The sequence below is a fragment of the Dreissena polymorpha genome, chromosome 7, assembly GCF_020536995.1.
Source record: "Dreissena polymorpha isolate Duluth1 chromosome 7, UMN_Dpol_1.0, whole genome shotgun sequence".
NCBI classification, from domain to species: Eukaryota; Metazoa; Mollusca; class Bivalvia; order Myida; family Dreissenidae; genus Dreissena; species Dreissena polymorpha.
This window is the reverse complement of record NC_068361.1, coordinates 27,095,588-27,156,535: the sequence shown is the minus strand read 5'-3', so window position 1 is coordinate 27,156,535 and position 60,948 is coordinate 27,095,588. Positions and strand designations below refer to the sequence as shown.

Below are 60,948 nucleotides of genomic sequence, written 5' to 3'. Positions count from 1 at the left end.
TAACAAATAATATTTCTAGATTAAACGCGCCATGTAATATGTAAGTTATCTGTGGAAATAGAAAAATACCCCTCAATATTCCTAAGTACCCTTTATGGCTGAAACAAAGGATTAAAATACGCTTTAAAAATAATATCAGGGGGTAACATACCCTTTCAACTAAATCCTTATCTGGAGCTCTGATTGCAAGCAATAGAAAGAGCGCAGGTTGAATGATAACAATGGCAATTTTCTATAAAAGCTTTGCTCGGCCAGTTTTAGCCTTGGTCTAACTTTGAGTTAAATCTGACACTGACCTTTATGCATACACAAAATAAAGTACGGATGATGAATGTAACTTGAATCAGGTTAAATAGATAAACAAAGAGACTATTCATGAGTGTTATTTACACTAGAGTTCTGATTAATATTGCGAGCTATAAAAGATCTTCCAGCGTTATCTTTGGAAAAAACACTAAAATTTTAAACTCTACACATACATTAATGATTCACATTAAATTGTGCACAAAAATCCATCACAAATCGTATTTTTCATGGATAGCAGTTGCAACATCTCTCATGGATCTACTGGCAAATATTCCTGTATCACAGCATTATACTTAATACAGTATACTTAACTGTATACTGTGCATAATATATTATGTTAGCTTTTTGTTGTACACAATTTACTGTACCTTTGAACCTCAATCGTTTTTCACTTTACATGAATTAATATTGCACAATATAGCCCCCAAACATTCTTGAATAACATTTAACATGTACAATTTCAACTAAGGACTTTAAAGACGTAAATAACAAGAAGAGAAGTGATATAAAAACCCTTTTAAATATTTTACAAAATAAAGATGTGTAATTTTTAATTTACAGCCGTCCATATGAATGTATGAAAACTGTTTAAAACAGAACAGCTTTTCAACAGAGATACTTTTACACTGGGTTTTAATTGCCAGTAAATAAAAAAGTTTATGTTAATCACAGATAACCATATTTTGGTTATAATACACAAACTAATCTGTACAATCTTATAAACAGCAAATAAACTTAACAAAATACTGCTTACTTTTCAATTAATGATGTATTAAGATAATGCAACTTATTGTTCAAGGAATTACATAAAATGAACATATTGTAAGCAAACATAATACTAAGAAAACTGGCACACTCATTATAACTACAATCGTTGGCTAGCAATTCAATTTGAGAATTGTCAGTCTCACCATGATAAGCAGTAACAGAGCACAAGAAGTATGGCTATGCCTGATAATTATTGCAAATCTTACAATTAATATCAACGAATGAAAAAAATAACTATTCAAATCTGATATGATCATTTGCAACAAAAAAGACATGATATATATTGTTTAAAGTTTCGATTGTGTTTCACATGAGTCTAATGGCCCGTAATGAGCAATCTTTCTGATAACTTGCTTCAACAACATGACGATGAGCCACACACATCCTTACACACACAGACTGCAAGAGCAATCATCTGAAAAACGATGTAATGCAAATGAACTCTAAACTACATACACTTCAACACCGTTATTTTGAAGTCGTCGGGAGCGTTAAAAACTTCAGATTAACGATAATTCGAAATAAACATTTGACAGAAGACTTCTTTGATTCTGTAAAAATAAAACATTCTGGAATTCGCATGGTTCGGTTACACGCTACTATTAATAACTGTTTTACTTAAAAACGTAAACTAGTCAGATAGCAATAGATTTCTACTTGTAACAAACGGAGGAATAAAACGATTCTATTTCTTCTTTTTATTTTTCTCTAATTACAGAACATTAGTTCAAACTTAGTTTATCCTTTTATTAATCCACATATAGACAAAAGATAAAATATAAAAAGATAATAATATCTTAATTCCAGTTGCATAGTAGCTTTAGAAGCCATATTTAAAAAATTATTTTCTGGGAATGCAATACTTATTGCATATTTAGCCTGTCTTATCTGATATTGTACAAAAACTTTAAGTAGCCATGCAATTTTTGTAGTAATAAGATCACAAATGCGTTTATGATAAGAGCTTAAAAGTCAGCGGTAAGTTTAATTTGTTGTAAGATCTTTAATATGACAGGGCTAAAGACCACAGATGCTCAATTTTGTGCTCAGAGATTTTTTTCTGAGTTTTGAGTCTGACTCAAATCTGAGTTTTAGGCTGAATATGCGCATATTCTAATAGCTGAGATTTTTAGTGCACTCATCAACATTTTCAATACTTAGCTCAGTGAAAACTCAAAACTCATCTTTAGAGTTGAGCTAAACAATTGAGAATGTCCATGATACTGGGCTTATGACACACAATGATTCCCTAATCACCTTGAAATCTCCACGGCCTTCTTGAGCACTTTTTGCACATCAAAGGTTGAATAGGGGAAGTTCTGAAAATCAACATTCACACCAACTTCAGATTCACAAAGATGGGACTATGTAGAATTTGCCAATATAATATTTATATTTAATTATCTTAATTAACAATTTAGATATTATCCATGCCTTTTAATTATCAAATACCACCTGTCAGGTATTACTTAAGAATAAGCATTTGCTAATCATACACATATCCCTATGGAACCCTGAGGAGATGTACATAGCATAATGGTACAAACAACATTAATTTACTTACATTTTACAACAACCATCACCAAAAGTCATTTTGATTTTTACATAACCAGGCATGATTTATTTTAAATAACAATAGTAATTTTTTTCTAATGTTTGACCAACTGTTTTAGCTACTAATTGACATTTTAACAACCTAACATGCTGTTGGTGTCATATTTAACAACTGAAAAGTCAAAATTGTTTGCATATTCATACCTGTACAAGTTTCATATTGCTTGGAAAATCTCCACGTAATAAATCATCTTTCAATAATCTGAAACATAATTCAACACATTTACTTTAACATGATAGTTTTATGATAAACAAAGTTATTTATATTGGTGGAATGCTATACAAGAACATAGAAATACCAAACAGGGCCATGATAGCCCTTAAGTGCCAACCTGTGTTAACAGTACACTCATTGTTGAACATTGACCTGGTGATCTAGTTATTTACCCCATTTGTACCAGATTAAACATGGCATAAATAATGCCAAATAATCATTTTGACCAGAGTGCCATAAAGATTGAGAATTTCATCAAGATTGAAAGATTGAGTCATAAATGTGGCCTCTCGAGTGGCAAAAAGGTCTCTACTTTTGGTCCTTGTGACCTAATATTTGGATGCCTATAACCAATAATTGAAGATATGTTCAGATATAATTAAGATTCTGACAGAGTTTCATAAAAATTGAGTCATAAATGTTGCCTCTAGAAAGGTAATAAGGTTTTCCAAATATTTGATCTAATGACCTAGTTTTTGGATGAACATGAACCAGATTCAAACTTGGCAAAGATATCGCCAGAAAAACATTCTGACTAAGTTTCATCAAGATTTAGTACACAAATCTGGCTTTAAGAGTGATAACAAGTTTTTCTAAGATTTGACTTGGTGACCTAGTTTTGTGGATGCCTGTGGATCCCAACCTAGATATTGTGAAGATAAATATTCTGACCAGGTTATACAGATTGTATGAAAAATATGGCTTCTAGAGAGGTAACAAGCTAGAGGTAACAAGCTTAAGTTGATAATGCACCATACATGACATGACAACAGAAAAGGTTGACAAAATAGCTTCGTGCTCGGTGAGCTTAAAATTAAGTCTCCTTCTTTCCTATAGTGTCATCCATTACTATAGATTTAACAAACTCCGTAATTTGGAAATAGGACATATTATTAGTTTTATATTATTGATAAAACTTATATATTAATGTTTGTTTTCAAAATTATATAACACATACATAGGTTGTTAGTTAAAAATGCTTGATTGTAAGATTGGGTTTCAAAAATAATAAATTTGAACAAAGTAACCCAAATTTGCTAATTATGCTGTGTAAATGCATACAATTTTGTTTATGTTTATTAGTCTTAAATATTTTTTTAAGGATTTATATATAAATTATTTCACAAGTTTAAAGTTTTGTTGTCAAAATGATAACTGAACAGATCAATAGTAAAGATATGAACACATCAGGGTTGCTAGGGTCCCTTTTTCGAATTGGCCTGTTTATAAGAAAATATCAAATATGTTAATTATTATGCCTTTTTTAAACATTTAAGTTTAGTAAAGAGCTTCACTTGTGTTGAAATTGTTTTCATTCAGTATATAGAGTCATGTAAACTCATAGGTAGGCAAGAAAAGATTACATAATGACTAACATATATATAGAATCCACAAGTAATAAAATAGAACTACCTGGTAATGTACTATTAATGATTACAAAAAGTATTTTCTTGTTAATACCACAGGGCTTTTTTCTTGATTTGGGAAAAAGCCTAGCCTTCCATTTCGGGAAATAAAAAAAGTGAGAGTGGTGAATATATTGTTTAGGCTTATAATAACATTTGGGGACAATTTTATTATTTTAAAACTTTTTCTTGGAGAAAAGAGCCTATATTAGGCTCCTACTAAAAGAGAAAACAATATGCAGCATTCTCTAAATGCTGATGCACCTAGTTGCAGCCTAATCAATATTAATATTGATTGGTTGATTGGAATAAGACTATGAACAAAACAAGCAAATTCATTGAATTGATATCCCCCGCCAATATATTTTTGGACACAAATATTTCTGGACGGATGGACAACACCAACGTGCATCATCCTCTTATCCATTTATATACTCATACCAAGTTTCAATGAAATCCATCAAAGCACTTCCAAGACATGGCTCCGGACACACAAAAAAGCATTTTTTCAAGATACAAAGGGCCATAACTCCGTTATTATCCAATGGTGTACAATGCCATTTGGCGTGCATCATCCTCTTATCCATATATATACTCATACCAAGTTTCAATGAAATCCGCCAAAGCACTTCCAAGATATGGCTCCGGACACAAAAAAGCATTTTTTCAAGATACAAAGGGCCATAACTCCGTTATTAACAGATGGTGTACAATGCCATTTGGCGTTCATCATCCTCTCATCCATATTTATACTCATACCAAGTTTCCATGAAATCCGCCAAAGCACTTTCAAGATATGGCTCCGGACACAAAAGTGCCGGACAGATGGACGGACGGAAGGATGCAAAGACGGATGGACAGAAGGACGGACGGACAGACGGATGGACGGACAACGCCAAAATAATATCCCTCGGCTTATGGCGGGGGATAATAAGGTCCATGTTAAGAAGAAAATAAGAGTAGGTGTTGTGAGTTTGCTGAGTATCAAAACATTTAAGTACGCAGTACTGATATTATGCAAATGGTCAAGTCTTTGAGATATAAGCCTTTGGTCCTAAAGCAGGTCTTGAATAGTTGAAAATGAGGTAAGGATGATAAGAGTGTGTTCATAGTGTGCAAATACAACATCCATGCAATAATCAAATCTATGTAGGAAGAATTATTTATCTTTGAAAAAGACTGCCATTTGGGGTAAACCTAGCGGGGATTGATGGACACGATGGAAAAATGAATGGGCAGACTCAACTTATGTATATGTAATCTGCATCACTAGACGCCCAGGCATCAAAACACCCAGTACCATAACAGTAAGTACAAATTGTATCAAACAGGAGCCATATACTTACAACAACATTGCACACGCCACTTTAATAAGGAATGTACTGCATTTTTCTTGGGAGAACAGTGAGTCCCATATTCGTATCACATCTGGAAAGCATGTTTGTATTAATACTCAAAGCAAAATTTAACATGCATCAAAAACTAAAACTTGCTATCTTTTTAAAAAACGAATACCTGGGTAGTGTAAAATATCCAACTATTTATAATTAAAATAAGTACCATCACATCATTTAACACCAAAAAACAAGGGACCAAGGGTCCTATGTCGCTCACCCGACAATGGAAGAAACTGAACTGTTATGTTCAGTTTTGGCTATGCTTTAAAACCTATTTTAAAACACTTCCAAGATATCATTATACACTTCCAAGATATCATTATAACAAATTTGTACCAATGAATTTTGATATTTTTTAGTTTTTTGATATCAAGTGACCCAGTTTCGAACTTGACCCATATATCATTGATTTTTATGATTTTAGGACAAAAATGTGGCCTCTAGAGTATTCAAACCTAGTTTATGATCTAACATGACCCGGCCTTAAACTTGGCAAATATTACATTTGGGAATATGTTCTCAAAAGGTTTCACGACGATTGGTCAATAAATGTGGTTGCATAAGTGTTCACAAGCTTTTTCTTTTATTTTACCTTGTGAGATTCTTTTCCCCTTACAAGACCAAGTTTCAAACTCAGCTCAGATAGTGTTGGGTCAATTTTTTGGAGTAAATTCCTTAATGATTGGTCCAGAAATGTGGCCTCTATAGTTCACAATTGTTTACTTTAATTGACAAAGTGACCTAGTTTTTTATCTAACCAGACCCACCTTTACATTTTGGGAAAATGTTCTTAACAGGTTTCATGAATATTGGCCACTAAATGTGGCCCCTAGAGTGTTCACATGCTTTTTCTTTAATTTTACCAGTTTTTAACCCTTCATCACCCAGTTTTGAGCTCAGTCGAGATATCATTAGCACAATTCTTCTGACCAGGTTTCATGAAGATTGGACAAAAAATGTGGCTTCTAAAAGGTCCCCCAGGTTTTTCTTAATTTGACCGAGTGACCTAGCTTTTGACCCAGTTTTAAATTGGATCGATATATCATTAGGACAAATGCTCTCACGAAGATCTTAAGCACACCAATTTACCTGGAAGGGGAAATTCCTGAGACAACATAAGTGTGAGCCATCTGAAGGCATAGAACTGTGGTTTAAGGTCCTGCTCTTGAAGCTTGTGCCACAGCGTGGGGTCCTGCTCCTTTAGTTGCGACATCAGCTGGTCCATCAGGCCTCCTACAAAAGCATTGGGGTCTCATATCTGTGGAAACCGGGCTCAACGCATGTGCGTAAATTATTATCCTGTGCAGTTTGCGCAGGCTAATCAGGGACAACATTTACCGCCTTAACTGGATTTTAGTAGAGAAGAGACTTCTATTAAACGAAAACAAACATAAAAGTGTAAAGAACTGTTCCTGATTAGTCTGTGCTGACTGCACTGGCTAATCTATACGCACATGAATTAATTTTTTTTTTCCAGAGAGAGGCTCATTTCTTTTGTTTTATGGATTTTTTCACTGTATTCAATGATGTTTTAGTCATATCATGATAGTCAGTGAATCACATATTTTTCATGGATATACTAGTTTTGTATGTACTAATAGCAAACACTCATGCTAGTTGCTGATAAGTGCCTTACCAGAAACAGGGAGAACATGACGATAACCTGTAACAAGTTATGTGGCAGAGCCAGGAAACAAATCTCTATTGTATGGTTTGTATGAGGTTCCTAAGTTGCATCAAATTATTTTGTTCACAAATACCATTAACACACACACACTGCTTGCAAAGATCAGCATGCACTAATACGTCAACAACCAATAAATAACAAGAAATGTGTTTGTCAAAAACACTATGTGCCCTACTGCGCCGCTTTGATTTTATTAATTTTTTATCATTAAGCAGGTTCAGATAATTATCTCCCTTAAAAGCATATTACTTCCCTTGTATTTGTTTTTTTGACCTTTGACCTTGAAGGATGACCTTGACCTTTCACCATTCAAAATGTGCAGCTCCATGAGATACACATGCATGCCAAATATGAAGTTGCTATCTTCAATATTGCAAAAGTTATGGCAAAATGTTAAAGTTGGAGCAAACAAACACACAAACCAACAGACAGGGCAATAACAATATGTCCCCCACTATAGAGGTGGGGACATAAAAATTAAGTTACCAATGCCACACTGGGAATCGTCAAGGGTTTTAATGAAGTTATCACGAATCTCTGACATCAGTGTTGTGAAACAAAAGAAACTATCTGCCTCTGCAAACTCTGAAAGATTTAAAGGAATCATGAACAAGAGCTTTCTAAAGAACATATGCAGAACAATGTATGATGGCTGATCCATTGAAAAAATTTACATGCATGAAAACATAAACTTTAATTTTCTATCAATTTTAATACGGGGCATAATTTTGCTAAAGCGTTTACAAGTCAGAGTACCTTGTAACGGGTCTTGATCAGTGATCTTACACAATGACCCAGGTATTGGTGACTGACCTTTAATAAGGACCCAGGTCTTTGTAAGTGACCTTGCACAATGACCAAGGTCTTGGTCTCTGACCAGGTTTTTGAAGGTGACCTTGTATAATGACCTATGTTTTGGTCATTGACCTTACTTAAGGACCCGGCTCTTGGCCAGTGACCTTGTATAATGACCTAGTACTTGATAAGTGACCTTACATAATGACCCAGGATTTGGCCAGTGACCTTGTATAATGAGTCGTTATTGGTCAGTGACTTTACCTAATGACCTGGGTCTGGGTAGGTGACTCTAGATAATTACCCAAGTCTTGGTCAGTGACCTTGTATAATGACCTAGTTCTTGGTTATTGATCTTACTTAATGACCCAGGTCTTAGTCAGTGACCTTATATAATGACCAAAGGTTTGGTCAGTGAAATTTAAATTGTAAAATAAATTTTCTTCAATATACATGACCAAATAGACTTGTGGTAACAATTAAGCATATACTATTGTACATGTTAATTTAAAGTATTTGGCTTAAGCAATAACAGTGTTTTACTTTCTTAGACAACCCTAAGTACCTTCACACTCAGTATCTGGATCTGTAGCAAATGTGTAGTATATTGGACCAAGAATTTCGTTCATCCCCTGAAATAAGATTGTTATGTACAAGAAATCTTGAAAAAAGTTGAACCATACAACTGAATTACTCAAGAAATACTGATAGTACTGACTACAAAGGCCTATTGCATTATAGTTACTGACCAGTGCCAACTTGACTCAAGGTCAATCTTTGGACAAAAAAATGTGACTTCTTTCACAAGATTTTGCAACAGCCAAAAAAGAAAACTCCCCCACCTCCATGCTGAAAAGAACAAATGTTCTGAAGAAGTTTCTATAAGATTAGGCCAAACATCTCAATTCTTGAATGTTCACAATTCTTCTGAGCAAGTTTCATGATGTTTTGGCAAAAATGTGACTTAAATTAGAGTGTTCACAAGGATTCACTACAGCCATACATGGAAAACTGCCTTATCCCTCCCCACTTTCCCCTACTCGCAACAGAATGGAAACATTTGCTCTAAGCATGTTTCATGACGATTTCAACAAAATGTGCCTTCAATAGTGTTCAAAAGCTCTTTCTTTAATCTTACTTAGTGACCTCAACTTGATCCATTATCAAACTCGGCTGAAATACAATTGGGATAAATATTAAGACCAAGATTCATGAAGATTGGCCATAAATGTTGCCTCTAGAGTGTTAACAATGTAAAATGTTGATACATGCAATAAACAAGGGACGATGAACAACACACAAAAGACGACCACACTATCGCACCATCAGCATGTTCTGGTGAACAAAAAACGCAAATTACAGGTTCACCAACAGTAATAACACATTCAATCTGTCAGATGATCAAGCTTGTCTGAGATGTGCGGCTTACATACCTTTCTAATATGGAAGGCTTAGTGACGTAAGGAGGAAAATAATGGATAAGTGGGACAAGAATAACAGTCAAGGCTTAAAAAACTTATGAAACTGGTCTGAACCAAAGCCATAACATGTTTCGGAAGTTTTGATAAGCATATTTGCAAATATTTAGTTTTTATAAGAGACATGAACATGTTCAAAAGACAGATTTTCTAAAATTGCATTTTGTTATATGTGTTTGAGAGAATCAAATGTAAATATCAACTTCAAATAATTTGACAATAATTAAATACAATTATAAATAAATACACACAACGTAATTTTTTATTCGCTTATATATATATGTATATTGCAACAATCCTAAGCCAACATGCGAGGAATATTTAAAAAAAAAAACCAATTGGGGTAGTAAGTTTATCGAATGTAACAGCACATTTAAATCATGAGGATTGGATATATGGGATTTTACAATGTGAAAAAGAATTACAGTAAATTCACCTGTATATATCCGAGGCCTGTGTTGAGCTTGGCAAACACGAACAGTATGCGCTCACACACCTCCCAATGGGCCTCCTGACCGTCAGGCAGGGGAACAAACTCACTGCTGCTCTTACGTTTAACGGCCGACATCTGTAGTTGCAATAATTAAACTCTCAGCTTTATAACCCAGAGCCGCCATAGCAAAAATTATCAAAGGTTCTAGGAGTCTGTTTTCATAGTCTACCGACATATGTGGATAAAGTAGTATGTGCTTTTAGTTCATTTTTAATATTATATGAGAATATGTATTTAAATTGAAAACATGCTGATGATATAACTATATGTGCATTATCAAATTGTCATTGTTTTTATGCTACACTTGTATATTGGTAGCAAAGCGATAATAATTTGAGTCATTATTTCTGTAAACAACAACAAGTGTGACTTGAGTTAAAAGTTGTCATGCTATACTTAACATACGTTTGTTATGCCTAATCTGTTTCTAGAGACGGACTCGGACTGTAACACAGTCTGTTCCACCCGTTTCCGCAGAGTCTCAAAACTATTCTTGCCACACAGTCGACTGCACGGATGTTTAGAAGCACACTGGAAAAAGTTAAAGTCTGGGCACAGACGTCTGAAAGAACAACAAAATCTTGCTTTTGATCAGTAATTTTACACAATAAGCAAAACAACATACAATACAAATAAGTTTATTCAGAGCTGACACCAAATAAATCCTTCACAAACTGCAAGTATCACTTTAAAATAACGTATCAGTCAATATTCTATAATTTATTTGTTTACCTTATATTCCCTAATAAACACCACATGGGGCATTAGATTTAACCAAGGAGATGTTTAATAGAAGGCCAATTATTTCGTGTTCTTTCATATATATCAGTACATAAAAAACCCATTTTAATTGGACTTAAATAAAGCACCAAATAATGCTTGAACATTAATTTTCAAGGGAAAAAAGCCATGATTGGTGTGTGAACATGTTCTCAGTTACATTAAAAATGTGATGGGGTGGGGTGCGTGATGTCAACTAGGATGCGGAAGCTTCTTGGGGAAAACAGAATTTAAATTGTGCTGACCATATTAACAATTACTATAATGATTATGAAACCACTCAAGTACGAAATAATGCCATAAGGACATCCCGGTATATCACACTAACTGTGGTTGTATTATTTGTTTAGGTAGTAAATGCCAACTGCTGTAATGTCTCTATTAATTGTTTGAGAACCAAATATATGTATAAATTCAAGACAGAAGAGAAGTTAATGTTTACCAGGGTGCAGCTAGATTGTGTGTTAATCATTTAAAGGGCTGTTTAGACTGTGATTATTATAACTTTTAGACAGATTGCTGCATCGTTTCAATTTAAAATATGGAGCTATGACAATCGACCTGAATCCGTGAACCTGGCTTGCTTAGAAATTTTAATTTTACAGGCAGACTTAATTAATTTTGTTATGCCCCAGGATCAAATGATTGGGGGGTATATTGTTTTTGGCCTGTCTGTCATTGTATGTGTCTGTGTGTGTGTGTGTCCCAAAACTTTAACCAAAACTTTAACCTTGGTATAACTTTTGCAATATTGATGATAGCAACTTCAATTGATTTTTGGCATGCATGTGTATCTCATGGACCTGCACACTTTGAGTGGTGAAAGGTCAAGGTCATCCTTCAAGGTCAAAAGTAAAAAAATAATTCAAAGCGGCGCATTAGGGGGCATTGTGTTTCTGACAAACACATCTCTTGTTTGCTCTAAAGTAAGAATTTAAAGACATTTAAAGGGATGGACAACCAGATTGCTATATATCCCGAAAAAAGAAAAGTTCTAAAATACCGTATTTTTTTTACAATTATTAGTTTATATTGATTATAATATCACCACTGGTGTATTACAGTACTTGAAAAATGTTGTTAAGTTTTCATATTTTCAGTATATAATCGGTAATAAAATTTTACTGAGTATGTCTACCAGGTAATTTTGAGAGTTCTGACGTTGTCGTTATATTTTGTGAAACTACGAGGTTTGCTTATATAAAGTATAAAATACATCATTCAATGTGTGAAGAAGGATCGCAGAGTGGTCTAAATGGGTGACTTTTTAATACAGGACTCAAGGGGTCAGTGGTTCAAGCACTGTTGCGGGTTATATTTTTTAACTTTTATTCTTTATTTTTTACTGGAGATTTTTAGATCCAATGTTAAAATGTATCAATATAAAGCATTTAATGACGGTATTTTAGAACTTTTTTTTCCCTCAATCTGGTTGACTGTCCCTTTAAGGGCTGAATTGGGTTGGCAAAATGCCTTATTTTGTTGACTGTTACGATCAACTGAAATTTGCTATTACATTTAACAAGTTGTGATTGCCTTTATGATTTTTTTAAATGTTTGCCCCAGGCCCTCTCACCTGCAGTCCTTGTCAATCTGCAGCAACATCTCGTTGTCCTTGAAGTAGGCTCTCCATTCGCTGTCCGGGTTGGGGTTCAGTGGCTGACGAGAGACAAAGGGAGGTAATGTCAATTCATAAAACAAAGGGAGCAAACTGTAATTCAGAAAACAAAGTGAGGGTTGAGGTTCAGTGGCCGATGAGACATAAAAGACATTTGTTCAATGTTTTCAAACAATAAAGAATGCAATCATTCATTCGCACTATTTGTAGCGAATGACTGTCAAAATAGTCAATATGTTATGAGCTCCCTTATTTTCAAACAAAATTTAGCCATCAAATGTATTGCAATGAGAGCAAATATATTTCAAAAAAGATATTATACTTTCACATCTTGTCATTTGACATCTTGTCATTTGTACTAGGTTTAAAGGTGTATCAACATGTTATCAAGAGTGACTGAGGATCCCAACAAATGCTTTCATTTTAACAGCCTACAAACAGTTTTCCCTTCAAAGCAAAATCTGTAAGAACAAAGTATGAACTTTTTTTTTCACTCCAGCATTCACACAAAGCCATTTACACTCTGTTTTAACGCTAACTCTCATAGTAGCACAAGTGCAGTAACTGGTGTGATTCTACCACTCATAGTAGCACAAGTGCAGTAACTGGTGTGATTCCACCACTCATAGTAGCACAAGTGCAGTAACTGGTGTGATTCTACCACTCATAGTAGCACAAGTGCAGTAACTGGTGTGATTCTACCACTCATAGTAGCACAAGTGCAGTAACTGGTGTGATTCTACCACTCATAGTAGCACAAGTGCAGTAACTGGTGTGATTCTACCACTCATAGTAGCACAAGTGCAGTAACTGGTGTGATTCTACCACTCATAGTAGCACAAGTGCAGTAACTGGTGTGATTCTACCACTCATAGTAGCACAAGTGCAGTAACTGGTGTGATTCTACCACTCATAGTAGCACAAGTGCAGTAACTGGTGTGATTCTACCAAAGTGGTACTACTGGCACCTAAGTAATTACTCATTGGAGTGTGCAACAACAAACATTAAGTATGCAATGGGTTTGCTTTCTTATAATATAATTATGATAATTCAGAATTTTAATATGCAAACCCATAAAATAAGGAATGACACAAACATACTTTTACAAACCCCATGAAATATTCTTGGTTGCAAAAAGGTCATTGTACGGTTGCCAAATATAAAAGTTACTCAAGGGACTGTGACCTACATAGCACTACAGTTTGAAAAACAAAACAATTAAAAAAAAACATGGACAATGCAGAGCTTTTGAAGCTTGCTTTAGTTTCAAACTTATTTTTATATGATTATTAGAACTGATAATCTGAAAAACAAAATAGTTGTGAATTATTTTCATACATTTCTAAAGAGTATTCATTAAAAATAATTTATTTGAATACGTTGTACCTATTCTTCGCTAAATTACATTTTGCTACGGTAAACACTGTTTATTGACTTCAAATTGTTACTTCACAACAGATGTTTCCACAAACAGCTCGAGTAACATCAATCAAACCTAGATTGTACAAGATCCTATGATAGCGCTACCAATACCCAACATAGCCTTTGCTTCTAACATTTCTAATCAGCTTCTATTATTTCTAAAATGATACTACTTATTCTCTTGCCATAAAGAAATAAGTATCTGAGTGATGGTAATAAGAATGTATCATTTTTTTATATTTAATAATACCTAAACAATAGTTAAACCTTTCCCAATGAGAGGCAAAGTGAAAATGGCTACTTTCAAACAGCATAAAACCAGAACAGACTGCAAGTTAATCGCTGTTTGCTGCTCATCAGTATCTTAGGGTTGAAAATAAAGCCTTTAAAACTTGCATCTAGTAAGAAATGTCTTTAATTAAATTTAAATTTTTAAGGGACTACAAATGCGTAAAAATACGTATCTTAGTGGTTAAAGGATTAATAAACAAGGGTGATAGATGTTTGTGATAATGTTATACTAATAACTGTGAAAGCCTGTGCTGCTTACATGGTCATCTAGTGTGACATCAGCCAGACCACCGTGTTCTGTTGCCTCTCTTCCAGGTTTTATAATCATCTCATCTATGAACTGCATGTAGGTATTCCTTCAATACAGAACACATCTACTTTAAAAGGATGCAATTCATTATTGGATACAACAACAACACAGTTTACATTTCTTTACAAGGTAGAATTCAGATTTTGTATTCTGATTAAAAAAAACTGAGCAAATAAAATTAACATTTAAATATAACCATCATACTCATCAGTTTTCCATTTTCACAGCATAATCTATTTACCTGAGTTCTACACAAAATGTTTATAAACTTTTATAACACTTATGCTACAACTGAAGGATGACTTTCTAACCTTTTTTCTTCATATTAGAATTCCAATAGTTTGTGATGTTTACCTTTACTGTAAGAAGCTCATAATAACTATTAATTGCTTCAACTCATCTGTATTAATAACATTTTTTATACCTGTTATTTATTTGGCCAAGCGTTGAAATGTTATTGATGCTGACATGATTAATGTAGAAATTTTATTTTATTAAATTGTTCATAACATATTTCTTTTAAGTTTTACCTTTGTTTTTCAAGTTCTGTTTTCCAATGTTTTCTTTCTCTGGGCAGGTAACTCAGAAGCAGCTAAAAAAATAACAAATGTATTACAAAATTAATCAGCAATAAGCTTTGCAATATGCAGTCAAGTGTGTTACTTTGTGAAAAAAAAACTTAAATGTGTATGCTATATATTGCATCACATTCAATCAGGGATGTAAGCTTAATTCAATAAACAGTACATGGCTTTTGTGCAAAATACCTATTTTTATTACCAACTTAATATAACATCACAATCAGTCTGAATTTTTCAAAGCCCATGTAGCAAAATTAAAGATTTACTGCAAACATGACTGCAATTTGTGTGAATGAAATAAGTACAGCTCAATTGATATTCAGACATGGCAAGGAGTGTCAATTTTCTAAATCAATTATTTGTAACTAGTGTATACAACTTGAATTTTGCATGTAAGGCTATTGACAAGTCAATATGGTCAAACATATGTTAATCCTTTGCATGCTGGGAAATTTGTCTTCTGCTAAAATGTTGTCTGCCGAATTTCTAAAATTAGCATTTTCTTTGATTTTTTTTCAAAGAATACTATCAGAATAGCAAGCAGTTTGGATCCTGATGAGACGCCACGTTCTGTGGCGTCTCATCTGGATCCAAACTGTTTGCAAAGGCCTTCAAAATTCGGTTCCAGCACTGAAAGAGTTAAGCGATAAAATAAGGTGGTAGTTAACACACTTACCTTCCAGCATTTTGATCTGTAACCTGAATCAGGACAACCTAAACTCAAAATTAAAGCAAATTGTCACTTTTTGAATAATATTATATGTTTATTTATATACAAGTAATAAACAAGAAATGTGTTTGTCGGAAACACTATGTCCCCTTCTGCGCCGTTTTGAATTTTGTTGTTGTTGATCTTTTGACCTTGAAGGATGACCTTGACCTTTCACCACTCAAAATGTGCAGCTCCATGAGATACACATGCATGCCAAATATGAAGTTCCTATCTTAAATATTGCAAAACTTATGGCAAAATGTTAAAGTTGGAGCAAACAAACCAACAGATAGACCAACAGACAGGGCAAAAACAATATGTCCCCCACTATAGAGGTGGGGGACATAAAAATGAAAAATGAAATTCTTCTCTCCTATTTTGAGAGTTGAACAAGATGTGTTTTTGAAACACTATGTCTCCCCCCATATATTTGACCTTTGACCTTGAAGGATGACCTTGACCTTTCACCACTCAAAATGTGCAGCTCCATGCAGATACACATGCATGCCAAATAATAAGTTGCTATCTTCAATAGCAAAAGTTATGGCCAATGTTAAAGTTTGACGCAAACAAACAAACAAACAGACAGGGCAAAAACAATATGTTACCCAGTATAGACTGGGGGACATAAAAATAAAGTCACTTTGATCCCTACATGTATGGTGTTCTTTAGAATTGATCAAAGATCACAAAAGATACTGGGTTGGGTGCAGCTCAAAAGAGGCAATGTGGAATGCCAAAAATACTAATGACATTACATTAACATTAAGATACCTTAAATTTGTCTAAGTATAACACTTCTAAATAAGGTTTAACAGCAAATGTCCATATATTTGCGATTGGATATTTCCCAAAATATAATAAATTTCAACTTATTTTTTATTTTTCTTGCATTCATCAAACATGGGGGCTGAAGAGAGGAACGTATATTTTACACCAGATGTTTTCCTGACACTTCATGAACCATGTATATGGCTTGTTTGTGTTAAGTGGTGTTTCCTTTTTGAGCAGTTGGTAAAGAGATCACATGAAATCACTTAAAACAATTTTAACAAATAATGCAGTTCACTCTAACAAAAATTAATAACAAAGAAACCATTGTTTTGCTGATCAAAAATGCAACAACAACAGATAAACATTGTTATTGATCATAAATAAAATACAAACATCACATGTATTTCCTCTTTTATATAGTTTCTAAGTAACACAAAATTGTTTATTTATGAGTATTTCCAAGGCTTCAGTGTCTGTTGGCATTTTTTTTTATCAATCTTAAGAGCAGGGATTTCAGTAGATTTTGAAAACCAGGAGTCAACATGACCCAAGGCTTCAAAATATTAGGAATCAAAATGAAAATGCTTGGGGTCAAAATACTCAAGTATCTTGAAATTTGTTCCTTTATGAGTGTTTACTATTTTGTAAAATCTTATTTATAAGTACATTGTATCATGGTGAAAAGCATTATTTGTAGCATAAAAGATCATTTCTTGTGCGTTAAAAAGTTGAATAATGGAAAAAAAATGTGTCAAAATGATGTGAGGCCATTGTTTTGCTAGAGTCAAAAATGAGAAAATTGCAATTTGCTTGCATCAAAACGCAGGATTCTGCTTCAATTGAAATCCCTGTAAGAGTATTAATAGCATGCAAATCTTGAAATAAGCCATTCAGAATCAACAACTCAAGAAGGAGCTTACTTTCAAGATGGCAGTTTGACACTATCAACACAATTGATTATTTTTATGTTTACTAACAATAAACATTTGAAAAAAAGCAACAAATCTAAAGACCAAAGGTCAATAAATATGTTTATAATGATTAAATGTCATGTATTTATAAAATATCTTAGATGTAAGTAACATGTTTATGAAAATTATGAACGACTCAAAAGGTATATAGCATCAAAATAAAAAATAATGCATCAACTAAGTGGCTTGTTGATAACTAGTTGCAATAATTCAACTCTCAGCTTTATAACCCAAAGGGTTGCTTAGAGTTGCAATGCGCTGTCTATTGTCCTAAGGTGCAACATTTGATCACCACCGCAAGGGCTAAGCAACACTGATACTGCAAAAACTTATCAATGTTGACCTGTCTAAAGCTTAAACTCAAGCAAGCAATAATTGCTTGTATTTACTGTGTTATTCTTTCATAGTCTATCATCCATATTGTTACACTGTTGTAATTTTGCGGACTTGAAATGTTGCAATAGGTTAGGTTACATCAAACCAATCATTTGCACATTGTTATTTGTATTAAATGTAGACTAAGTTGATAACAATTTTTCGAATATTAACACTGTTCCAAATTTCAGCATGAAAATGTCAAAAAGAATAGTGCATTTAAAAAATGTCAAAAAGAATAGTGCATTGAAACAATGTCATGTTATTTAATGGTGCATACAAAGGATAATGTCAGTAGGTTGCCATTCAGGTAAATGTAATGTGTTTTAGAAGTTTAGTCATGGCTTTCCTTAATTGGTCACAAACGACGTCTGTTGAGTGATGCACACTGATCAGCTGCGGATAACCGTTGTTGTTTTATAAAGGGATGCATATTGACTCCCAGAGCTGTCATAACAACAATTATCAATGGCTCTGGGAGTCTGTTTATATGGACTAACCTGATAACTGGTTCCTGTCAACGATTGCTTCATGTACTGATACTTTTTAAATCAGGCTTCCTGAAAAGTCCCAAAAAGTGCCTGTCAACTGGACAGGCTGATGGAAAAGTTAGCCTGTCCGGACAAAAATTCACCTGACCGAACAGCGTTAGTTTATTACTGAAGAATTAATATATATATCATCATATTTATTGCAATGTAAAGCTTGTGTATAAGTACACTTGATAAAGTAAAACAAAACACTTGCGTGTTCAAGTGATTACAGTGTATGATGGAAAACAGCTTTAAAGCGAGTATATACGATTTTTTATATGTGTTTAATTATAATATATTGATAAAATATGTTACAATAACACAAAAAAGGCAAGAAAAATTATACATTGAATACCAATTTCATAAAATGCAGCAAAGACAAATAAGTGCCCGAGTCGATTGTGACGAACATATTTTCCTACAATAACCGATGAATTAGTCTTTTTATTAGGACCAGAGTTAGTGTTCGTGTGTTGTATGAATAAATATCATTGCAGAAATTTAAAATGAACCGTTAAACTTAGTTTTGATTCACATGGTACATAAATGATATACATGCTGGCGAATTCGACTGTACAGCCGTTTTCGATTTCAGAATTAAATATCTGGCTTATTTCGCATTTTTCAACACATGTTCTTCTGAACTTTTATTTTATTTTATATTGAGGGATATATATAATAAGTTTTTTACACATCTTATATAAATTCATTTATATTTGACAAAATCGTATATACTCGTTTTAAATTCTAGTCAGACTCAAAACAAAATAACATAACCCGATTGATGTTGCCATTGAAGAACTTTAGCAACGACATACGTTTTTCATTTGTAGTTTTTTGTTACAACCATTGTAATTGGATAGATGATAATATGTCAAACCATTGAAATTGACGTTTTGGAAAAAACGATATTTCAAAGGGAGAGCTCTCTTAAGAATTAGTGATGCGTTAGTGTTCTTAATGACAAAAAGGCTTGAAATTCACAAAAAGAGTGATTCTAATGGGGTGTTTTCGTTCTTTTGGCAAGTATAAGACTTTCCAGTATTTAGTCATAATTTGTATGTCCTGTCACAAGGACCAGCGTTATAAGAAACTTCGCCGGATCGTAAAGAATTTTGCCGGACAAGACCGGCGGTCCGGCCTTTTCAGGAAGCCTGTAAATTTACAATGTACTAAAAAATGGAAACTACAAAAAAGGGATTTAAATTTACAATGAAACAAACCTTAATTTTACATAAAATGCATTATACAAGCTCTGTTATCTGATACCATTGAAAACAAGTTTCCGAAGTTTTTTGAGGTCGATAACTTCCGCATCCAATGTGTCCGAAAACTCCTGCAACCTGTGAAGAGTTAAATAGTTTATTTAAAAAATACGCAAGCATGTTGCACAATACAGTATTACAGCTTCAACAGACATGTTTCATAAAAGTGGGCGTTTCTGAAAATAAAATACCTGGCTTTGTAGGCCATTTTGACCGGATGTTTACTTCTGCACAAATGGACCGTAAGAAACAGAATGACCCGAATGCGATTTGACGTGAAAATAGATAGGTTATACAGTAGCTAGGAATAATGATACACAAGAAACATTCTCAAGAAGGCAGTTTTCATTATCATTCTCTAGTATTTTCTTCGCCTTTTTAATAAATCATGAAATGATTTAATATGGAGCAATCTCATCGGAACGGTTAAAACAAAGCTTTGAGTTGTTTAAACGAGTGATGGATGTTTTGTGCCACAACCGTTTTTTTGCCACTGATATTTAGGTAGGGAGGGATTTGAGGTTTCGTCCCACTGATGCATTATAGTTCACATTATATTTCATTCTATCACGATGGCATTAAAGAATAGACACACGAGCTTGGGCTTTTCCCCCAGCTACGCTTCCCATTGCCAATGTGTCATGAACAAATAATCTTGGAATGTTACAATGTTGTTTTTACTATGCACAGAGGCGACAAGCAAAGGTTCGCGTGTTGCCCAATAGGATTTACATCTATACAATATTATCCACGATTGTAGGACAATCGGCGCCCTGTGTTTTTTGCATATCCGGACAATCGGCACCATGTAAATTTGTCGAACAGGATAATCGGGACCCGATTAAAGTGTTAACCGGACAAAGGCAACCAAATTAAGGCTTAGAAACATTTAATGTTTTTTACCAATAAAGACAACCGACGTGATTTGACTTAACTGCGAAAATCTTTGAAAGGAGGCTATTGACAAAGTAATATGTAGTCTTATCCGCTAATTCGTTTGGAAAAAAGAGATCACTATAATTGTCAATGTAAATAATACCTAACGGACATTGCGATAAAAGGAATACTATCTCCGTGTATTGTGGTGTTTTCAAATTATATCTCGTATACATATATTTGGGCAAGGAAAATGCAATTTCGGTCCTGTAATTTTGTTGTCAAATAGTATATGTATCTATCACAATTTTAAGACAAAGGTCGTCCACGTAGAAATATCATTTGGCAATAATTGGAAATTACTTAGCCATTAATATTACAAATAAAGCACAATACATAATACATTCCTTAAAACAAATCACAACGTCAGTTGGTCACTGCCACGTTCAAATAAGAAAGTCGCCTTAAGCTGTCAGCAGCAGACTATATTAAGATAAGCGAACACAATTAAACGTACAACATGCCATAAATTCCTTAAAACAAATCATAACGTCACTATCATGTTTAAAAACGAAAATCGCCTTAAAATGCAAGCAGCAGACTCTTAAGCTAAGCAGACACACTTCCCAATGGATTCGGGGAATGCCGATAGAAGAAGCCCCTTGCTTTATAGCTTCTCGCACATTCAGTTGAGGCGGCATTGGTGGGCAATGCTGGTCTTGCGTTTCCTTGTTACGGGTTGTCCAGAGCGGTGCCTGTGAACATCTGCCTGTGCCATGGCGTTGTCTTTCTGCACGCACTCGAGCACTTTCCATAATGACGGGTGAGTGTGTCCAACCAACTGTCGAAACCCGCACATCCAAGATTCACACCTACTCCAAATATCAGTGGCTAGAAACGGTAATTGCACAAAACGCACATAAATAGTTTAAACCGGTTAAAAGACAATCCCCTGTTAAATTTTGCCCAGAATAAATCACAAAACACAAAAGGGTAAATTAACTTTATACCGCATCGCATCGTTATTTAAATTCAAAGGAAATATAATATTATTATAATAAATAAAGACAATTAAAATACTCATAAAATGTTGCATATACAATAAAATAGAGCAACCCAATTACAACTTTTTGATAGTTAATAAAAGTATCCGCCTAACGGTAATAACCTTTTGCTGGCAAGATTTCTTTTTTTGCTGTAAATATCAATATTTGATAACAAAACATAATAAACAGCAAAACTTAAAGTACAGTTAAATATACTACTACTACTTCTACAACAACAACAACAAAAACATCAACAAAAACAACAACTACTACTACTACTACTACTGCTACTACTACTACTACTACTACTACTACTACTACTACTACTACTACTACTACTACTACTACTACTACTACTACTACTACTACTACTACTACTACTACTACTACTACTACTACGACAACGACTACTACTACGACTACGACTACTACTACGACTACTACTACTACTACTACTACTACTACTACTACTACTACGACTACGACTACGACTACGACTACGACTACTCCTACTACTACTACTACTACTACTACTACTACTACTACTACTACTACTACTACTACTACTACTACTACTACTACTGCTACTACTACTGCTACTACTACTGCTACTACTACTGCTACTACTACTGCTACTACTACTGCTACTACTACTGCTACTACTACTGCTACTACTTCTACTACTTCTACTACTTCTACTACTTCTACTACTTCTACTACTTCCACTACTACCACTACTACTACTACTACTACTACTACTACTACTACTACTACTTCTACTACTACTACTACTACTACTACTACTACTACTACTACTACTACTACTACTACTACTACTACTACTACTACTACTACTACTACTACTACTACTACTACTACGACTACTACTACGACTACTATAACTACTATTTCTACTACCACCATCACTACTACTACTACTACTACTACTACTACTACTACTACTACTACTACTACTACTACTACTACTACTACTACTACTACTACAACTACAACTACAACTACAACTACAACTACAACTACTACTACTATTACTACTACTACTACTACTAATGTATTTAATTTACCTTACTAGCTGACGGTATTGCGTCAAGAGTTACCATCTGTGAAGCCGAAATACTTGTCAAAACTTCAACGAATTGAAGCTGAAATTTATTAAAAGCACATAAGGCTTAGCTAGCCCGAGAGAACACCTGTGGTCTTCAGACCGTCACACTATGATTTGAGTTTACCAGCTTTTCACGTAATCTCAACATTTTTCATTGACGAAGAGGCGACATAACGTGCATAGGTAGCATCAAACTTTGCTGTGTCAGTTGTTACAGTGAAAATTGTGGCATACAAATAGTCATACAAGATAAGTATTGATGCAAAGCATCAAAGGGCGTCGGGAATTTCAGTGTAAAAGGAACTAAATGAAGTTACATGGAACGATTTTTTTTCTACTGTAAATATTAATATATTGGCCGATTATTTTAAACAAAATAGAAAAAGATACTGGTATAACCATTATCTATGATTTTGTGTTATAATCCCTAAATAGCCATTATCTATGATGTTGTGTTATAACCCCCAAAAAACCATTATCTATGATTTTGTGTTGTAATTCCCAAATATTTCATAGTTCATTTTATTAACATTGTTTTCCTTTTTTACTGGCATCCGTGCGCAGTTTTCATTAATGGAACAGTACCGTGTAGGTTTTAAAAAATCTGCCTCATCTTGTAAGCGTAATTTCATATTTTTCTCAACTTCAAGGGGAGATGATTCTGAACTTATTCTTACGTTGCTCATTTACGATAGGGGTTGAGTACACATTGATATGAAAACAATGTAAACGTTTTAATGTGTTTACGAACCCCACACCCTCTCAGACATATATTTCATGGGCATAATAAAAACCAAAAATGGTTACAATAAAACAGCATATTTGTTTAAACTAAAAAGTCTACGTCAAAACAAAAAGTTAACATAGAACACAAATAAAATAATTTGATTCTACTGGGGCTCGAACCTTGGGCCTCTCACATTTGAAGCGAGCGTGTAACCACTACACTACGGAACCGCTTGAAAAATCACCTTCTAACTAAGATATTTATAAGCTAATAATAGTCGGTTTAAATGTAAACCCGAAAGTTTAAACACTGGATAGTGATCGGGGTTAAAGGTCCATACAAAAGGGTCCATACCACTGGCAAGATACGGGTCAGGCCTGCGGCCTTCTATATGTGGTTCTTAAAAAAAACCTGTAGGAGGACTTGATAGTATTAAGACTGGGGTGCTGTGATCTCCTCGTTGATCAGCGGCTGCTTCCTTTATGAAGACTCATTATTACAATTAATAATACGTGTCGCGCTTCGCGCTCTATAGCGCCTTTATTAGTAACTAGGTGGTTGCTAGGATAGTGGAACAAAGAAGTTTTGTTTTTATACAAAACCAGAAAGTTTCACCGGTTCGCGTATTTGTCCAGTCCCTGTGATCTTTTATTATTGCCCAGTCCCTGTGATCAGTTATTAATTAAAATAATTAGCTTCGCATTATTGGCAATAAATGTTGTAGTAAATGTAATAGGCACAAATGCATTTCCTATTTACACTAATTTACACAAAAAATCACCATTATGCAAGATATTCTGACAACAAAAATATATACATTGATCCGTAAAATAACTTCTCCTCCCATAAGCGAAAAAAAAAACACAACGTATTACATACTAGTCGCCGCACTTCAGTGCGACGCCAACAATCTGTCCGTTTTAACCTATTTCAACGCAAGGAACTTTTGTTTGCAGCATACTTAAAGCTCACTGCGTCAGAGTCCACTGATCGCGCTCACATTATTCCCTCTTGCTGCAAGAGTATCAGTGACAAAAGCATCCGTATTCAGAATGAAGGGTTTAGAGAAGCAATAGCAAGAATGTCTGGGGAGGTCAAATTGGAATTCATAGAATCAAAGGCGCCTTGTTTTTCTTGACCTAAGAACCAAGAGACAGGGGGCTTCTAGCCCTTTTTGAATGAACATGGCCTTCAATTATATAATTTAGACGTTTGGCAATTTTAGTATAATCTTTGACGCAACGACGATAAAATCCTGAAGTGCCAAGAAATGATCGCACCTGAATATAATTGCCGGAATGGGCCAAGTAAAAATAAGTCTTCTAATGTCTGTGGCAAAATACTGCAAGTTTACATTGCTATATTGGCTTTTAATAACGACGTCACAAATTTCAACATTCGCCAACGAAAACCGTCAAAATCATTAATAAGAGCATGCAGTTTTATTTTTTATTGTAGTACACTTTATATATTTCTCCTTATTTGCTATTGCATATTTATTTTGATTAGATAATCACTGAAACGATGTGAACCGTTTATATTACGGTAGTAAATTTTTAACATTTATTTACAGTGTGAACGACATCAATGTGTAGGTATATAAAGCTATCGATTTAACATAGACCTTATAGAAATGGATATACGATTACAATTCTATGATCATAAACTTCCGGAAAGCTTGAGATAAAGGCATATACTTTAAAATGAAATTTCTCCAACTCTGATCGACAATATACGCTTATATTTTTTAAACTTGTTGGGTGCAACCATTGCTTTGCACTCGGGACCGGCGGACGATTACTGGATAAATCTATATTGCGGCGGATTCCGGAGATAGTCGATGTATCAAGAATGTGAAATTGTTCTCCATTTGTGTGAAAATTCCTTTGGAATAAATTGACAAGCAGCGGTGACCATTATTTGAAGGATCGTAATTTAAATAAGGTAAAATATTTTATTAAACTAGTCAGTCATTAATTTTAGTAAACATGCGTCTTATTTAGCGAACATCAAAAAAGAAATTGCAATCCCGGAAGTAAAATAGTTTGCTACGAAAACTTTGTTGTTGGTTAGACATATCCAATTGCGAGAATATTAAAATTGTTAATAAGTCTTAAGAAAATTCAGCAAGCATCACGCCATATGAAATTTCACATGATCATGATGAAATTTGTATTCGGGCTTTTGACTTAATAAAAAAAACTATATTTTCGAATCAGACCATTAATCAATATTTTAAAGTGATGTATTAGAACTTATACATGAAAATGTGTCTCCTGTAAATTCATTTAAGACATTTATTTAAGTCAGACGTATATATATATATATATATATATATATATATATATATATATATATATATATATATATATATATATATATATATATATATATATATATATATATATATATATATATATATTAGCGGTAAAATACCATTCAATTATAGAAGTGCTTTAACTCAGTTTAGGTGTGGTGTGGCGCCGCTTAGGTTAGAGACCGGCCGGTATGAAAATATTCAGCTATTCAATAGAACTTGTTTCCATTGTACAGATAAGATCGAGGATGAAATACATGCACTATTTCACTGTCCGTTGTATGTTGATGCAAGGAAAATACTAATGGATAATTTAAGTGTAAATCCTGATAGTCATGCCATGTCGGATTGTGAAAAATTGAAATACATGTTTACTACAGAGAATGTTATGTACTTATCAGCCAAAACATGCTATTCTATTCTTCATGAAAGGAAAAATACATCTACTCAAAATAGGTTTGAAACTGTAATGCGACCTATTTTGGAGTACATGTATTTTATCCTTTTCATTGTTATATCCACAATTACAACATGCTAGGTAGTGCAAAATAGCTTCCTTAAATGGTGTGCACCCAGAATGAGGAGACCCAATCCTGTATGAAGTCACACAGATTGTTATGGGAAACTGGGTAGGGCTACTGATTCCTGTATTAAGTCACACAGATTGTTATGGGAAACTGGGTAGGGTTACTGATTCCTGTATGAAGTCACACAGATTGTTATGGGAAACTGGGTAGGGTTACTGATTCCTGTATTAAGTCACACAGATTGTTATGGGAAACTGGGTAAGGTTGCTGATTCCTGTATTAAGTCACACAGATTGTTATGGGAAACTGGGTAGGGTTACTGATTCCTGTGGAAGAAGTATAAACTGGATTTCTGTTCTGCTAAGCATGTCTCTATCATTCTGGAGTCACTGTTCAGGGGGGTTGTCATAGTTATAATTTTTTTTTTAAAACTGATATGATTTTAGATTGTAAGCTATATAAACATGGTCTTTGTTAATAGTGTCTGTTAGTTTTAATCTAAGCGTGGGTAACCATTGCTAATGAGTAAATGTCCGACCTGGTCAGAGGTGATAATTGACTTCTTAAACAATTTTATATTATACGCGTTAGTGCCTCTTTTCGCAGTGTCAGTATTTTACGTCAATTTATATTATGTCAGTGTTTAATTATGTATTAGCAATGGCAGCCTAACATTTAACCTAACTTTTTAACTTAAAAATGTATATAGAGAACAAGTATGTGGAAAATACGCAATATTTAACTCTGCATAGTCTCTTATAATTCTTATATAGAATGGCCATTTTCATGTTTTATGTGTGTTTTAATGCTGTGTATAGTTATTATGTACATAAAATGGATGAGACTGAATTCTAAATATTCATATGTGGCTGTTTCGCATTACAAATCGAACTATGCAGTGATGATATTGACTTTCAACAAGCAATTTCATTAAGTCAATACTGCCATCGAATCAGTCGTGATGAATAAGATTGGGTAATACAAGCACACCTCATTACACACAGACCACAATGGCCTTTACAAATTCTTTAAAGCACAGATGTAAAGATCGAGAATGAAACCGCTATCAGTATCATATTCATGATGTTTGTATTTGTAGAAATAATTTCTGTTCTCTTCATTGCATTGACAAAGAAAAATCCAGTTCTATTTCCAAATCTTTACATTTGGATGTTTTAAAACCGAAAGTAAACAGTCAACAAACAAATTATTTATTCTGACATTTATAAATATGCATCAGACAATGCTTTGACACTTCCAAGAAGAATTCCAAATGTTAAGATTTGGTGTTCTTTTCTAAACATCCGATAAGTGCCAGTCTGAAAACGATTGTCTAACCAGATACCTGCAAAAGAGTCGGGCCTAGGAAATGTTGGTTTAACATCATTTACTCTTGCAAATCACACCAATCGTGATTACGTATTCTGGGTGCAGGATCACATGACTTTGTTGAGTTTTCCTAATTAAACGTTATCGGATGTAACACACCGGTAGGTGATGCTTTTTTCCAAATGACTTTTTAAAACAATTCTTCTTTAAAATTTAAACTAGTGCATAAAAGACAGATTTTTATGCTGCTTATTTCAATGTAAAATACACCAGAATTACTTTATTTAACAAGCATGTGTTCTTGTTAAAAATGCCACGTATACTACACGACTATGCGTCATGCAAGGTGAAATTTTGTCACCGATTTTAAACGAATTCAAGGATTTATTCGTATATCTTAAGATATCGACACAAACTGCAAGAAAAACTGTCTTTTATGCACTAAAGATTTTTGCAAATGTATATCCATAACTTGAGATATTTGCAAACCTAAAGTTCTTAACGGTGTGATTACATTCTGTCTAGCACGTGCGTAACCCCCTGAAAACCCCGTTGATTCTGCACCCTTGTATTGTATTGTCATAGCCAATGGCGGGTATGTGCCAGAAGTGCCAAACGCGCAAAACTGTTCAGTAGCAAACTGCTTATCACAGGTGTAATGGGTGCAGACGAACAGTATGTACTGCTGGCTGCGTATGATGAGCATGCGTCCCTTGCTAAACTTGAAAGGAATTTTGACGCAACATGTATGAGAAAACGACATTTAAGGTGTATTTTGGTTTGAAGATTGTATTATTATTGTAAAAAAATGATAATATATTCTTCTAAGATGCACAAAGTAATTAAATACACACTATAAACAATACTGTCATGATGGCTCATTATGAATTCAGTTACCAGCAACTTTGTTTATATTTTTATTTGTTGTACAATTTAAATGAAGCAGGATGAAATTATTTAAGCCACTTAAAGGTAACTTTCATGTAGAGAATCTGTTTATTTATAACACAAATATGTGCTTATTGTTGTAATAAAGAAAAAACATAAATATATAATATGCACAGTTGTTTTAACAAAATCTACGTTATATTTCTGGTGTTCCTGCAACCTCGTTAAACAAGAACCACTTTTCATAGGATTTTGCTCAGCAGATTTAGAACAGTTTCCGCCGTCAGTATGAACAACAACCGATATGGAGATGAACTGTTTTCTCAATTAGACGTAATACTCGTTTTAAATATGCAATTGATAAGAGTTTAACATAAAATGTATATTCTATAAATATTTTCAATATATATGAAATGCCTACAGACACTTAACTAGACTGATTTATTACATATTGTGTCAAATAACTATGAAATTAAATGAAAGATATTGATATTTTGACATTTTTATAGACTTAATTATATTTTAGGTTGGAGCCATTAACTTCAAAACTGCAAAAACAAACGTGAAGTCGTTGACGTTTGTTGTATAGGTACAGGTACTAGTGTGTTAATAAATACAGGTCAGTTACCGCTATAATTTATATTGTTAAGAAATAATCTGAAAGTAAAATTGATTGGTAATGTAATTGTAGTTTCATTCCTTTATTATACATAAATAATTAATGTCATTTGTATTATTTGTATTGACGATTCGTCAATCTACAAATCACATATACTAAAACAACATAATATACCATGTAAAGTGATTGTAAGCTCTTATATTTCAAATAATACAACCAATAGACGTTTGACGACGATGGTAGAATTCTATAGTAAATATAGTTTGGTTGCAACAATTCAATGTCTGTGTGTATATTACTAATATTTGATCGAAACTCCACCTGTCTTTACAATCGTTATTTTATGTCACAGATAATTGCCATTTTAACAGAAATATGCCGCATATTGTACTTGTGCAGGCCAAAATAGAAACAACTGTGTAGTATATATCTTTATTAATATTATGGAAGTTTAGGAATTATTTATATAACATATGTCTTTTCATTATTATGTTTCAAAATAATAGAATTAAATTCATGCAATATTACAACTTTTATTCTTCAGAAAATGGAGAGACGTATATTGCAGTGTGGCGACTGCTTTTCTGATAAGGTTATTGGGATTTGCAAAACTGTGACAAAAAACTGTGCGATAAATGCTTTAAGAATCACACCAGAGAAACAATGTTCAGTACACACATCATTTTTCAAATTGAAGTAGAATATAACTCAAGTAAAAAATGAATTTGCAAACTGAAAAATCAGCTGATACGGGATTAACGTCACCGATCGATGTTGATGCTGATATTCACAAGCAAAAGTGTAAAGATCATACTGATGAAAACCAGTCGTTTTATTGCGAGAAACATTATGCATGTATTTGTGGTCGTTGTTTATTTTCAAATCACTTTTCTTGTTTGGAGATGGTGGTCGATTTAAACAATGCCCAACACGACGCAGAACACGTGAACAAAAGTGTTTCAACATTGCATGTGTTGGACGAAGAAATAGACCACATTATGTCCGAACTAGACGAAAACAGACGACAAAATGATAAATGTAGATCAATCTTTACAGAAGAGATACATGAATTTCACGGATCGTTAGTCCAGCAACTTAACATGTTGATGGCAAAAGCGGAAGAAGAAAGTGATAATTTTCACAAACAAAATATAGACGTACTGGATGACACGGAACTTAAATGTAAGGAACATAAACAAGTTTTACGGCAGCATATTCAATACTTAAATGAGTTAGAACATAAAAATCATTATCGGCATTTATTTGTAGCACTTAAGAAAATGGAGATGCATATAGATTCATTAAAAGATAAAAACGTTAGGTGTAGACATGAAAACCGTAGAGCTATTCAGAAATATGAATTTGTTAGCAACTTGAAGTTTGATGAATTAATTGGTGAAGATGAGCATATTGGAACTCTTAAGATTGAGTGCGATGGAAGCGAAGAAGTAATTGATATCGTTGACGAGGTACGCATATTGAAGCAAACTGTTTGATAGGCATCAATTATTTACCTTTGTTTAAGCATGTATATTTGATTATGGTATTGTTTCTTGATTGTACACCTTTAATATTTTGTCGTAAACGATAGGGTGATATAATGTCTTACACAGATGTTATACAATTCACTTTTTCTGACATCTATGTGCATGTATTGTAAAAATAACGAGCGTCAGTAGGGCATAACATCAACATAATTGCAATGTTACATCTATTATAACCAGTATCAACTAATGCACAATTGGTTATGAAATATGTATTTGCGTTACTTTTGGAAATCATGAATACGCATATTTGAATTCCTCTAAGATAATAGCTTTATGATGATGCTTGCCTTCCAATTGTTAATTACTGTGTACATGATTTAAATCTAAATTAAAAAATAACATTATCATTACTCAATTTAATATAGCAAATAATGAAACTCCAGAAGGCGTCGGCTGTTGCTGATGAAAGAACGGGAGATGAGCGAAATGAAGACAAAACCTCCGATGAAAAAAGGTAACATATGCATAATGTGTTCCTATGTTACGTAGACTATGGTCAATTTAATCATGCCTTAGAATTATTCTTCCTCAACAAAAGGGTTCTTTTCCAACGCAAGACGAATGAAATGAAGTGTCATAACTCAGTTTGATTCACAACATATTTTGGTTCTGCAGAAACATTTCAGTAATACTATCCTGACTAATAAAATAAGAAATCTACTACTTTTTTTCAGCAAATACCCAGCGTGATGATCGTTTAGAACATGAACGCGTTCAAGGTACACAGCGCCACTATGATGAAGAAATAGAGCGTCTTAAAGAGCTGGAAGAAAGTATTCGAAAACGAGAAGAGACCCACAGTAAAAAAGAAATCGAGCATGACGAAAAGCTAAAATGTCTGAAAGAAAACGAAATTGCGATTTCCAATCTAGAGAAAAGCATTAATTTTGAAAAAGGGAAATGCGAAAGTATGAAGCAGGAGTATGAACAGAAGATTAAAAAACTACAAGAAACATTGTGGGATTCTGAAAAGAAGATTAAAAATCAAGAACAAGATACACGCATAAAGAGAGGAAAGGAGAGAAAAGAAACAGATATCAAACGGAATTATGAAATGACGATTACAAAGTTACGAAAACAGATTGAAAACTTAGAAGACGTCTTGTTTGTTAGTTTTTTATTGTTAATTGTATGTTGTTTATTGTATGGTGTTTATTATTATTATTTTAAATAACAGAAACATATGCGCCTTTAAATAAGGAGAAAGACATGCGAGGCCTTTATGGGACTCAGGCCGAAACACGATTTCTTAAAGATGCCATGTTGACATACCAATTGCATCAAGGTCTCCATGAAAAAACACTGTGGTCAGATTTAGATCGTATTAAAACAAAATATTCAACGAAATAATTAATACTGTTACATATAAAAGTTATCGATGAACTGGCTGTTTTATATCTCTTTGTGCACGTTTCTTTTAGTACACATGTATACCTATCTGATATATAAAAAATATAAAAAAATAAGTTAATTTGGTATCCGTGTTTGTTTAGAGACAGTACTCTTGGCACAACCCGAAATATTGTTGGACGCGATGGTGTATTTGCGGTCGGCCGTTCATCATTTAATCACAAGCGTAATTCAAGCAAATATTCGTAAAATTCCATGTAACGAAACTGTTGGCAACGGGCGGCCAATTTATGCTTAAATCTCACAAGTGAAGAGTGTTTCAAACTTGACGATCAATTTAGAATTTCAGATGGTTTCTTATATTGCGAATTTTGTTAGATTTGCAGACATATTTTTGCCAACATGTGAACTAATTTGTTAGTTGTTAAGAATTATATCAATTAAAGTTTTAAACGAATTAGACCAATGTTATGCTAATGTTAAGTTCAGTTTGTTACACTATATTACTTTAATAAATCAGCTTTACGGTTGTATATTTTCACTATTTAAATTTAATGATTTGAAGTTCATAAGGGGTAATCTATCGTAAGGACTTACCTGCAAACTTATTTATATGATCCTCAGAATTATCTACATGATGGTGCTAAGCCCATTTTAATTTGACAAGCATATATGACCATATGTGACCTATATCATCTTTTTTCCATGAAAAAATGAACCAGTTTAGTTATCGAAATGATCATACGTTAAAGTGTTCTTCGATATTGTGCGGACTCAGAATACTAAATTGCATGTCTCTGTAACCTTAACCTTTGATTCGATTAACACAATTTTATATGTGCATTGCTTGTCTCCGAAGTAACCTCTCTACCAATTTGCATGATCGTTTTTCAAACCAGTGCGTTTTATGTATTTGCATGTATTTTACATGTGTCACTTGTCTGAAAATAAAATAGCGAATGGTAGCAAACATTCATCTCCTAATTAGGCTCCTGAAGTACTATTTAAGGCTGAAGGGCATGCATATTTAAGCAACAGTGTGGTGCACTGATGATGGCTCTGCGGTTGCACAAACCAGTACACCGTTGCTGCAACGGTCCATATATAAACTAACAGATGCACATATCAGTACATGAGCTCAGAAACTGGTACTTCAAACGAGTGTGGAACAATAAAATAAAATGGTTGTCCTAAAAGGAACCGCACGCTACGATGCAATTTTCAAAGTAATAGTTGCATAAAACGCCTTCACTAATGAGATATTTTTTATTTAAAACATTTTGGATCTCACAGTAGATCACAACATATCATTAATAGTTGCCTGTTGGTGTTAGTGCTTGCTTTAAAATTTTGTTCGAGTTTCGTGCTCCTTATAGCAGTTGTAACGTATAATATTCATTTTAAAAAGGTAGATTCATAATTTTCAAAATTAATTTTCAAAGAACAACAATAGATTAATCTCAGAGGCTAAAGACAAAGTGTCACAGTTACACCAAACCATCTGAATCAAGGCATTATATATGCATACTAATTATGCTGTATCACTGCCAACTGTGCATGCAACGCAATGGTTGTGCGTGCTTCTTGTTGTTAATTATTCATGTCAAAAACATACTAAACGGAAATATCAATGAAGAATTGCGTTATCATAAAGACAATAAACCTGATATTTACATTTTAAGATACACTTTATATTACAGGCCCAATCATATTTATATTGTTTATCCTTGATTTTAGCTCCATGTTTTGATAATTTTGACCTTCGGTATCAAAAAAGCAATAAAAGCTTACTTGAAATTTACCATCTGAAATATGATTGAATTTCTGTACTGGAAGCAAATATGTTGAACATTAAAGGGACCTTTTCACTGATTTTGGCATGTACTGAAGTTTGCCATTAAATGCTTTACATTGATAAATGTAAACATTGGATCTTAAAAGTGCCGGTAAAAAAATTAAAATAAATTTAAGGGAAGAAAACAAAGTAACCCTCAACTGGACTCGAACCACTGACTCCTGGAGTAAAAGTCTTACCCTTGGACCGATCATACAATTTGACGTTTTTATACTATATATGTAATTGTGTCGTTGTGTCACACAATATAACGACAACAACAGAACTCGCCAAATTATTAAATCGTTTCGCGTTACAACGCTTTTTAATTGTCAGGTTTTTAAATCGTCAAAAGATGCCTATAATGGATATTTTAGAGAATGGAAAATGTTCAGTATTACTGTTTTCTCTCAAATATCAACGAACAACGAAAAGTTGCAAATCTGAAACGTTTTAATTTTGTCAATTTTCCAAAACGTGAAAAAGCCCACTTGAGAATGAAAATTAAAAAAGCAAAAAAACAAGTTTGTCTTCATATGGATCTTGTTAATTGTATTGATGCGAAAATACATCTCTTTAAATATGGCCTCAGTTGGCTTTGGCCGCCTGAATGAAATATAACATATTTGGATGTTATTGGTCGCAACGAAAATTGTATGTCTTGCACTTAACATCATTTGTCGATAGTTTGAGAAAATCGTTAGTTTATTGTTAAATAATACTTTAATGTCACCTATGGAAACGTATATGGTACACCCTGATACTGTGATGATGTCAACATTCTTTGACGGCATGATATGAAAAAGGTGCCATGTCGTCAAAAATAACTCATCATGTCGACTAAAACAACGATGGCAAGTCATTTTCAAAAGAGCATGACGCCTAAAATTATGATGATTTGTCGACATAAGATATGTTGCCAAGACGTAAACAATCCGCATGTTGGAATAAGAGCGTACATTTCTGACAATATTTTATCCTTTAGCCGTTTTGTAAATTTAACTATTTCTGTGTTGTTTACTGTATGACGGCATATATCTTGATGACTTGCAAGTAACAAAATGTTGACATGGCGATATAACTGAAGGAGTCGATATATTTTATGTGGACAAATAGTGTTGTTTAAAAATTATGGAATCGTATATGGTACCCAAATAATTTGGTTATGCCGAATTAGTTTATATCGACTTACTGTGAAATAACATGGTATGTCTTCATAGTTTTGGGTTTCAAAATCTGTGTTAGGGTTTCAAAAAATGCTCATAACTTCTATGTCGCTTCAGATGTAACCTTCATAGTTGGTAAGCATGTGTAAATGGACAAGACCTTACCATACGCACATAATGTTTGACCCCTTTTACATTGACCTTGAACTTAGGGTCCGCGTTTAGGATTCAAAATCAGCGTTCAGGTTTCGAAAAATGCTCATATGCTCTATCAAAGCATTTTTTCGGGGGCATATGTCATCCTATGGAAACAGCTCTTCTTCATTCAACTTTAACCATTTCTATAACTCTCAAAACTTTTAAATGAAAGTACAAAACACTGTTATTCATGTCAATGTAATCATTTTGATTCGATGAGTTATTACCCATAATGTTTGTATGTCTGCACTCAGCAGTCACTAATTGAATTTGTATTAAAAATATAGAAGTACCAAGATGCGCGTACGGTCACATATGTATATATGGTAATGCATACGTACGTACGTACGTACTAATTGAATTTGTATTAAAATATAGAAGTATACATACGCACGCACGCACGCACGCACGCACGCCCGCGCGCACGCACGCACGCACGCACGCACGCACGCACACACACACACACACACACACACACACATACATACTATTGGTCCTTTCAATGCCTATGTCAACACATTGGCTGCCCAGTGTTTAGCTCACATAAGCACTTAAGTGCTCATGGTAATATTTGATCGACCTGTGTCCGTCGTGAAACTATGCCTTGTGAACACTAGAGACCGCATTTCTTGTCCGATCTTCATGAATCTTTTTCAGGGCATTTATTCAAATCATACCTCAACCGAGTTCTAAACTGGTCATGTGGGGTCGGAAACAAGGTCACTTGGTCAAAAAAATAAAGACCTTGTGAATACTCTAGAAGTCACTTTTACTTTGCTAAAATGTTTGTGTAAATGATATGTCGCTTCTTGAGTTGGAAAATGGTTCTTGTATGTTGAAAAACATGGCCGCCAGGGGGGCGGGGCAGTTTTCCGGACATGGCTATAAAGTTACATTGTTATGCACATTTTTCCCTATCATGAAACTTGGTCAGAATTTGGTTTTATTGATTTCATGGACGAGTTCGAAAATGGTCGAGATCGGTGGGAAAAATGGCTTTTAGGGGGTGGGGCAGTTTTCTCTATATGTATAGTTTGTTTGAAACTGGTTCTGGCTGTCAAAAAATATGGCCACCGTGAGGTCATTTTCCATATATTTTATGTAGTAAAAGAAGCTTGTGAACACCCTTAAAGACACTTTTTTGCAAATCATTATGAAACTGTTTTTCTTTTTTTTCCAGTGTGTATATGTATACATACTGTCATGCCCTATATTGTTTATGAAAACATGTGTTTATGTACATGTACATAGTTCATTTTTACCGTTTATGTTTTGCATCTAAATGACTATGTCACTGTTATTTAATGCTTTTATTGGATGCTGTGTGGAAGTTAGAGCTGATAACAGCCGATGCCTACCTTTTGCGCTTCTTTATTATTTGTAATATCCTTTTTAAAAGTCTCATTTTATTAGTGTCTGTTAATGTGGCAGCCATTTTTGCATAAACAGGAAGTTGATTTCCTGATGCTGACATAAGTGCACTCTGGGTAGTTTACAGTGACTACAGTATTTTGACAGACTAGTCATACGATATCATTTGTTAAATACTCGTATTCCTTCTTAAAAATTGTTTAAAAAGGTAATAGTTGTCTTTATAAATGATTTATTTATTTAATTGATATGTATTTGACTTCTGTTTCATAGTAATATTGTCAGAAATATCGTTTTAATATCAGTGACATTTACCGTGTCAGGAACGCTCAAATTCTATTGTGCACTCTTGCGCGCTTTGCTGCGCGTTGTTTGTGCGATTTTTGTGCACAATTCATATGTGCGCTTTTACGTTATTATTGCACAACGTTATGTGTGCGCTTTTGGAGAGTATAAAAGGCACTGAAAATTCTCATTCAAAGACTCTGAACTTTGTTTTCCTAGGTGTGAGACCTATTTTATTTTTCTTATATAAGCATTTAAAATACAGTTTTCAATAAGACTTAGCTATTAAAATTAAGGCTGAATTTTATAAATACTTAAAAATTGCATTTGTCATCTTTTTAGAACATTATAAAATAGAAAGTGCAAATACTTAACATGACACATGTACGTGTATATTGCTGTATTATAATGTAAATGTCTGAAAATTAATCTGTCTGTTAAGAAATATATATATTGAAAGTTGTTATTTATTTATTCGTTATGAATGAATAAAATTTAGAAAGGTTATAACTCTTGAGTTTGTATATTTTTTTGACAATTTTAAAACAACTGAATAGGCAAAATGTTATTCTTAGTTTACTGTTTATCAGAGTCCATTTTAGTTCCATGTTAAACTTGAACAAAAGCTTCAAGTTTGGAAAAGTTAAAGAAATTGAAGTAAAATCACAGCTACCGCTCGGCTCGTGACAATACGTTGCAACGCTTTATAATTTTAAGGTTTTCAAATCGTCAAAAGATATATATAATGGCTATATTGGACTATGGTAAATGTTCAGTAATACTATTACCTCACAAATATCATAACTAAAACGAAATTTGCGAATCTGAAACAACTTTTTTCAATTTTATCAATTTACCAAACCGTGAAAAGATCCCTTTAATGATGCACATATTTTTTAGTGTGTATAGATAATCAATGCTGTATAAATGATGTAAACATTGTAATAACAGATGAAAATTCAATAATCCTCGCGTTTAATATCTATGTCTGTGATAAAATGGTATTAGAAAGTTCCCATTCTCTATCAAAGGATTGTTAATTGTTTTTTGTAATTGAAATTTTTCTCAAGTTATCATATTCATATTTGAGGTATTTCTTGGCTCCTGCTATGCTTGGAATGATGTTTTTGTTTAACACTTGTATTAGAATAGCTTTAAAAATAAAAATTACATTATTTATGGTACTAGCAGACTTCGTTAAATATCCAAAAGAAAAATTGTCTTATCAATAAATGGAAAAGATTATCCGGGTAGCATTTCGTCAATAATTGTTTTAGAGATCTGACATTCCCAGAATAAATGTTCTAAAGTTTCATCACTTTGTATGCATAAAGAACATAATGGATCATTAGTAATTTTCAATTTATTAAAGAGACTATTTGTTCCAAGTATTCTGTGAGTTATTATATATTGGAACCACTGCACTTTTACGTCATTGGTTATTCAAATGGTAGCTAAAATATGCAATTCCATTCTTTTTTATTACCTCTGGCATTAAGTTAAGTACACCATTTTGCTTTTTCTGATGGTTGTTCATTATTTTTATTTATAATGATGAATAGTCTTTTTGCTCCAGATTCTTTTTTCAGTAAAAGTTGTAATAAAGGGGGCAAAAAGGGTTTTATAATTTGTTGGGTGGGACAAGATACATTTTTCTTTCAAAAACTCATCTATTGCTTTTTTACCCCTGTTTAATGAATGGAATTTTTGGGCAAATTATACATTCTATTTATTTCATCTTAAGGAATAAAGGTTCCATTTTTAAATATATCCCCTATACAATGAATTCCAGCATCAAACCATGACCTAAAGAAAATACTTTTATTTCCTATTAATATGTTTGGATTGTAGAAAAGTGGATAATATAGAAACTCTTCTGTGTTTAAATCCAATTTATTACAATAAAGTGTGAAGCTTTTTAAAGCATCTACACAAAAAGGATTTCAAATTCTATTAGCTGTATTTAAAGCGTAATGATAACTGCAATTAAAGAGTTTATACTTATCAAAATACAGTTTGTGATGTCTATCCAATTTCCACTAAAGGATTGAAGTTTTTGTAGCCAGCGAAGTTTCAATGCTGGAATAAATGCATCCAAAATGATCATTTTTAAACCTCCTTCATTATGTTCTTTTACTATTTTTGTGAACTTTATTTTACTATGCCCATCCCAAATAAAACTGAGAATAGAAGATTTTATTGAATTTAATATGGTAATGGGTGGGTTGGGCAATGATGACACAATAACTGTTTTTATAATCACTAATTTGCTAATGTGTTAAAATTCTTCTTTTCCAATTTTTCAGAATGTTTTCCATTTTAACAATTTTTTCATCGTAATTTAATTGTTAACATTTTTGACGGGTCTAAATGGAAATGTATTCCAAGCATTTTAAAGCTTTGTTTTATCCAATTTAGTTTCCATTTGGTTTTTATGGTATATGAACTATATTTGTTCTTGCCAATCCATACAACATTTGTTTTATCAAAATTAACATTAAGGCCTGAAATATATGCAAAATTATGTATAACAGTAAGTGTCTCATTTAGGGATTGTTCGGTACCGTCTTATAAAATAGTAGTATCATCAGCAAACAGGGACAATTTATGTTCAGTTCCCAAAATGGTTATACCTTTTATATTATTGTTATTTCTCAATGCAAGTGACAAAACTTCGGCAAAGAGGATAAAAATGTAACATGAGATGAGATCTCCTTGCCTGCAGCCCCTTTCAATAGGGAAAAAGTTAGATAAGTATGTGTGTGTGTGTGTGTCTTTGTGTGTGTGTGTCTTTGTGTGTGTGTGTCTGTGTGTGTGTGTGTGTGTGTGTGTGTGTGTGTGTGTGTGTGTGTGTGTGTGTGTGTGTGTGTGTGTGTGTGTGTGTGTGTGTGTGTGTGTGTGTGTGTGTGTGTGTGTGTGTGTGTGTGTGTGTGTGTGTGTGTGTGTGTGTGTGTGTGTGTGTGTGTGTGTGTGTGTGTGTGTGTGTGTGTGTGTGTGTGTGTGTGTGTGTGTGTGTGTGTGTGTGTGGTGTGTGTGTGTGTGTGTGTGTGTGTGTGTGTGTGGTGTGTGTGTGTGTGTGTGTGTGTGTGTGTGTGTGTGTGTGTGTGCGCGCGCGCGTGTGTGTGTGTGTGTGTGCGCACGCGTGCGTGCATCTGTGCACGTGCGTTGGTGTGTGAGTTCGCGTGCGTATGTGTAAAGTGTGTGTTTGTAAAATGTTTACAGCTTATGTGTTTCGAGTCGTTAGTACTCGATTTACACTGTAACCAAAAAAAAGGGGACTGTGTCATATAACAATAACAACAACAAGAAAAACAACACCATGGCACCTGTCGACTTAACGAAGCTCAATACTACTCGGTCCATACTAATATGCATACATGAACAAACGACTTATGTTTTACAATTATAATATTGTGCAATGGCATATTATGGGTAATTGTTTTATCACGCTATATTCCCCATTAGTATATCTAGGCCTCTAAATGAGCAAATATAAAAACATATATTACTACTACTTGCACTTGTGCGTGTGGATGGGTGTGTAAGTGTGTGTGTGTGTGTGCGCGCGCGTAAGCGTGTGTGTGTGTGTGTTTGTACATGCGTGCGTACGTTGCGTGTGTGAACTTACACCGTATGAGATTGGGTCTTATAACAATAGACATAGATTAAGATCGATTATATAAGTATGATATGCTTAAAAAAGTGCGTATCCTTATCGAATTAGAGAGAGAAAAAAAGTACTTAAATTAGGAGATTACAAACAATAAAAAACCAAGAGAACAACAGGATCAAAAAACACACAACACAGATATTAGGGTGGTCTAGTTAAAATGTCATGATTAAACTGGTACACGTATTACAAGTACGTGAATATAGACTGTTAATGATATGATATAGCAAAAAAAAAACACCGTCAGTTCTAACCCTATGTTACCGGCGTCGATTTGTGCTAGCTGAAACCCTGCTGGCGTACGATAGTGAAGCTACCGCCTTCGGCCATGGTTTGTTGAGCCACGTCGGAAAATGTTCGTAATCGATTATCTCAGAGCGCTCTTTACCTCTAAAGCGTGCATACAGCTTCCCATCGAACGACCACGCTCGCTCCACCGTCTCGGGGTCCTTATGCCTAACGGACGCTAGAACTTCAGCGTTCAATTTTGTCAGGTCTTCATTCAAGAAAATACCGGAACCTTTGAGTAGCTTTGCATTTCGCATAACATCCGATTTTGTTTGGCGCCGTATGAACCTGACGATGACCGGTCGGATCTTCTCTCGGTGATGTTTCCCTATCCTATGCGCTATGTCTATATCCTCCTTTTCAACGCGCCGACCAAGCTTGGAACTTAAAAGGACGACACCTGTTAAGTCAACGCTATTGAGGACTGAAATTCTTCGTCTTCTTGTAGACCCGTAATTCGCAAATTGTTTCTACGGCTATACTGCTCGTGCTCATTTAAAATTTCTGCAGTACGCTTTTCTGAGTCATTCAGCTTTGTTTTCAGGTCTTGTAGCTCTTTGTCTTTGCTGTGTATTTGACAATGTAACGATTCAATTTCCTTTGTCTGGTCGAATATGTTGCATTCAATGATTTCCAACCTTTTGACGACTGAGCTCAAAAATTTATCTTTGACTTAATCAAACGTTTCCTTAATTATGGTACGAATAATGGAGGTGTCATCTTTCGTAAGGACTGTAGACAACTTGGAACTAATCTCTTCGAGCCGCGATTCTATTGAGCGAATTGATAAACTTCCATAGATTGTTGCTTGAAACTTTTCTGTTCAATTTTTTTTCTTTTTCTAGTCTTTCTTGGACTTCTGCCCATTTAAACTTTCGAATATAGACGAGTCTAATGAGCTATTGTCTGTTAACTCGCTCGCAGTAGATGAATGCTGGCGTTTGTTCATGATTTCACAACTAACACGGGATTAACGGGACAGTATTCACAATTAACCCTTAAACACTCTTGTTCACTTTAGCTACTGTCACGGTGAACTATTAACATGTTTACTGATGCGTCACGGAGGCGCCAGACAATGACAATGACAATCACAATGACCTTATGCGTGTATACACATATAATGTCAATATCCAGAGTCTTTCTCACACCCCACCCGTCAATAGAAACATACAAAAGCTTGAGGAAAGGCCTTCTAAAAGTCACAAACCTCGTTTTATTTTTTTACATGTCACATCCTGGTCAATAAACTTCACATCACTCACAAATGTTATTTGTGTGCCTCACGCGCGTTTTTTTTAGTTTTTAGAATTACATTTTAAATTGATGCTCACTCAAAACCGGAAGCGGATTGTCTTCATTATGAAACTTAGTCAGAAAATTGGTATTATTGTTTTTTTCAGACAAGTTCGAAATTGGTACTGATAGGTGGGGCAAAAATGGCCGCCATGGGGTGGAGCAGTTTTCTCTTTTCGTTTATAATGTAAACATGTAAAAACTCTAGAAGTTGCATTTTTATCCCAATCTTCATGAACTTTGGTCAAAGCGTATGTTTCCTTGATACTTTTGTTTTGTAAAAAGGTTCTTGTTAATCAGTATTAAAAACCAGGTCGGGTAATTTTCTATATATGCTCATATTAAATACTTGGAAAGATCTTAACCTCGACTTGAAGTCAGCCTTTGTTATATAAATGTTCTGAATTATTTGCACACGAGTTTAACTCGTCTTTAATTTCATCTCATTCCCTCAGGTGTGCGACCCAGTGCCTCTTAGCCCTCTTATGTGTGTTACTTGTTTTTGTTGTTTAAGGACATATCACTTTCTGAAATAGTCAGAAGTGATTAGAGTAATGTCAAATAATAATTCCTCATATTAGCATTCTATATTAAGTTTGAACCAATATGCAGAACTAAAATATCATATACTTCAGTGAACCATGAACCAGTTCTAATGAAATCTTTCAAAAAGAGTAAATAATCACATGATTTCACCTTATAAACCACTTTCTTCTTGTGCGTTGTAAGTCCTTGTTTATTTATTTTTCTATAAATCCATTGACACCAGCTGGAACCTACACTACTGTAGAAGATAATGTTAGAGTATGATTAAATATAACACACTAAAAACACTGAAAAACAAGATCATTTTTTGTAAGAAAAAAATGTAAACAACTTGAGTCTAAAAATAGTTGGGAAACGTATGGATGACCAGGATGACAAATATAAATTTGATTGAAACTTTTGGAAACAGTGTAAAATATCACTTTAACAAACACATTGATATATCATTATCTTTATAGTATTAACATACGCTATAAAATTAAAGGGTTTTTATTAACATTTTAAATTATCATTTCTGGCCCACCATACTTTTTAATTTCCCCAAACACTATAGTGGTGGGGACATATTGTTTTTGCGCTGTCTGTTGGTTTGTTTGTTTGCGTCAAACTTTAACATTTGCCATGACGTTTGCAATATTTAAGATAGCAACTTGATATTTGGCATGCATGTGTATCTCATGAAGCTGCACATTTTGAGCGGTGAAAGGTCAAGGTCATCCTTCAAGGTCAAAGGTCAAATATATAGCTTCAAAGCGGCGCAGACGGGGACATAGTATTTCTGACAAACACATTTTTGCTCAAGTGTACTATTTTTTTACTCTAGTTGTAAATTTTTTCTTGCACAAAGGTATCCGTATTTCAGTGTTTCTAGTGTGTAATATTTAATAATACTCTAACATTATCTACTACAGTAGTGTAGGTTCCAGCTGGTGTCAACGGATTTATGAACAAAACAAGAAAATAAGGACTTCCAAAGCCCAAGAAGAAAGTGGTTTATAAGGTGATAACATGTTATTATATACTCTTTTTGAAAGATTACATTAGAACTGCTTCGTGTATCACTGAAGCATATGTTATTTTAATTGTGCACATGGTTCTAAACTTCATAATACAATGTTAATATAAGAAATTATTGTTTTACATTACCCCACTCACTTCTAACCTTTTCAGAAAGTGATATGTCCTTAACTTTGTTTTCATTTGTCTTACTTTTTCTGAATAAATACTGAAGAACAGTTTGAAACTCATTACCTGTTATGTTGTTTAATAAATCATCTTTTTAAATTTGATATTTAGAATTAGAGATTTATAATTTAAATTATCAGCTTCTATGCGAAGATTTGAAGGTCAACTTTTGTTAAATCTGAATAAAGTTTTTATTGAATCGTATATTAATGCTCACCATTATGTATCTGCTTGATACTTCACTGCAGCTATTTAAGTGTTATCTTGAACGCGCTTTCCGGTCTTATAAATGTAAGATGTTTAGTTATCTCTAGTTGAAAATGTGCATGTTTTGTGTGAGGAACTAATTTGCATATAGCCGAATTAAATACCAAAACTAACCTACTTACATCGATGAAGCGAAGAAAAGAGCGTTTCAATTCTTATACATGCAATTACGATTATCATTCTGCATATGTTTTCAATGGTTTGGCTAAAAGACAATATAATTTGGGATATATATTCGTGCATGAATTTAGTAGGCGCCCCTTTTACAATACGCAGTTTTGACTGTGTGCATGTCGCACATGGCATAATTAAACCAAGTTGTCCCACGCTCGATTTCCTCATGCGCTTCGTGGAGGCAACTCGCTTCATTGAATATTAAAGCCCAGTCAAATGATATACTATAGCCAATCAGAATAATGTACACTAGTGAAACATAGGGCAATTGTAATTATGTAATCAACTGCAAGAAAAATAAAATGTTATTAAAGTCAATCGTTACTTAAATATTCGCCGTGCATTTTTGTCGTTTTACAATGATGACTGCATGTAAAATTGGCGATTAAATGCATAATTCGCTTTCAATAATCCAGTTGAGTATATATATATTCGGTCAGACCATAGACCCATCTAGTCAAAGGGTACGTGTATCATAACTCATATAAAACTATACCGGCTCGTAAACAAATATTTCAAATTTTTGAAAATATTTTGGTAAGTAATGTGCGATGTGGACATAATATGGAAATAAAAGCAAACTACAACCTTACTAGCTTTGAAGACTGTTCATGTTTTGGTATTATTGACACAGCTGAGTAGGTGATTTCGCTTAAGTGCAAATTTTGACGGACAATGAAGAAAGACCGATCACATTGACTAGCCCTAAAATTGATCTACAAATAACCCAATTTTGTGTCACATTTGAATAATTTTCCATTTCCTCAAAAACGAATTATTTGACCATTAAAAAAATCTTATTGCAGTATGAACATTTATTTCAAACATGTACTATATACACTGGAGTTTCAGGAATAGAAAATCAAGTAAGAAAGTACAAAATAATCATATCATATATTTGCGACAGTGTTAATATTAAATATAAGATTTACAATAGTCGTTTTGTTTATTATATTGAAGTTTGAAATAAAATGTTAATAAATCTTTTAAAAGGACCATATTTTAAAAGGAACATTCCACAATTTACGAGGATTTCATAACTAAATGACCGCCATGTTTTCAAACAATTAGTAACGTCTCATTCATTCTTTTGCAATCTAACAATGAAATGAAGAACATTGTGAATCTGTTTTTGCCAAGTTTGCAATGTCTGTAAATGTATACAACAATATGAGTGAATTTATTTTAGCAAACAAAATAACAACGTTTAACTACTTCAAGATCAATTCCAATAACAAGAATATCAATTTTTGTTGCTTATCGAAACATTGTAAATAAAACTCGAAACGAAACTTACTTGAACTAAACTAACTTCACAATAAAATTTGCAAAATATAACCAATTTTTAAGCATATATTTGTGCATATGTAATTAGTAACCATCCAATATTTCAGTGAAGGCAAAGAACAAAGAAGTCGCACTTTCAATCGAATCAGGAACTGGCAGTTGCTCCCGCTGCATTTCACACACATGTTCTAGGACGGGTATGAAGTCATCTTTACACTCAAACTGCGGTTTCTTTACAAAGTATCTCTCTTGAATACGATCAATGGTTTCCAATTCGCAAGGAAACCGAAATGAAAAACCTCAGCGCAACTAAGACACAAATCTGCAATATAAAAACAAGTTGTGAGTCGTTAAACACACGTTTTGCATGCATTAGTTAAAGAGAAATATCTAACCGAATCAATCGAGATTTAAACCATCTAAATGCCCATAAAATCCAACGAACACATTAATATTTATTGTTTGCAAATGTTATTTTTACCTTTATACCAAGCATTCCTGATGTAAAAATGGACTGTCTGAGGCCTTGCGTGTTTCAAAAGAATATACCAGAAACTAAACATCTGTTCGACGCCGGAAGTCATGAACCAATGTTGCAATAATGTGATGATGTCGAAATTCTATGACGACATGATATGGAAAAGGTGTCATGGCTTAAAAAATTAACTCATTGTGTCGACTAAAACTATGATGGCAAGTCATTTTCACAAGTACATGACGTCAAAAATTATGTAGATTTGTCATCTTAGATCATGTCGACCAAATATATTTTCGAGAAAAGCCGGAAAAAATTACGTCGAGACTTCAACTTAATGTCGTTATGACGAGTAAAATTAAGGTGGGAAAAGCTACAAAACTATGTCGACATACCATGTTATTTCACAGTAAGTCGGTATAAATTATTCCGGCATTTCCACATTATTGGGGTGTACCATATACGTTTCCGTAGTCACCTGACAAGTCTAACCAAACAAAATGTTCAGATCCTATGCGTGTGCAAAAAATAACATCAATAACATTTATTATAATGATGTTAAGTATTTGCAGACAAAACTACTTTTGTTAACGTGATATATTTTGCACAAATATATAAATTATATTGGGGGCAAACGGAAATGTAAATAAATTATGTTGTGTTGCTTTTGTCAATCTGACCTGAAGTTCGGAAAACAATTTTAAAGTTGTTTAATTGACGTAGAATTCAGATGCTGTTGAGAAGGCTGTGAGAAAACATAGGTAGTCGTTATTATTTAAAACGGCATGCAAGTAATCATCAACTGCAACCAATATCCATAACACTACCTACAAGCATTTCAGTTGAGCAAAACAGATACACGATCAGGGCTTTTTCCCAACTAAATTGTGAACAAACCGTTTCTGTTTTGTACAATTCGATCGTGTTGTTTTATTAATTATGAAAAAGTTAGCATGCAATCCTCATACAGAGATTGGAATCAATGTTTTCTATAAGTTAGTTCAAAACTGTTTCTCCAGCATCCAATATAATAAAAATATGGGTCCAAATGTCGAGAAAATCAGTGTAATCTTTATTTATTGAAAAGTTAAGCCAAACATGAAATATTTAAATGTGTACTGACATTTAAAATTTTGTTTTGATTTGTGATGGCATAGTAATAATTGTCAAGAATATATCATGATCAGGGAATTATACACAAATTGTGAAGAAGTTTTCAACGGAAAGACTGTTTTCTATGCAGACGTATATGGTTCACCCTGATGCTTTGATGATGTCAAAATTCTATGACGGAATGATATGAAAAAAAAGGTGTCATGGCGTAAAAAATAACTCAACGTGACGACTAAAACTAAAAGGGAAAGTCAGTTTCACAGGAGCATGACGCCAAAAATTATGTTGACTTGTCGACTTAGGATAAGATTTCAAGACTTAAAGAACCCGCATGATGGCATAACAGTCTCACTCCCTGACGATATTTTATCATTTAGCCGACATGTATATTTAACTATTTCTGTGTTGTTTATTGTACTGTTTACGGTTATTGTAGTTTGTCACTAAATGCTTTATATTGATAAATATAAACATCGTATCTAAAAAGTTCAAGTAAAAGATCAAGAATAAAATAAAAAACAGAAAAAGTAGCCCTCAACCGGACTCGTACCACTGACCCCTGGAGTAAAAAGTCTGTCGCTTTGACCACTCGGCCATACGTGCTCATACGATGAGTGATGTATTTTATACTATATAAAAGCAATCCTTGTAAAATAACAAAATATAACGACAACAACTAAACTTTCCAAATTATTTAATCGATTCGCGCTGCAACGCTTTATAATTTTCAGGTTTTTAAATCGTAAAAAGATGCATATAATGGATATTTTATGGCATGGTAAATGTTCAGTATTACAGTTTCCTGACAAATACTAGTATCATAAAACAACGAAAATGTGCGAATCTGAAACATATTTTTTTAATTTTGTCAATTTACAAAAACGTGCAGTGGACCCTTTAATGTCGTTATGGCGAGTAAAATTAAGTGGGAAAAACCTACAAAACTATGACGAAATATCATGTTATTTCACAGTGAGTCGATATATATAAAGGATCTGGCACGAGTTGTCATATCATACCATATTTTATTAAACGAGTTAAGAAATTTTGTTAGTTAGCGAGCCTTTTGCGAGCTTACTAACGAATTTCTTGGACGAGTTTATTAAAATATGGTATGATATGACAACGAGTGTCAGATCTTTTTTATCACATGCTTTTCAATGAGCAAATTTAATTAATATGTACGCTAATGATAAATCCCGAATGTTGTTTACTTTTCGTGACGATATTTGACGCTGCAACGTCATTTCAGCAAAATAAACAAAATGCGATCGGTCAATAAACGAAAACTAAGCCAATGAAAACGCTTAAAAAGTATATTACACATGTGTAAAATAGAAATATATGTAATGGTTATATTACATGGGAAACAGGGTATAGCATGTGATAAAAACTAATCCGGAATGACCGTATTTTCGGGATGTTACATATACGTTTCCGTAGTTTTCAACCTCTCTAGTATGGACGCGTATATGGTACACCCTGATGCTGCAATGATGTCAACATTGTATGACGGCATGATATTAAAAACTTTTAAGGTGTCATGGCGTAGAAAATAATTCGTCGTGTCGACTAAAACTATGATGGCAAGTCATTTTCACAAGAGCATGACGCCAAAAATTATGTTCATTTGTCGACTTAGGATAAGATTTCAAAACTTCAAGAAACCGCATGTTGACACAACTATGGAAGCTATGGTCCACCTTGATGCTTTGATGATGTCAACATTCTATGACGGAATGATATGAACAAAGGTGTCATGGCGTAAACAAATAACTCATCTTGTCGACTAAAACTATTATGGCAAGTCATTTTCACAAGAACATGACGCCAAGAATTATGTTGATTTGTCGACTTAGATTATGTCGAACAAATATTTTTTCGGGAAAAGCCGGAAACATTTACGTCGAGACTTTTACTTAATGTCGTTATGGCGAGTAACAATAAGTGGGAAAAACCTACACAACTATGTCGACATACCATGTTATTTCACATTAAGTCGATATAAATTATTCCGGGATGACCATATTATTCGAGTGTACCATATACGCTTCCGTACATAATCTAAATCTCTGACGATATTTTATTCTTTAGCCGTCCTGTAAATTTAACTTTTTCTGTCTTGTTTACTGTATGACGACATATATCTTGATGACTTGCAAGTTACGTAATGTTGACATGTCGATATAACTGAAGCAGTGATTGCTTATTGTATTATTTTCTGCGTCCAGAAGACAGCTTTTATTGGCGTCGCACTGAAGTGCGGCGACTCGTATGTAATACGTTTTGTTTCGCTTATGTGAGGAGAAGATATTTTACGAATCAATGTATTTTTGTTGTCAGAATGTCTTGCATAGTTGTGATTTTTTGTGTAAATTAGTGTAAATAAGATCTGCATGTGTGCCTAATACATTTACTACAACATTTATTGCCAATAATGCAAAGCTAATTCGTTTAATTAATAACTGATCACAGGGACTGGGCAATAATAAAAGATCACAGGGACTGGGCAAATACGCGAACCGGTGAAACTTTCTGGTTTTGTATAAAAACAAAACATAATCAAAATATATTTATTTTTTTGTTTTTCTAACAATAGCGCAGACTTTTGCTGTTCGAGTTTTGGTTAACGCGTATTTTTACAATTTAACAAGACGACAGCGATTACACGGTTTATTGCTTCATTGATAACCGTTACACTACAGTCACTTATTAATACCTTAGTTAGAAGGTGATTTTTTAAGCGGTTCCGTAGTGTAGTGGTTACACGCTCGTTTCACATGTGAGAGGCCCCCCTTTTTCGAATTGTGGTCCTCTCCCGTACTTCATGGGCGGCGGGATTCCCGTTCCGGTCCCCTTTGTGGCGTGTTTTTACCACCCATTATGCCTTTCTGGAAAGAATCTGTTTTATTTTTATCTTTTTTATCGCATTTTATAATAAATGCCCGTTTTCAATCAACAATATTGTGTTTGTTCTTTCCTTCAAGTCATACGAGTCCGTCCGGTCTATGACCTTTTCATTACATCCGAGGACAATACATAAATAATATTAAATAAATATGCTGTTTTATTGCAGCCATTTTTTATGCCCATGAAATGTGTGAGAGGGTGGGGAGGGGGGTTCGTAAACACATTAAAACTTTTACAGTGTTTTCATATCAATGAGTACTCAACCCCTATCGTAAATGAGCAACGTAAAAAATAGATCAGAATCATCTCCCATTGAAGTTGAAAAAAATATGAAATGACGCTTACAAGATGAAGCAGATTTTTTAAAACCTACACATTTCTGTTCCATTAATGAAAACTGCACACGGATGCCTGTAAAAAAAGGAAACCAATGTAAAAAAATGAACTATGAAATATTTGGGGGTTAAAACACAAAGTTATAGATAATGGGTATTTGGGGGTTATAACACAACATCATAGATAATGGTTATTTGGGAGTTATAATACAAAATCAAAGATAATGGTTATACCAGTATCTTTTTCTATTTTGTTTAAAATAATCGGCCAATATATTAATATTTACAGTAGAAAAAATCGTTCCATGTAACTTTATTGAGTGCCCTTTACACTGAAATTCCCGACGCCCTTTGATGCTTTGCATCAATACTTATTTTGTATAATATAAAGACGAGTCGATATAATTTAAGTGGACAAAGGGCGTTGTTTAAAAATGTTTAAATAACATCTGTTTGGATCACAGGATGTCGACATGAGTCATGAAGACATGGATATAACATATTGATATGTCGATATGTATGACGATATATATCGTCAACATTATATTGGTTAGATTACCTAGATTATGTCGACCAAATATTTGTTAGGGAAAAGCCGGAAACAATTAAGTTAAGTACGAAAGCGTATATGGTATACCCCAATAATATGGTCATGCCGGATTAATATATATCGACTGACTGTGAAAAAGCATGGTATGTCAACATAGTTTTATAGCTTTTCCCACTTAATTTACTCGCCATAACGACATTAAGTTTAAGTCTCTACGTGAATGTTTCCGGCTTTCCCGAAAAGAGATTTGGTCTACATGATCTAAGTCGACAAATCAACATAATTTTGGCGTCATGCTCTTGTGAAAATGACTTGCCATCATAGTTTTAGTCGACACGAATTTTTTTTTTACGCCATGACACCTTTTTCATATCATGCCGTCCTAGAATATGGTACACCCCAATAATATGGTCATGCCGGATTAATATATATCGACTTACTGTGAAATAGCATGGTATGTCAACATAGTTTTATAGCTTTTCCCACTTAATTTACTCGCCATAACGACATTAAGTTAAAGTCTATACGAAAATGTTTCCGGCTTTTCCCGAAAAAATATTTGGTCGACATGGTCTAAGTCGACAAATCAACATAATGTTTGGCGTCTTGCTCTTGTGAAAATGACTTGCCATCATAGTTTTAGTCGACACGATGAGATATTGTTTACGCCGTGACACCTTTTTCATATCATGCTGTCATAGAATCTTGACATCATCACAGCATCAGGGTGTACCATATACGCTTCCAACGTTAAGACTCTAACTTAATGTCGTTATGGTGAGTAAAATTAAGAGGGAAAAACCTACAAAACTATGATAACGTTCATACCAAGTTATTTCACAGTATGTCGATATAAACTAATCCGGCATGACCATATGATTGGGGTGTACCATATACGCTTCCATACTCTTGTGTACAACAAACGTTTTTTAGGTGCATTACTATGGAAACGTATATGGTACACCCTGATACTGTGATGATGTCAACATTCTATGACGGCATGATATAAAAAAGGTGTCATGTCGTCAAAAATAACTCATCGTGTCGACTATAATTACGATGGCAAGTCATTTTCAAAAGACCATGACGCCTAAAATTATGTTGATTTGTCGACATAAGATAAGTTGTCAAGACTTAAACAACCCGCATGTTGACATAAGAGCCTAAATTTCTGACGATATTTTAACCTTTAGCCGTCTTTTAAATTTAACTATTTCTGTGTCGTTTGCTGAATGACGGCATATATCTTGATGACTTGCAAGTAACATAATGTTGGCATGGCGATATGAATGAAGGAGTCGATATAAGTTATGTGGACAAAGGTCGCTGTTAAAAAATTATGAGAGTGTATATGGTACCCGAATAATATGGTCATGCCAAATTAGTTTGTATCGGCTTACTGTGAAATAACATTTTTAGTTCAGTTTTTATTGTGCTATATTGTTTTGTTTATTTTTGCTCATTTTTAGTTCAGTTTTCATCGCAAATGTTATTTTGAGCGTACTTCAGTACTTTCAGTACGATTCATCCATACACTAGTGTTGTATGGCTTTTACATAGATAGTGACACTTTTGTTCAGTTCTTTCAGATAAACCAAATTGAGGGACACTTTTTTAAGTTTAAACATGATATGTATATCTTGAAAAAAAGCTTTTCAATATAAGCTTAGGCTTCATCTCCATTAACACATGAGTCAGAGCCATGAAACTTGCCATAGATGTTATCATCTGGGGGTGCTTCACATTCAACACCCATAATCCTAGGGTCTAAGGTCAAGGTCACACATTGAGGTCAAAGGTCACAAATTTGATTCATTATTAGGTCATTCCTTTACTATGCATCAAAGTATTATGTAATAACTGCATTTTATTGTCTGCAAACCTATCAAATGAGTTATACAAAATAATTGAGAAAAGGCAAAACCCTTCATTTATACCATTTCTTTAAGTTCTACACCCATCCATAAACACAATTTATTTGGCAGGGATATCAATTCAAGGAATTTGCTTGTTATCTTAATGTTTGTATGCTTATGATATATTATTCTTCAAATGTCAAATGTTTTTGTTTTTTATTGCCCCGAAGGAGGGCATATAGTGATCGGACTGTCCGTCATACTTTTTTGAAAAATGCTCATTACTTTTATGACACTACAGATGTAACCTTCATATTTGGTATGCATGTGTATATGAACAATGCCTTTCCATACCAACACAAATGTTGACCCCTTTGACCTTGACCTTGAACTTATGGTCCGCGTTTGGGTTTTAAAATCTGCGTTAGGGTTTCAAAAAATGCTCATAACTTCTATGTCGCTTCAGATGTAACCTTGACCTTGAACTTAGGGTCCGCGTTTAGGTTTCAAAATCAGCGTTTAGGTTTCGAAAAATGCGCATATTTTCTATCAAAGCATTTTTCGGGGGCATATGTCATCCTATGGAGACAGCTCTTCTTTATTCAACTTTAACCATTTCTATAATTCTCAAAACATTTGAATGAAAGTATCAAAGCATTTTTCGGGGGCATATGTCATCCTATGGAGACAGCTCTTCTTTATTCAACTTTAACAATTTCTATAATTCTCAAAACATTTGAATGAAAGTACAAAACACTGTTATTCATGCCAATGTAATCATTCTGATTCGATGAGTTATTACCCATAATGTTTGTATGTTTATGATATATTTTTCTCCCAATGATGGACGTAAAAATGTTTGTTTTTTCAACTTTAACCATTTCTATAATTCTGAAAACATTTGAATGAAACTACAAAACAATGTTATTAATGTCAATGTTAATCATTCTGATTCGATGAGTTATTGCCCTTTGATGCCATAGGCACTTTAAGGTATAACCTTTTAGGTTTCTGCACTCAGCAGCCACTAATTGAATTTATATTAAAAATATAGAAGTACCAAGATGCGCATATGGTCACACACACACATACATACATACATGCATGCCCTTAAAGTCACTTTTTTTGCCAATCATTATGAAACATAGTCAGAAAATTGGTATTATTGATTTTTCAGACAAGTTCGAAATTGGTATTGATAGGTGGGGCAGTTTTCTCTTTTTGTTTATAATTTAAACATGTGAAAACTCTAGAAGTTGCATTTTTAGCACAATCTTCATGAACTTTGGTCAAAACTTTTGTTTCCTTGACACTTTTGAGTTGTAAAATGGTTCTGGTCAATCAGTATTAAAAACCATGTCTCCCAGGGGGTCGGGTAAACCATGTCTACCAGGGGGTCGGGTAAAACATGTCTACCAGGGGGTCGGGTAAAACATGTCTACCAGGGGGTCGGGTAACCATGTCTACCAGGAGGTCGGGTAAAACCATGTCTACCAGGGGGTCGGCCATGTCTACCAGGGGGTCGAGTAATTGTTTATATATGCTTATATTAAATACTTTGGAAGACCTTAACCTCGACTTGAAGTCAGCCTTTGTCACATAAATGTTCTGAATTATTTGCACACGAGTTGAACTCGTCTTTCTTATCATCTCATTCCCTCAGGTGAGCGACCTAAGGCCTCTTTGCCCTCTTGTTTGTGTTACATGTTGTGTTGTTTAAGGAGATATCACTTTCTGAAATAGTCAGAAGTGGTTGGAGTAATGCCAAATACTAATTCCTCATATTAGCATTCTATATTAAGTTTGTAACAATATGCATAACTAAAATAACATATACTTAAATGATACATGAACCAGTTCTAATGAAATCTTTCAAAAGGAGTAAATAATCACATGTTATCACCTTATAAACCACTTTCTTCTTGGGCGTTGTAAGTCCTAATTTTCTTTTTTTGTTCATAAATCTATTGACACCAGCTGGAACCTACACTACTGTAGAAGATAATGTTAGAGTATGATTAAATATAACAGACTAAAAACACTGAAAAAAGATCTTTTTTTTAAGAAAAAATGTAAACAAATTGAGTCTTAAAATAGTTGGAAAAAGTATGGTTGACAGGATGACAAATATAAATTTGATTGAAACTTTTGGAAACAGTGTAAAATATCACTTTAAAAAACACATTGATATATCATTATCTTTATAGTATTAACATACGCTATAAAATTAATGGATGAAATTAACATGTTTTCAATATTTATGTATCTTTCATATTATAATTTTGTCATTATCATTTCTTGCCCACCATACTTTTTCAAGTACTTTATACTATTTTTTGACTCTAGTTGTTTACATTTTTTTCTTGAACAAAAGTATCCTTTTTCAGTGTTTGTAGTGTGCTATATTTAATAATACTCTTACATTATCTTCTACAGTAGTGTAGGTTCCAGCTAGTGTCAATGAATTTATCAACAAAATAAGAAAATAAGGACTTCTAAAGCCAAAGAAGAAAGTGGTTTATAAGGTGAAAGCATGTTATTATTTACTCTTTTTTTAAAGATTTCATTAGAACTGGTTCATGTATCACTGAAGTATATGTTATTTTAATTGTGCACATTGTTCCAAACTTCATAATAAAATGTTAATATAAGCAATTACATTACCACATCCAATTCTGACCATTTTAGTAAGTGATATGTCCTTAACTTTGTTTTCATTTGTCTTACTTTTTCTGAATAAGTACTGAAGAACAGTTTGAAACTCATTAGCTGTTATGTTGTTTTATAAATCATCTTTTTAAATTTGATATTTAGAATAAGAGATTTATAATTTAAATTATCAGCTTCTATGCGAAGATATGAAGCTCAACTTTTGTTAAATCTGAATAATGTTTTTATTGAATCGGATTGTAATGCTCACCATTATAGTATCTGCTTGATACTTCACTGCAGCTATTGAAGTTTTATCTTGAACGCGCTTTTCGGTCTTTTAAATGTAAGATGTAAGATGTTTAGTTGTCTCTAGTTGAAAATGTGCATGTTTTTTTTGTGAGGAACTAATTTGCATAAAGCCGAATAAAATACCAAAACTAACCTACTTACATCGATGAAGCGAAAAAAAGAGCGTTTCAATTCTTATACATGTACTTACAATATCATTCTGCCTGTGCATATGTTTTCAATGGTTTGGCTAAAAGACAATATAATTTGGGATTTATTCGTGCATGAATTTAGTAAGCGCCTCCTTTTCCAATACGCAGTTTCGACTGTGTACCAATCTCTTGCACGACGGTTACATTACATTCACCTCTGTGTTGGGCTCAGAACGGACTATTGTTTTGAAAGCGTCTCATTTATGTCATGATCATTCCAAGCGTTCATCATTGATGTTACAGAATAATAAACAATCTCTTGCACGACGGTTACATTGCATTCACTGCATTAAAGAAAACCATCTCATACCATGATATCTTATATCAGTCTTAATTCATTATTATAAAATTGATATGGTTTTTTTATGTTAAGAAACCAACATACATACACACGTCGAAGCAATTCCTAACGTCAATCAAAAAAATATGTTCAATTGTTTACATTTGTGAAGTGCGTGGAATGATTCCATCTGCGTAAATGGGCAATAAAGTAGTTCCAAAGAGTTGCATTAAAACTCGCAAGTTTTTGCACGATTTATCGTACATTTAAAAGTCATATTTCTTAATTTAATGCATTGAATGCGTTTGTTCGGTTTTATCTATTTTATAGACAAAATGGAGGGCTGGAGCCTTTCGCAGAGTTGTATGTGAGAGCAAGGAACGACAACTCTGCGTGGAGATTGACTGTGTACATGTGACATAATTAATCTAAGTAGTCCCACGTTTGATTTCCTCGTGCGCTTCGTGGAGGCAACTCGCTTCATTGAATATTAAGGCCCAGTCAAATGATATACTATAGCCAATCAGATTAATGTACACTAGTGAAACATAAGGTGGCACTAATTATGTAATCAACTGCAAGAAAAACAAAATGCCATTAAAGTCAAACGTTACTTTTATATTCGCCGTTCATTTTTGTCGTTTTACAATGATGACTGCATTCGCTTTCAATAACACATTAATAATCCGGTTGAGTATACACACACATATATATATATATATATATATATATATATATATATATATATATATATATATATATATATATATATATATATATATATGGTCAGACCATAGACCGATCTAGTCAAAGGGTACGTATATCACAACTCATATAAAACTATAGCGGCTCGTAAACAAATATTTCAATTTTTTGAAAATATTTTGATAAATAATGTGCGATGTGGACATAATATGGAAATAAAAGCAAACTACAACCTTACTAGCTTTAAAGACTGTTCATGTTTTGGTATTATTGACACAGCTGAGTACGTGATTTCGCTTTAGTGAACATTTTGACGGACGACGAAGAAAGACCGATCACATTAACTAGCCCTAAAATTGATCTACAGATAGCCCAATTTTGTGTCACATTCGAATAATTTTCCATGTCCTCAAAAACGAAGTATTTGACCATTCAAAAAAATAAAGATCGAATTGCAGTATGAACATTTATTTCAAACATGTACTATATACACTAGAGTTTCAGGAACAGCAAATCAAGTAAGAAAATACAAAATAAACATATAATATATTTGTGCCCGTGTTAATATTAAATATAAGATTTACAACAGTCGTTTCGTTTAATATATTGAAATTTGAAATGAAATGTTAATAAATCTTTTGAAAGAACCATATTTTGAAAGGAACATTCCACAATTTACGAGGATTTCATAACTAAATGACCGCCATGTTTTCAAACAATTAGTGACGTTTCATTTATTCTTTTGCAATCTAACAATGAAATGATGAACACGATAAATCTGTTTTTGCCAAGTTTGCAATGTCTGTAATTGTGTACAACAATATGAGTGAATATATTTTAGCAAAGAAAAAAAACAACGTTTAACTACTTCATGATCACTTCCAATAACAAGAATATCAATTTTGTGTTGCTTATCGACACATTGTAAATTTAACTCGAAACGAAACTTACTTGAACTAAACTAACTTAACGATTAAATTTGCAAAATATAAGCACTTTTTTAAGCATATATTTTTGCATATGTAATTAGTAACCATCCAATATTTCAGTCAAGGCCAAGAACAAAGAAGTCGCACTTTCAATCAATTCAGGAATTGGCAGTTGCTCCCGCTGCATTTCACACACATGTTCTAGGACGGGTATGAAGTCATCTTTACATCCAAAATGTGGTTTCTTTACAAAGTATCTCTCTTGAATACGATCAATTGTTTTAAATTCGCAAGGAAGCCGAAATGAAAAACCTCAATGCCACTAAGACACAAATCTGCAATATAAAAAAGTTGTGAGTCGTTAAACACACGTTTGCATGTATTAGTTAAAGAGAAATATTTAAACGAATCAATCGAGATTTAAGCTCTCTAAATGCCAATAAAATCCAACGAACACATTAATATTTATTGTTCGCAAATGTTATTTTTACCTTTATACCAAGCATTCCTGATGTAAAAATGGACTGTCTGAGGCCTTGCGTGTTTCAAAAGAATATACCAGAAACTAAACATCTGTTCGACGCCGGAAGTCATGAACCAATGTTGCAATAATGTGATGATGTCAAAATTCTATGACGACATGATATGAAAAAGGTGTCATGGCTTAAAAATTAACTCATCGTGTCGACTAAAACTATGATGGCAGTCATTTTCACAAGAGCATGACGTCAAAAATTATGTAGATTTGTCGACTTAGATCATGTCGACCAAATATATTTTCGGGAAAAGCCGGAAACATTTACGTCCAGACTTCAACTTAATGTCGTTATGACGAGCAAAATTAAGGTGGGAAAAGCTACAAAACCATGTCGACATACCATGTTATTTCACAGTAAGTCGGTATAAATTATTCCGGCATGACCACATTATTGGGGTGTACCATATACGTTTCCGTACATTACTGCATGGAATTTTTACACTCTAAATATCGTGAACTTGTCGACAAAATGTATCGGGTCTTAAGTTTTAAAAACACCCGTGATATTTAAATGCAATTAGACATTACAGCATTCATGCCACGAACTTATTTGTTCTTTAAAGAATAAGTGGAATATAAATTGTTCATACTGAGTATATTTGGCATATAATTATTTAATTACAAAATATAAACGGATAATAATGCAAGCCTTTTCAGTCATTGTGTCAGGTGTAGCTTTTGCATAAAAGGCATAACATGTACGGTAAAGTTTGTTATCATGTATGCAAGGAATTTTCCTGTAATAGCACATTATAAAACAAGCGCGCAGATTGAAAAGGTCGCTGAAAATGGTGGATCTGCAAAACAGGTAATAACCAACTAACTTTATGTTATTCTATTTCAAGTACATGTATGTTCAGTAAAAAATGGCCGAAATATTTTTCTCTCGTGTACGTGTTATATATATTATGTTCAATCTTACAAAATATTATGAATTATGTATCATGTATAATGTTAAAGTTTTGACGTAATTTTGGTTTATTTGGATGAATCAAAATCAATCGAAACTTAAGAGAATGTGTATTGTCTTAATGTGTGCACTTGAAGGCATTTTGACATTAACAATATATGTCAGATTCATTATGTATACGTGTCAAAGGCTCATGAAGATTCCTACTTCAGTATACCTATTTTATTGTATCACATGGTATTTTTAAGAATAATTATGTTTAAAGTAAAGCAAAAACTAAAAAAAATTAATTTGACATTGACCCTATTTTTTTGTATTTTCAACACAAGTTCAACAAAGTTCATCCTTGATGCATTAAGCTCATATGCTTCATGAACAAGATGGTATACCGCTCAGCTTGTTGCTTTTCTATGCAAATCTACTCCTTTAATAATCCACTTGTGTTGCTTGTGCTGCTCTAGTTGAAATACTTTGTGTCTTTCAAAATAGATAACACTAAGTTTAACAGAACCGCGAAAAGATTCGCTGTCTCTTCCAAAAAGTTTAGTCCCAATCGTTCAATTTGTATCTGTTCATTAGCAATGTTTGAAAACTGGCTTTCCAACATTATTGATGCGAACACATGATTGCTGGGTCTGTGGTAATATACCTACCAAAGAATGGACTTGCTAAGGAAAATAGAAAATTGCACTAATTTTCCTAATTAGAAAAAGTTACAAACCCTTTACGTTATTCTTCCATATCTAATAACGTTTCTCTTGTTATCTGAGTGGATAAAACTATGGAGGCCAACGCTTTGAAGAGTGGCACAGGTGTTTTGCATTTTGTGTTGTAATTGTGTTTCATCAGCTTACCCAATTTCAATTTATATAAATAACGCGTTCGATGGTTGTTTTCTGTACTTTTTTCATTCGTGCGCGGGATCCACGAGCTGATAGCACGAGCGTTTTAATAGGCTATTCTTAAACATATATTATACCTCATTTCATTGAAGTGATACTTTTTAAATGAAAGTTTAATATTCTATAAACTATTGAATGTTCTATGTGGTCCTGTTGAATGTGTACGGACGCGAATGTACGATGTTATCCTGGCATCGATTTATGTTAGTCGCTTGTCAACCTTTGTTACACATGGTGAAAGGCGTAAACTGTAAACGTATATATGTTCAAAACATTAACCAATTATTCTATGCAATTTTCTATAAAAAAACAATAAACACACCTGTGCTGTATGGTAGAATCGGGAGTCGTTGTTTTTAACTCGAATAAAGGGAACTAACTATGGTTATCCATATTGTAGTCGTTTAGTTGATATATTTGTGTAGCAGCCGTATTATTAGAATGTTGATTTATTGCTATACATATTTTTATTAACATTATTAATATATGCAATTGCTTGGATATTGAAAGTTCATAATTTGTATTAGGCCTGTCTGGCATAAGCTAAGATCGACCTATATTGTTAGATATTGGATAATTGAAA

At 33.6% G+C, this 60,948-nt stretch overlaps 2 protein-coding genes across 7 annotated transcripts; one reads left to right on the top strand and one right to left on the bottom strand.

Annotated features, from left to right (window-relative positions):
* Positions 1 to 1,056: 1,056 nt before the first annotated feature.
* On the bottom strand, positions 1,057 to 20,046 carry LOC127838860 (TBC1 domain family member 13-like). The gene is made up of 15 exons (XM_052366877.1): positions 19,983 to 20,046; positions 19,796 to 19,869; positions 15,838 to 15,875; positions 15,111 to 15,172; positions 14,530 to 14,626; positions 12,515 to 12,597; positions 10,564 to 10,720; positions 10,102 to 10,233; positions 8,753 to 8,819; positions 7,879 to 7,977; positions 6,795 to 6,938; positions 5,655 to 5,736; positions 2,833 to 2,890; positions 2,332 to 2,393; positions 1,057 to 1,489 (listed from the first exon to the last, which is right to left on the bottom strand). The coding sequence occupies exons 1-15, from the start codon at positions 19,997 to 19,999 to the stop codon at positions 1,486 to 1,488; spliced, it is 1,176 nt and encodes a 391-aa protein (XP_052222837.1). The 5' UTR covers positions 20,000 to 20,046; the 3' UTR covers positions 1,057 to 1,485.
* A 5,096-nt stretch (positions 20,047 to 25,142) lies between these two features.
* LOC127838859 (golgin subfamily A member 6-like protein 1) lies at positions 25,143 to 32,242 on the top strand. 6 transcript variants are annotated; one of them, XM_052366873.1, is made up of 5 exons: positions 25,154 to 25,510; positions 29,154 to 29,216; positions 29,791 to 30,715; positions 31,159 to 31,245; positions 31,467 to 32,242. In XM_052366873.1, the coding sequence occupies exons 3-5, from the start codon at positions 29,966 to 29,968 to the stop codon at positions 31,965 to 31,967; spliced, it is 1,338 nt and encodes a 445-aa protein (XP_052222833.1). In that variant the 5' UTR covers positions 25,154 to 25,510; positions 29,154 to 29,216; positions 29,791 to 29,965; the 3' UTR covers positions 31,968 to 32,242. The 6 variants fall into 6 exon arrangements, 5 of the variants coding, with proteins under 5 accessions (XP_052222833.1, XP_052222836.1, XP_052222835.1 ...); XM_052366876.1 differs by having other exon boundaries at positions 29,154 to 29,246; positions 30,303 to 30,715; XM_052366875.1 differs by having other exon boundaries at positions 29,154 to 29,246; positions 30,149 to 30,715.
* Positions 32,243 to 60,948: the final 28,706 nt, after the last annotated feature.

What these genes read in the sequence shown, in the direction of transcription:
- LOC127838860 (XM_052366877.1), bottom strand. An exon ending in ACAGAACTTGAAAAACAAAG is followed by an intron (nt 14,627 to 15,110) that starts GTAAAACTTAAA and finishes TCTGTATTGAAG; the next exon opens with GAATACCTACATGCAGTTCA. An exon ending in CGATTCCCAGTGTGGCATTG is followed by an intron (nt 6,939 to 7,878) that starts GTAACTTAATTT and finishes ATGCTTTTGTAG; the next exon opens with GAGGCCTGATGGACCAGCTG.
- LOC127838859 (XM_052366873.1), top strand. Translation starts at nt 29,966, where the DNA reads ATGAATTTGCAAACTGAAAAATCAGCTGATACGGGATTAACGTCACCG. An exon ending in TAATTGATATCGTTGACGAG is followed by an intron (nt 30,716 to 31,158) that starts GTACGCATATTG and finishes AATTTAATATAG; the next exon opens with CAAATAATGAAACTCCAGAA. An exon ending in ACAAAACCTCCGATGAAAAA is followed by an intron (nt 31,246 to 31,466) that starts AGGTAACATATG and finishes TACTTTTTTTCA; the next exon opens with GCAAATACCCAGCGTGATGA.